The 71,694-nt window shown below is 46.1% G+C and overlaps 1 protein-coding gene across 3 annotated transcripts; it reads right to left on the bottom strand.

Annotated features, from left to right (window-relative positions):
- Positions 1-18,058: 18,058 nt before the first annotated feature.
- MYL1 (myosin light chain 1) lies at positions 18,059-57,863 on the bottom strand. 3 transcript variants are annotated; one of them, XM_048485182.1, is made up of 7 exons: positions 57,620-57,857; positions 35,142-35,169; positions 29,842-29,985; positions 27,876-28,049; positions 25,857-25,934; positions 19,690-19,746; positions 18,059-18,436 (listed from the first exon to the last, which is right to left on the bottom strand). In XM_048485182.1, the coding sequence occupies exons 1-6, from the start codon at positions 57,737-57,739 to the stop codon at positions 19,718-19,720; spliced, it is 573 nt and encodes a 190-aa protein (XP_048341139.1). In that variant the 5' UTR covers positions 57,740-57,857; the 3' UTR covers positions 18,059-18,436; positions 19,690-19,717. The 3 variants fall into 3 exon arrangements, with proteins under 3 accessions (XP_048341139.1, XP_048341140.1, XP_048341138.1); XM_048485183.1 differs by lacking the exons at positions 35,142-35,169; positions 57,620-57,857 and adding exons at positions 35,409-35,433; positions 36,300-36,427; XM_048485181.1 differs by lacking the exons at positions 18,059-18,436; positions 19,690-19,746 and having other exon boundaries at positions 25,780-25,934; positions 57,620-57,863.
- Positions 57,864-71,694: the final 13,831 nt, after the last annotated feature.

Genomic DNA, 71,694 nt, shown 5'->3' with positions numbered 1-71,694 from the left:
GCAGCACATTCCTGGGGGCTCATCCCGCCACTTCAGAGCACGACACCAAGCACAGGGTGATTGAAGGCCGAGATCAATAACCTTGTCTCCACAGTAATCAATCTGATGTTCATATTCAAAACCCAACAAATGTTTCTTAGTCCAAGGTGATAATGTGGTTTGTAATCTGTTTTGATTGTATTTAGCTGTAGCAGTCTGGTTAACGTGAGGGTTGGTCGAGGAATACTTTTTCACAGCCTGTCTGTTAACTTCGGGGTGACATTCAGCATACTTCCTCACAGCCTGTCTGAATTTCGGGGTGACAGTCCGCATACTTCATCACAGCCTCTCTATGAAATTTGGGGTGACAGTCAGCATACTTCTTTACAGCCTGTTTGTGAACTTTGGGGTGACATGCAGCATATTTCCTCACAGCCTGTCTGTGGACTGGGGGGTTGGTTTTCGCATATTTTGCAGCAGCTTCCTGTTGTTGTCTTTTTCTAATGCAATGTGTAAATCGCTTTCTGCGTTTAATTCCTCTTCTCCCTTTAGCGGTTTCAGCAGAAGGAACAGGTTCGTGTGCGCTGAGGAGGGCAGTGTTAGACTGCAGTTGGCGCACAATTGGATCTATCATGCTTGTTGTTTGGTGAGCATTAGCAGAACTTGTCAATGCGACAAATGGAGTTAGAGCTTCAAAGTGCCCATTAAAAAGTCCTGTGAAACGAAGCTATATATATAAACGCGAAATACAACTCACTGACTGACTGACTCATCAAAAGAACTCAAAAACCATCGGAAATACCATGTTGAAGGACATGAAACTTGTGGTGTTTAACTGTCACCCTTAGAATGTTCATGCAGATGGCCAGAGTTGAACAGTAAATATCTAATAAGTTGAATGGAAGTGAATATTTTGGAAAATCCTTTCTTAGTGAGCACCTGAAGCACATAACAAACCGGTGTGCCAAATTTTAACTTCGTAGTTTCAGTGGTTTTTTAGTTCTTTTGATCAGTCAGTCAGTGGTATTTCGCATTTATATATAGATGTTTCATAAGCACATACAGCTCCATGAAAACATCAGTCTGAGCAAGACTTGAGCACACGCCTCACTGGGGTTCTCCGTGTCTGGTGCTCCCCCCCCCCAATGCGTAAGATGTAGCCCAGAGTAGCGTGCAGCCCGCTTAGAGTGGCTTGCAGTAATGGAGAATGTTCTTTCACGTGAAAGAGTAAGAGGGATTCATTTGTTCAGGGGTTTAAAAATCTTTTTGCCCATCCTTTCTGGGTTGTTATATCTTTTCCTGTCCCCCAAAAGAAAGTCTGTTATATCCTTTTAGACACACAGGCTTTTTTGCTTGGGTGTGACTCTACCGTACAGGGAATCTTAGTTGACTTTGTTTTCTCTCCTGGCTATATATCTGTGGGGCTGGATGGCCATGTCCTTGGGAGGCAACTCATCCACACTTGTCAGCTTGCAAAACGGCTTTGATTCCCCACTTCTCCACCTGAGTGGCGGAGGCTTCACCAGATGTGTTTCCACACTCCTACATTCCTGCTGGGTGACCTTGGACTAGTCACAGTTCTCTCAGGACTCTCTCAACCCAACCTGCCTCATAAGGGGTCTGTTGTGGGGAGAGGAAGGGGAAAAAGCTTGTAGGCCACCTTGAGTCTCCTTCTTCTTCCTGTAACCTCAGAGCCTACAGACACAATGCCTGTGGTGTAAGGCATTTCACCACACTTGCCATTTGTCATCATACTCAGTATCTTCACACTGGCAGCCATGATTGTTTCCCCAGAGAAAACACACCTGTAAAGGTATGGAATGTGATCTTCCATGGCTGGAGATGCGTTGGTCTCGTGACACCATCGGATCACCCTGAAATGACAGCAAAATTAAACAGAACAAGGTGCCAGAAATCACATGACAGCAGAGCCTCCCTTTTGCTTTCAGTGCATCCACTTCCATTTTATTTGGAAGAGGTAACAGCACACGAAATAATTCCCCTAGAGGTGGTAACAGTGTGATCTGGAGAAAGCCATCCTCCCCGCATCGTTCCTGTGACGGCACAGGCATGTTTCTCACACTTGTGTTGAATGCTAATGGGGCCAAACCATTGTGAACTTTTAGGATCAGAGTAAAATGTAACTGATCCATCCTTCAAGTGAACCACTTCAGTCATTTTCCATTTAGTTGGTTTCAAAGCAATTGGTTAGCTTCAATGCTCGCAATCCTTCACGACTGTTTACATACATAGGCAATGACTTCAGGCCTGGTTCTTAGGAGGAGCTGTGTGAGCAGAGTGAAGGAGGGTGTGGCCACTGTCCATGCCACCATCTCAACATGACCACTGGGTGCAGTGACGATGTTTTCATTTGCCATTCAGAAGTCCAGAATGGTAAGGTGGAGCTCAGGATTGAGAGCCTGGTGTGTAGTCCCATGTACAGTGACTCCAATCCAGGTTTGGACAGCAAGAACGCTGCGTGGGACTGCTTTGTACATGTCCTTGGTAGAAATCTAGACCCTTGCAAAAAAGCAGAGGAGGAGGCTGAACGGCATCACTTCAGATTTCAAGTGAGAGTTGCAAGAATGAATGGTCCTCCACACACAGCATTTCCTGCAAATTTCCTTGTGAATGTCTGGGGGAAGGCTAGTTGTGGATGGAGGGAAGCTTTTGTGAAAATACTAATATTCTGGAAACGGAGGGAAAGGCCCAAAATGTGCAGATTTCTCCACGGTGCATTTCCCCCTGCCCTGCACATTCCAACAGCCCCAAATGTTTCTTGTTGCTTTTTCTGTTTTGTTTTATTTATGATTTAAAGTATTACATGCATTAGGAATAAATTTCAGTTTTTCAGTTGATGAACTGCCCACATGCCCATTATGCAGACCTGTAGATCCATCACAATCAATATTGTTTCATCCAACCGGCAGTGCCTGTCCAGAGTCTCGGGGAGAGCTCTTTCACATCTCTGATCATTTTAACTGGAAATGCCAGGGATTTCAACCGGGGACCTTCTGTGAGCACTCACCCTCCCCCCAACCGTATCCTCCCCCCTCCTTCAGGGTGGGTGGGCCATAACCAGATGGCGGCTGCCTTCTCACAGAATGGGTGGGTGGGCCATGACCAGAGGCCAGGCCCCCACCCCCCGGGAGCCCACCAGTCGTGGCCCCTCCCCTGATTTCCCCCACCCCCAAGTCACAAAGAAAGTGGAAGGAAAGCAAGATAAGGGAAGAGAGATGGGCCACAACGGAAAGGATGCTTCTGTCTGTCTTGAAGCCAGAGGGTGGCTGTGTTTTTCTGCAGCAGAACAGCTAGATTTGAGTCTAGCTGCTCCTTAGAGACCAACAAGATTTTCGAGTTTTGATTTTATACTCCAAATTTTTTAAAACATAGTCGGTGATCATGGTGTTTTCCCTGGCAGGTTGTGTTAAGTAAAACTGAGATTTGTCCATTCTGGTGCCTGGTTGTCTGTTGTTGAGGCCCTGAAGGCTGGAGAGAGGGGAGGAGGGGCGGCCGCCCTGCTCACTTTCCTTCTCCGCCTCCCCAGCGGCTGTGCTGGAGCTGCCTTCCTTCGTGGCTTCTGCTCTGGTGGGCAGAGAACTGCTCTTCTCCACACCTTCGCTGCACTTTGCAGCACCCCCACGTGGCCCCCTGACAGCGACGGCAACGCAACCTGCAGAGCAAGTGAATACAGGGAAAGCACACAGTGAGGATGGGAGTGGACACGTGTCACTGTAGCGGGACCCGTGACATGTCCTCTAATCAGCTGCAGCTGCTCTGTCCTGCTTCCTGGCCAACCGCTGAGCAGTGTGCAGGGAGCTTCTTAGAAGGCTCTGAGCTCTGCTGGATCAGGCCACACGGTCTCAGTGCAGTCGGAAGACAGGCTCATGATGCCCGGTGAGGCGCAGGGCCCAGCAGCCAGGGAGTGCCCCCAGGGAGGTTTTGGGGTGCAGCTGTGGCTGGGTGGCAGAGCATCTGCTTGGGACACAAAAGGTCCCAGAATCAATCAATGCCCTCTCCAGTTGAGGGATTGGGGAGCAGGCGATGTGAAAGACCCTGGAGAGCTGCTGCCAGTCAGAGTTGGGCAACGATCCGGAGTTATGCTTCAGTATCAGGTAGATCCAAGGGTTCAACCCATAATGAAATCTTAATCAAAGATCCATCTCAGTGGGCTTAAAAGTGTAGGCTGGCCTGGATGTGGCAAAGACTGGAATCTGACAGCAGCGTGGAACTCCTACACTCTTCTCCCTCCCTCTAAGATAGCCTGCATTTGCTCCCCACTTCTTGCATCTATACAGAAAAGAGCCAGGTGACCATTCCTACACACTAAGTTCCTATTTAATGTGCACATAGAAACCAATGGTATTGCCCCTCACGCCCAGCCAGCTGGCAACCCTATTTCCACCCAATAACGATGAGCTTAGTCACTTCCAACAACTCTGGTTTCCAGTTGCATCATGACTTCCTAGTGTGCAGCTGCCATGTGAGGGTTTTCTACCCAGACAGGTAAGTATAACCCTGGTAGCCCTGCAAGAGCTGGGTCTGTGGCCATGGAATTGTGGATGCCCCATTCAAAATCTGAAGAGCACAGCTCTGCTGGAAAATTGGGAAACAACAGATTCCCAACAAAGCAGTCGGAAACAAAATGATATCGAGCCGTCCCAAACTCAGGCTGACAAGAGGAGGAAATCTCTGCAGTCGTGGAGCCCTGGCTCACAAGTCACAAACAGGCTGCCTCACACAGGTGAGTGAAGCCTCCCTTCCTCCCAGCCAGTGCAGAAGAAGGCCCTCAATTAATCAAAGTGGAACGCAGTGGCGTACCTAGGCAAACTGGAGCCCTGGGCAGAACCTGAGTTTGATGGCCCCCATGGGCAGCCACCCTCCCCCACTGTGACCAAACAATGATTTTTTCCACCAGGTCGTTTCAAAGTCACCATCACATTATAGAACATGCCCCAACTCAAATATCTGGACACAGCAATGGGCCATGCCACACAGTAGAAATATGTAAATATGTAAAAAAAACAATTTCAAAATTATTATTATTATTATTATAGGCCGCCTCACTCCCAAAGGGAGGCGGCTCACAGTACAACTGTTTCCAATAACAGCACATAAAATGCATAACTAAAACTAACCACATTAAAACAAATTTCCACAGCAGCAATACCTTAAAATTTAAATAACAAAGTTAAGAGCAAGCAAAATTAAAGACAGGCGCCTGATCAAAAAGGCCGGGAGGGGAGAGGCAGGGCCCAAGATGGAATCAAGGCCCTGCCAAGATGGAAAACTGGCAGCCTCAGTGAGGGGCAGTAGATCCGCGGCCGGCCCTGCCAAAGGCCCGGTGGAACAGCTCCGTCTTACAGGCCCTGCGGAACTCACCAAGGTCCCGCAGGGCCTGGACAGCTGGAGGGAGAGCATTCCACCAGGCAGGGGCCAGAGCCGTAAAGGCCCTGGCCCGGGTCGAGGCCAGCCACATCGTCGCAGAGCCAGGGGTTTCCAGCAGTTTCGCCACTGCCGAACGCAGTGGTCTATGTGGGACATAAGGGGTGATGCGGTCCCGCAGGTATGAGGGCCCCATCCCGCATAAGGCCTTAAAGGTCAATACCAGCATCTTGAAAACTATCCGGAACTCCACTGGAAGCCAGTGCAGGCGGCACAGCATGGGGATGGCATGATCTAAATAACCACCACCCGTCAAAAGCCGATTCGCCGCATTCTGTACCAGCTTCAATTTCCGGATCAGCCGCAAGGGAAGGCCCGCATAGAGCGAGTTACAGTAATCCAGCCTCGAGGTGACTGTCGCATGGATCACAGTGGCCAGGTCGGACTGGGAGAGATAGGGAGCCAGCCGCCAGGCCTGTCAAAGATGAAAAAACGCAACCTGGGTAACATGGGCCACCTGGCCCTCCATCGATAGTGAAGAGTCCAGGCAGACCTCCAGGCTGCGAGCCAGGGACGTCAGGGCCAATGTGACCCCTTCCAAAACAGGCGGCTGAAAATCCCTCGGTCTCTCCCCCCGGCCCAGCCAAAGGACCTCCGTCTTCGTTGGATTAAGCTTTAACCTGGTCTGCCTCAACCAACCAGCAACCGACTCCAGACAATGCTGCAGAGCTGCAGGGGCAGAGGCCGCCCCCCCCTCCATCAACAGAATGAGCTGGGTGTCATCCGCATATTGCTGACAAACCAGCCCAAAACTCCGCACCAGCTGAGCAAGGGGTCGCATGTAGATGTTAAATAAGAGCGAGGAAAGCAAGGCCCCCCGCACCAAACCTGCTGACCCCAACCCTGGAGAAACGAGGCAATCCACTGAAGGACAATGCCCCGCACCCCAGAGGTGGCCAGGTCGATCAAAAGGTCATGATCGACCATATCAAACGCTGTTGTGAGATCGAGTAACACTAGCAGCGCCGATCCGCCTCGGTCTAGCTGCATGCGGAGTATATCTTTCATTTTCATTTTAACCTTTAATGGCATACAAATTATTTCCATTTAAAAGAGAAAAGAGAAAACTTTTAAAACATTTAAAGGAGAAAACTTTTAAAACATTTAAATATGGGTATTTAAAATGCTTTCCAAGAATTTAGCCACTGCCAAAAGGTGATCGATGGATTACAGTCACTTAGCAGAAAGCGAGTGGCCTGGAACTTGGAGTGCTCAAGTCTTGGAAGCAGCAGAGGGTGAATTAAAATCATGCGCAGGTTACTGTGAAGACAGCATTCCAGAAGAATATGGGTTATGGTTTCTCTAGATCCACATCCACTTAGCGGCATAGTCTCTGATGTTTAGGGAGATCTGGAGGTATCTCGCTGAGAGTTACGCTGATGGGAAAATATTGAGGCGTGCTGGCATGAATGCACGACGGTGGTTAATGGATAACATAGATGAGAGATATTTATCTCTTGCTCTGTAACTTGGTTGTGTTCCAAGGGAGCGGGGAGAGCATACAGCCGCCTTTGTTGGATAGAAGTAGTGATGTTCCAGATCCCTCAGTCTTTCATGGGATCTGATTGAAAATATGCAGTTCACTATCAGTCCCGACATTGTCCAAATCAAATCCTATGGTTCTGATTTTGTTCTCAATGACTTTGAACCAATAGAATTGAAAATTGTCTTTAAAAAGGTTTGAGTTTATATCACCTGCAAGTGATCTAAAATGTATTTTGAGCCAATACTTTATGGTGGCAATCCAAGCTTCTGTTTCCACATATGAGAGGCCAACTTCGAGACATAAAGTTGGATAGGTGACACTATTCGGGACACGGAGTATATCTGTGATGGCGACGAGGATGGTCTCCGTCCCATGCGCAGCACGGAACCCGGACTGGAAGGGGTCGAGTACCGATGCATCCTCCCCCACCCTGAAACAGCATCACTTTCAATGTTTAAACTGGGGACCTCAGATTCTCCCTTTAAATCCATGCCGAAGGGGATGGATTTAATAATAGTAATAGTAATAGTAGTAATCGGCACGCTGGGCGCCATCCCAAAAACAGCACTTGAAACATCTTAGAATTGACAAAATTAACATCTGTCAAATTCAGAAGGCAGCCCTGCTGGAATCCGCACGAATACTACGCTGATACATTACAACTTCCTAGGTCTCTGGGTGAGGCTCGAATTGTAATGAAGGCCAACAACCAGCTAAAGATCTGGCAGCTGTGAAATCAACAAAAACAACAACAACAACAACAACAACAACAACAACCTTTATTAGGCATTGAGAGAATAAAAGCAAGCAAGCAAGCAAGCATTGGCAGGAAGGGGGTGGATTTAAAAGGAGAATCTGGGGAAATTTAGGGGGTGCCTGCTGTCAGGGGTGCAATTATTAAGAAAGCAGCACCAAAATTTCAGAATATCTTTGTGAGCCCCTATTGATGATACCACCCAGGTTTGGTGAAGTTTGGTTCAGGGGGTCCAAAGTTATGGACCCTCAAAGATGTAGCACCCATCTCCTATTAGCTCCCATTGGAAACAATGGGGGATGGGGCACTCCCTTTGGGAGTCCATAACTTTGGACTTCCGAAACCAAACCTCACCAAACCTGGGTGATATTATCAGGAGAGTCTCCTGAAAAATCCCTGAAATTGTGGTGCTGCTAGCCTAAAAAGTGCACCTCCTGCTGGCCAAAAACAGAAAAAAAACATTGAAAACACAAAAAATCCCACAAACGAACCTGCATTTTTGGCACCCATCACAAGGGGGCACCCTGGGCAACTGCCCACCTTGCTCAATGGGAGGAATGCCTCTGGTGGAACACCCAATGCCAGAAGGTGGTTCTTAAACAGAATTGCTCAAATGCTGGTTCGGGCTGAAGACACAAGGCAGCCAGAAGGGTGGCCACGGGCCACTGGCTCTCAGTTGGGCAATTCCTGGAGATTTGGGGAGGTGGAGTCTGGAAAGGTGTCATGCCTAAAGTCTTCCTCAACAAGGCAGACTCGACGGTTAACGGCATCTGATGACACTGAGAGCTTTCAATGGAACACAACTGGCTGTTGTTAGAGCTAATAGTCAAGTTAGCACAGCAGTCCATAGAAGGCTAAGCTCGAGGCCACCCCCTCTTTTTCTCCTCCAGCCAAATGTCAGGACCACGCCTGTCGGTGCCTTCATGTCTTGCTGTGTGTGGTTTGCAATTGTTTCCCTGTTTCCCTCTTCCCTTCCAAGCAATCTCCTGGCACCAGCCCACCCTCAAAGAGGTGTGAAAGGTTCCCAGGTCCTTTGTAGCTTTGTAGTAGAAACTGTAATGGACAGCATTTGGGTGTGAGTGAAGAAGCGGAGGATTAAAAGATATAAGTCCTGGATCTGAGCTCTCTAGCTCAGATCCTGCTTTACATTGTTACCCTTCGCATCACCTGGAATAAACTGCTTTTGGACTTCCCTGCGGTCTCTGTTATCTCCACGTTCGAGAGTCTGACACCAAAAGCAGGGAAAACGGCAAGACCACAGGGCAGGCCTTGGCAGCAAGGTGGGGTTTGGGGAGGGACTTCAGTGGAGTATGATGCCACAGGGCCCACCCTCCAAAGCAGCCATTTTCTCTGGAGGAACTGATCTCCATAGTCTGGAGGTGGGTGGTCGTCCCTGCCTGTTTGCAACTCTGGTGCTTGCAGGTGTCCAGCATTGACCTGTCCTGGACAGTCTAGTACTTTCACTGACGGGGGCGGGGGGGACCTGAAAAAATAACAGATATTTAAATGTCTGCCTTTTTTGAGTAGTTAGTGAAAATATTGGACTGTCGGGATCAACTGGAAACCTTGCCAAGGCCAAACAGCCTGACGCCCGCTGCTGGGGCTTCCAGGCTCAAATGTGAAGAAGGCAGCAGACGCTGTGGCTCTATTTTTTTGTTTAAGTATCTGCCAGCCATAACTGCAATGCAGGGTTAACTCTCAGGCTTACAATGACCATGTGGGGCTACTGCTTGCCAGTTTGAAGATCATGCCCGCTGACTGGAGGGGACGTTCAGTAAATCCAAACCAGAAAAAAGTGCATATTTTTCAGGTTTAATTACCCAAAGATTTTCAGAACCTCCCTCCCCCAAAGCAATAAGGACAATAGTATTGGCTTTTGGGGGGGTCCGAGGGTCTTGGCGACTTGCTGGGTGGGGCCGCCCACTCTCCCCAACCTGCTGTTATTCATGAGTTCTCCCAAAGAAGAGCACGTGAAGCATTTTGATGTGAGGGATGCAGGGTAGGTCTGGTTAGAGGCGCTGGGCAATCTAAGATCTTTTCCAGATTTCTGGTTCTAAAACAGAATCACCCCACTGCTGCTCCAGGCCACCAGAACTGCCAAGTCCAGCTCAGGAAATTCCCATAAATCTTTGGGGTGTGGGAGGGAGAAGATGAAACTCACCAGGGGTCACACACAGCCCACTCTCCAGAACAGCTGTTTATTCTAGGGCAGGGGTCTGCAACCTGCAGCTCTCCAAGTGGCCATGCTGGCAGGGGCTGATGGGAATTGTAGTCCATGAACATCTGGAGAGCCGCAGGGGGCGGGGGGGGCCCTGATCTAGGAGACCTCATCTCTATAGTCTGGAGATTAGGTGTAGGAGAACTCCAGCCCCACCTACAGGCTGGCTTACCCCCCCACCCCCACCCCACCAGTGTTTTTAGTAGCTCTTCTTCTGTGCTTTCCCAAGAAGTCTGAGGCACAGATGTTTAGCAGCCAGGCTTTTCCTGAAAGGTTGCTAATCTCCAGGGGGCACCCGGAGATCTCCTGGAATTAGACCTGCTCTCCAGACAACAGAGGCCAGTTGCCCTGGAGAAAACGGCTGCTTTGTAGGGGGAGCTCGGTGTGGCATCACATCAGGCGGAAGGGCCTCCCCTCATCCAACCCCACCCGCCCTAGGCTCCACCCCCAGACCGCCAGGAATGTTCTAACCTGGAATTGGCAACACTGATTTCTTGGAGAAAAGATGAGGGAGGGGGGTGGGGGGGGGCACTCTGTGAAATTTCCGTGGGATGGATTGCTGTCAAAAGAACATACTTTTTTGGAGTTTTTTTAAACGAGCAACCAATCTTTCCAGTATAATATCAGAATGTGACCCTTTCAGCACAAAATTGAAAATGGATTTCAAGATAAAGGACTTCTCTGCAGGAAGCTGAGGTTTGGGTGCCACCTAGTGGCAGAGAACGCTCATCTCCAGGCCCGCTGAATCCACACCAGGGGGCAAAGCTGAACCGGAAAAAAGCTTAGCGGTATTTCTCCTGGGAAAAAAAATTGGCAATTTAAAGGGAGCTGAAAAGCAGATCTTGAACCAAAGTTGAGCAGCATAAGGCATACGATGGCACCCCCGGGAGCAGAGCCTGATTCTGTGATGTGTTTCTGTAAGGGTCTGTTACTCCAGTCAATACCGGTAATTGAGACTAGAATAGGTTTCCCACTGGTTGCAAGCCATGGTGGGGAGTTCGCATTCACAGCCCCACTGCTGTGGGCCCACCGCCATCCAGGAATCTCGGGGCCCCAGGAACTGGGCCAACCGCTCCCAGCCATAGGCCCCAGTCGGGGTCCCCAGACCAGGTTCCACAGCGTCTAGGCTCTTGCGCCAGTGTGGCTGGTCGGGGCCCCCCGTCGTTAGTGTCTGACCCACTGTCAGAGGCAGAGTCCCCTTTGACCCAGCCAGACTGGAAGATTGGGGGTCCAGACACTCTGGCTTCATGTGAGGGTCTGTTACTCCAGGCAATGATTGAGACTCGGGAATATTTCAAGAGCTTTACTGAACCGTCTTCTGCCCCTGTATATATCTTGAGACATTTGCTCACCCCGGCCATCCCCCCTCCCTCAAACAACCCACATAAGAAAAGACCAGCGAGAAGAAGCATTGCTAGGGGTTTGTAGCCGCGACAGCCTCCCTCCCTATACCAGGAAACAGGAGACAAGGAGGGGTCCTGCCTGATTCACTAGTTACAAAGTGAAGCAATAAAAAAGCCACCCGGGCCCCCGGGCACTGACAACGATCCAGGGGCAACCTTGACTAGCCGCAGTCAGCAGCCAGGCTGGGCAGTTTCCTACTCTGCTGCTGCTGCTGCTGCTGAGGGAGTTGCCTGGTTCAACACTGTGTGGGAAATGTTGTGCAGTCACTGTGGACTTGGTTGGAGGCTGTGGTGTCTGAGCGGAACAGCGAAGTGCCCCTTCCCTCAATGGTTAAGAGCAGATGGACTCTAACATGGAGAACTGGGTTTGATTCCCCACTCCTCCTCCAAATGAAGCCAGTTGGTCTAGTCTCAGTTCTCTCACAACTCTCTCAACTCCACCGACCTCAGAAGGTGTCTGCTGTAGGGAGGGGAAGGGATTTGTAAGCTACTTTGAGACTCCTTATGGTAGAGAAAAGCAATGTATCAATCCAAACTCTTCTTCTTTCTAATTGCTTCTTCACTTTTGGAAGGATAATTTGGGGTGGGGATGCAGAAGTTTTTTCCTTCCCAAAGATTACAATGTACAGTGTAGAAAGTTCAAATTGGCAGAAACCTGGCCTGCTGCACGACCGCTGAGCAAACCACATCGCTTTTAGGCTGCGGACTTCTAATGTTGCCATCCTCTAGATGGGGCCTGGAGAAATCCTAGAATTCCAACTGACCCCCAGACTACAGAATTCAGTTCCCCTGGGAAAAATTGCAGCTTCAAAGGGTGGACTGTATGGCATTGTATCCCACCCTCCCCAGGCTTCACCCCAAAACCTCTGGGGATTTCATAACCCGGAGTTGATACCCTTACTTACTGCAGAGGTGAAGCGACCAGGGGACTGGGGTGCGCGCATTGCACCGGGCACCCCCTTCTGGGGGGCGCAAGAATTGCAGGTTCATTTGAGCTTTTTTGTATTTTTAGTGTTTTTTCAGTTTTTGGCCTGCAGGGGTGCAGTTTTTAGGCTAGCAGCTCCAAAAATTCAGAGATTTTTCAGGAGACTCTCCTGATGATACCACCCAAGTTAGGTGAGGTTTGGTTCATGGAGTCCAAAGTTATGGACTCCCAAAGGGGGTACCCCGTCCCCCATTGTTTCCAATGGGAGCTAATAGAAGATGTGGGCTACGCCTTTGAGGGTCCATAACTTCGATCACCTGAACCAAACTTCAACAAACCTGGGTGGTATCATCAGGAGAGTCTCCTAAAAATACCCTGAAATTTTGGTGCTGCTACCCTGTTTCCCCGAATATAAGACATCCCCTAAAAATAAGACGTAGTAGAGGTTTTGCTGAAGTGCGAAATATAAGGCATCCCCCAAAAGTAAGACATAGCCAAGTTTTTGTTTGGAAGCATGCCAGTCGAACAGAACACCAGAGCATGCAGCTGTGGAGCGGGAAAATAAGACATCCCCTGAAAAAAAGGCATAGCGCATCTTTAGGAGCAAAAATTAATATAAGACACTGTCTTATATTCGGGGAAACGCGGTAGCTTAACACTTCATGCCTGACAGCAGGCACCCTCCAAATTTCCCCAGATTCTCCTTTTAAATCCTTTGGCATCGACTTAAAGAGAGATTCTGAGGTCCCCAGTTTAAACATTGAAAGTGATACTGTTTTAGGGTGTGAGAGAATCCACCCCAAAACAGCATCACTTTCAATGTTGTTTTAACTGGGGACCCCAAATTCTCCCTTTAAGGTGGATTTAAAAGGAGAAGCTGGGCTCCCTAGTTTAAACACCATTGAAAGTGATGCTGTTTGGGATGGATTCCAGCATCACAGAGGCTGCCCATGGGAGGCCCCCTCAGATTTTGCACCGGGCTCCATTTCCCCTAGCTACGCTTCTGACCTACTGGACTAGATTCTCCCACCTTTCCCACTTGAACTCTTCTGATTTCCTTCCGTCTTGTAGCCACCATGTAGCCATGGGCCTTTTGTCCGCACAACTGCTGGCGTGGACTTCCCAGAGGTAAAATAGAGGGGCGACTTCTTTTACCGGTGTCGAAGCTGGTGGGTTCAACAGTGGCTCTTTCTTAACCTAACCTGCCTCACAAAGTCTCATGAAAATGTGAGGATAAATAATAGAGTATGATGCTCTAAACTGCTTTGCATCCTCATTCAGGAGAAAAACGGGTTATAGTTGTCTATATATAAAACAAGAACCCAATATAACTTAGCCTAACCCTCTTCAGTGAAGTAAAAATTGGGAAAGAAAATGCATTCCCTGTTGAGGAAGTGTAGAACACAAATCAAACTAAGTAATCATATGAAGATTTTTAATGTTGTCTCTGGTCGATTCCCCACTCACTATTAGAATGTAGATAGAACCAGGTTTGAAAAGAATCGGCACTTTTTCCTCCTGGTTTCCCCACTGCAGCTTCTGCCCCCCCCCCCCCCAAATGATCCTCAGGCAGCAGCAATGCAGGATTCCCCACTCTGAGGCTGTCGAACGCACGTTCAGCTCAGAGGCCATCCTGCTTGGCTGCTGCTGCTGGGTGAGAAATTTTTTTAAACTTTTTCCCTGTCGGATCCACGTCTGTGTGAGCATGCGCAGACCGTCACAATACAGAAACTAAGAGATGAAGAAACGGCTTATAAAAACAAACTGTCGCATCCATGTGGTTGCAACGTGTAGTGCTGCTTTGCATTGTGTGCCTCAAAAATCGGCCCCAGTTCCTTCATACATGAATTTTTTTAAAAAAAATTACTTGCCCCAGGGTGGGCTCGAACTGGCAACCTTTTACACAGCAGTGCAATGCTCAACCATTTGAGCCACAGCAACCCTACTGGCTGAAGGTTTAAGTGAATGCAAGGTTTACTGCTCCCTTATATTGATATGTAACCAGACCCACGTTGCTTCAGATCAACATGGATCTCGGCTCTGCAAAATTAAAAAAAGGGCTGCGCGCGCATCGTGCACAGCCCACTGCTTCCTGATCGGACAAAAGGCTCCACGTCACTACCAGCAGTGGGAAAAACGAAACCAGATTCACCCCCGCAATTCCCCACCGCTCCACATTCAGTGTGCGTTTTTTCAATAGGTCTACTTTCTTTCAGGTTCTGAAATAACGTGTGCTGAGGGGTGGGAGGAGTGGCAGAAACGGGGCGAATGTGCTTTTGGCACTGGTGTAGTGGGTAATGCTGCAGTAAACCTGGATATTTGGAGTGACGAGCACACATCTAATGGTGAGTGGGGAATCGACCTTGGTCTACTCTCTGTTTCCCATTTGGAATAAGTTGGTCTACTCTCTGTTTCCCATTTGGAATAAGTTGAATGGCAGGTGTCTTTTGCAGGGAGGAGAGATGTGGGGCTTGCTGTTTTATTTTTGTTTTGAGCTGGGGATGTTTTTAACATATTTTTGTAAGCTGCCTTGAACCATAAGGAAATGTGGGATATAAATGGTTCAATAAATAAATACACCCCACCAATAAGGAAATAATCTCCTCAAGCAATCATGACAGAACTTTCTACTTGCATATACATTTTCAGCTGCCTCTGCCTGTGAAGGCTCATGTGGAGATTAATTTGGACATTCATGCAGCAGCTTTAAATAGGAGCGTAGTTTCTTTGAGTGGGGGAAGACATGGAAACTGGGCCCCCGCCTTCTCTCCAGCTGGCCAGTGTTTGAGGATGACACTCGCTGCTCCAATCCTGCTTCACTTTTTGCAGCTGCTCGTGCTTCAGTTGGTGCCGCCAGAAATGAAGAAACTTAATAAGGTTAAGCCAGACAGTAATAGAACCAGCTGACACCAGGCAAGGGGGTTGAAGCAGCTCTATGATCCCCCAGTGGGTTGGGCATGGGGGGGAGGAGTGTTACACTTGAGACCAAAGGTATGCCAATAAAGATGCTCTTCACTTGTTGCTTAATTGCTTTGGGGTCAGACATCAAAAAGCAAGATTACAGCAGGAGCTTACAAGTACAATGAATCACATATTGTTGCCCCTAAGATGGAAACTGATAGTAACTTCTGATGTTTATTCTGGGCTGTCATAGTGGCCCATTCACCACAAGCATTCCAGGATTTCATAAATGACCTGGAAGTAGGGGTGGAGTAAGCGTGAGTATGTAGGATTTACCAGATGATACCAAATTATGTAGGGTGGTGAGAACCACAAAGGATTGCGAAGAGCTCCAAGCGGACCTTGATAAATTAGATGAGTGGGCTCAGAAATGGCAAATGCAGTTCAATGTAGCTAAATGTAAAGTGATGCACATAGGGGCAAAAAATCCAAACTTCACATACACGCTACAGGGGTCAGTGCTATCAGTCACAGACCAGGAAAGGGATTTGGGCGTCTTAGTTGATAGTTCCATGGGAATGTCAACTCAATGCATGGCAGCTGTGAAAAAGGCAAACTCTATGCTGGGATCATTAGAAAAGGAATTGATAATAAAACTGCAAAAGATGTGTCATGCCCTTATATAAAGCAGTGGAGTGCGACCGCATGCCAGAGTACTGTGTCCAGTTCTGGTTAGCGCCGCATCTCAAAAAAAGGATATTGAAGAGATATGAAAATGTGCAGAGAAGGAGACCTTGCGAGGACTGATTGAGGGACTGGAGCACCTTCCTATGAGGGAGAGGGCTGCAGCGTTTGGGACTCTTTTAGTTTGGAGAGGAGGCGGCTGAGGGGGGATATGATTGAAGTCTACAAAATTATGCATGAAATAGAAAATGTTGACAGAGGGAAATTTTTCTCTCTTTCTCACAATACTAGAACCAGGGGGCATACATTGAAAATGCTGGGGGGAAGAATTAGAACTAATAAAAGGAAACACTTCTTCACGCAACGTGTGATTGGTGTTTGGAATATGTTGCCACAGGAGGTGGTGATGGCCACTCACCTGGATAGCTTTAAAAGGGGCTTGGACAGATTTATGGAGGAGAAGTCGATTTATGGCTACCAATCTTGATCCTCCTTGATCTGAGATTGCAAATGCCTTAACAGACCAGGTGCTCAGGAGCAACAGCTGCAGAAGGCCATTGCATTCACATCCTACATGTGAGCTCCCAAAGGCACCTGGTGGGCCACTGCGAGTAGCAGAGAGCTGGACTAGATGGACTTTGGTCTGATCCAGCTGGCTTGTTCTTATGTTCTTATGCCCGCGGACAGCTGGGCCGCGCCGCAGGCTTCCCCTCTCGCCCGCCCCGTTGGGACAGGGCGGGCGCTTTCCCGGCGGACGGCGAGGCCGAGCCGCCGGCTTCATCCTTGCCCGCCCTGCAGGCAGCAGGGTGGGCGCATCCATGTGCTTCTCAGAATGAGTGGAGTAAAAGGTAAAAAACCCCAATATATACAGTGTTATCTTTATTTTAAATGTCAAATGTGTTTCCTTTTCCCGTGGAAAACGGGTCCAAACGGCTCTTTGAGTGTTAAAGGTTCCCTACCCCTGGACTAGATGGACTCTGGTCTGATCCAGCAGGCTCTTTCTTATGTTCTTATGTTCTTAAGCAGCGTCCAAAACAATGTTCACTCTCAATTTTCAAATTTGTAATAGTCTATTGAAAAACCCTTGGCTGGGCTTCAGCAAAATGCTAATCCGGGTGACAAATTTCCTGTGCCAGGTGATGGCACAAAATAGCTGGGGAGAACTTTAGCGTCTGCAGGTGCTGCTTATCTGTTTCTCTGGCCTTGGAGCTCTGAGCTGGGAAGAGGCTCCAGTCTGGACTGTTGTTACTGTACTGATTCACATATGGGGGTGTGGATTGCTACATTAACTGGTTTGGATTGCTACATCAACTGGTTTGGCGCCAATTCGCCAGAACTGTCTTCTGCTGTCTTTCTTTCATGCCTTCAATAAAATCCTTGATCCCATCAAGCGAGTTATTGTCTGAACAGAGAAACTGACATTGAGTCAGACTCAAACTCCAAAATGTGGAATTGAATTCTACTTTAGGTTAGTTGACTTGTTTGATAAATTCCCTTTAGCGTTTAAAATAATCTTTGAATGCATGACCCTATGTTCCTTTGCTTCTGCTTTTGCCATGTCTTTTGACGGGAAGAGACATTTTGTGGAGAGTCAGCCTCAGTTTGCTCTTCTCCCCTTCTTGTTGGTCATGAAAAACAGAATTTATTTACTTGTTCATTAACTGCGTACAACGAGGAATTTATAGCTAGAACAAAGTGATTCCTGGCTTCCTTCTCTGAAGACATTCAGTAAGAATTGGACATCTGCCATTGCAAAATTTGCAAATTTAAATCCCCACTCCAATTTGGATTTGTCAGGAGCTGAAGGTATAACAGCTGCATGGCAAAACCCTTGATTGCCTTAATGGACTGCTGAAGGACTAACTACAGTAACCTGTTAGCAGTCAGCCAAAGGGAATGACTAAGCATGATTGCATCAGCTATATATATGAGTCATGTGACCTTTGACTGTACTAGCCATAGGCTAATTAATGTATCATAGTGTATATAAGTAAGCTAATTCAGTTAAGCATGTTCCTTGCTGGGGACAGGACCTAAGCCGAAGGCTCTGTCCGTTTAAACTGTATATATTGTATCAATGCCAATACATCCTTTCTTTGAGTGAACTCCCTGGCTCCAGTGGTTATTGCCGCACTCTGTGTATGCTCAGTTGCGCCTACGCTGTCAACTCGTGTCAGGATTAAGCAAAACTGATCCCTAGAGGGCAGCCCCCTTTTTTTCACAAAACTTTATTTTATGGAATATAGTATACAAAGAAAATACATTCAGACTTCAATTATGGTTTAATTTGGATTTGATCAGGTTAGTGTACAACCTTTCACTGACCACAGAGATTTATTCTGTTATGCTCTTTCCCCCCACCTGGAACGTCACGTTGGTTTCATGGTGAACAAAACACAGAAGAAAGGCTATTGGGCTGGACAGCTGTGGCAAAGTAGTTTTTCCCACTTGGCTCAACAAGTGTTTTAGCTGTGAGGTGTAAAAATGTTGAGATTTGATAGATGTCTCGCATGGATGGCTTTAATGGGGGGCATGGTTTGGAGGCAGATAATACAGTCTCTTTTAGATTCCAGAATGATGGAAGTGGATTGAGTCGAAGAGTCATAGATCCAAGAATATCAAGTTATCTTCTCATCTTACTCTGTCAAAAGCAAAAATAAATCTTGTAATTTATGATGGCAGGGTTTTTTAAAAATTATTTTTACTGGCAAACTGATTCAACCGGTGTCCTCAGTCTCCATTTGCAAACCAGAGAAATATCATTCAAGTTAGGTTTCTGAGGTTAACAGGTAAAGCTTAGCTCAGATTTTGATTCACTGCATGAATGCAGGCCTCTAAACCACACACACTCCTGAATTTTATGCTGGATTATTGGCCATAAGAGTGAAATGATATTTTGTTTCTGGGTGTTTGAAGAAGCACCTGAGGAAAGGCAGCCTGACATATTCCATTCCTGTCTGATCTCTAAAGCTGAGAAAGCTTGGATGGGAGACCACCAAAGAATTCTCTGCAGAGGAAGCCAGTGGCAAACTACTATGGAACCCCCTTGCTGGGGCTGCCATAAGTCATTTACAACTGGGTGGCACTCCCCTATATAACAGCCACATAAATGGAATTATGAATCAGCGTTGATTCACTATTGCAGCCAAGGACACAATCCGTTATGTGCTTTAAAATGCCACTGAATTCAAAGTCAGAAAGCAAGCTGAGCGAAACTTTTAAAGGTTTTAGTTTTTTAATCCTTTTTATTTATTTTGTCAATATTGTAAGCAGCCTTCAGCTGCATGGAGATAAAGGTGGCTAAGAAATATTTTAAATCAGTCAATAAATAAGTGCTTTCTTTCCCCATTTGCTATCAGCAGTATCGATGAACTAGGCTTTACTTTTGCTGAATTGTGCCTCGTTTGTTGGCTTGCATGTGGAAAGTGTCATCAAGTTACAACCAGCTTATAGCAACCCCAGCAAGGGGTTGGCGGCAATATTAAACAACTGGAACTAATACAGTCAAAGTTTCTCCGTAGTCTGTTGGGAATCCCAAATTGTGTGAACTACTCGGCCTTGTGCCTGGAAACCGGTATGAATTACATGGAAACCAGAGTATTGCTAAAAACAATTAAGTATTGGATACATTTCAAGGCACAGCCCGGCAATCTCACCTGGGACCTGCTCTCTGATTTTCAACAGTCAAAATGGAATAAATTAATTAAGTCTGAGCTTGTCTGCAATTAAACTGCTGTCCTAAAGGAGACATACTCTTATTGTGGGGCAGAGCACAAAGGGGTAATTGGCCAAAGACAGATGGACACCACGATCACTCTATGCTGTTGAAAGGTCAGCAGGCTGATAAAAGTTGTTAATTTGAAGAGCCAAAGAAATGCCTCTCAAAGAACTTACCGAACTGTGTGTATCATAAGAAGTCCATTTAGACAGACATGATGTGCCTCACAAATGCTGTGGAATAACACATGGTTGATATAGTGTTAAAGTGGATTTAAAAAGTTCTCAGATATATCACAATGATTCTTTACTCCCTATTGCAGTAAAATTTGCTTCATTGATTGATTGATTGATTGATTGATTCATTCATTCATTCATTCATTCATTCGATTTAATATCCCACCCTCCCTGGGCGAGGCTGGCTCAGGGCACCTCGCACACAATTAAAAAGTCATAAAAATAATTTACATAATAAATAGTTACTTGAACCTAAAACAAATTTACAGATGATGACTAAAATCTCACAGGACTCTCAGTAGCCCCCAGTGGGAACATCCACCCCATCCTTCTCCCCAGTGGGGACCCAACGCCCTTCAGATAATTCTCCTCTCCTCTATTTTACCTTAGAGACAGAGAGAGCTGGTTGCAGAACCGTAGCATTCACCTTTCATTTTCGTCACACCCCATTGGATTGGTTTCAGAAGGCAGCCATGTTGGTCTGCCCAAGAACCGCTAGTTGTCTGTCCAGTAGCACCTTAGAGACCCACACGATTTTCAGTGTTTGAGAGTCAAAGCTCCTCAGTCAAAGACTGTTGGCTGCAAATCTGTGAAGGTGCTACTGGACTCAAATCTACCCACTTACTAAATAGTCTATACTAAGAATAAATCCACTGTCAAGACAAGATGGAGTAAGAAGATATGTAGTAGCACCTTAGAGACCCACAAGATTTTCTGTGTTTGAGAGTCAAAGCTCCTGAACAGCGGAGTAGCGCCAAGGGGCGTGGGGAGGGTGTCATGCAACGGGGGCGTGTCAGTGCAGGGATGTGGCTGGGGCGTGGCAGGGCACAGGGTGCATGCATGCCCCGGGCACAGTTTCCCCTCGCTACAGCTCGGCTCCTGAGTCAAAGAGTGGAAGCTGAAAATCTCTCAAGGAGCTCCTGCATTCAAATCTACCCACTGATTAAGTAGTTTATACCAGTGAGATAGTACTAAGAATAAATTGTCAAGTCAAGATGAAACGTGTAACATGAAGAATGGCACTTTCAATTTCTTTCTCTTATTTTGCTCCTCCTTCTATTTGATCTTGGACCCAGTTCTCAGAGGCTGAAAATGGGATGACTAACTGAGCTGAGTTCTAAGGTAAAAGGGGTCTGGGAAGAGCTTGGTAATTCCCCGGCTCTCCTTCCCTCATGCCATTGTTTTGCTTTCCTTCCATCTCAAAATCCCTTCACTCGGAGTTCTTTAGGGCAAATCCCATGCTCTTCCAGACCTGGTCTGTTTCCTTAGTATGCCTTCCCCTTCAATGGCCCTTTTGAGCCCCAGGCGACCTTTCTCCTGTGCAACTCACAGGAATCTCAGTTTGACGAGTGCTTGCTGCTTCTCAGCTGAAGGGTGGATTGCCATTAATGGGTTGGTACAACTAGCTGAAGCAGGGATCCCTAACGCCTGCCAGCACAGTTTCTGGTCCCCACCAGGTATTTTTAGAAAATGGGTGGTACCCGGTGGGGGTCCTCACCCAGTGGGGCTTTTGAGTGACCACTCGAGATCTGAAGGCAGGGCAGATTAAAATAACTGCGGTTTCAGCTGCAGCTGCCACCACAATGTAGGTTTTATTCTCTCTCTCTCTCTCTCTCTCTTCTTTCCCAGTTTTTTTTAGTTACCACGCTTCTCCCCAGCACTTTGTCTTTCTTCGTGTGTGTGGTTCCACCTCCTGTGGCAACAGTTTGGAGTTGGCTGTGCCTTCTATGGTAGCCATTTTAGGGTTGTGCCCATGTATGAAGAAATTGTCTTTACCTGTTGAACTGATTCTTGTGAACTGAAGGGTGGTAACTTAGTAAAGTTCTTATTTAAGTGAATGACAGCTGAGAGTGGTAACCAGCAGCTAGTTGGCTGAGCATTTGGGAAAAAAATGTCAGAACAGATGGGAGAGGCAAGGGAGGGTCCTTTCAACCGAGTCTGTTTTCCTCCCTTGCTTGATGTCTTGTTTAAGACATGGTTTGATTCTGTTATAATTGGCATGTTCCTTTTAATTGTTTTCATTGTTATCCTTTTGCTGGATGAAGAAGTTGATGTATCTCGTCGAATAAACTTTGGGCTACTTCAAGGACGTGGTGTTTGTATGTGCGACGTTCCAGAAAGTGGACCCAATAGGGAAGTGGGGAGCCATTCCCGCTCAACAAAGGGAACTGTCTTTCTCCCGAAGTCTGAGAGTGAGCAGGCAGAGCAGCAGCCGGGGGCAGCCAGTTCATACAGCCCTCCAACCTGTGCCCAAATTTCAAAGGTGCCCAGAGTCTCTAAAAGGTTGAGGCCCCCTGCCTTAATGCTCACAAACACCAGGTATTGATAGGAACCTCACCAGGCCTTTGTGGAAGACTATTACGCTGCTTCCAGAGGAAGGCACATCCGGGGTCTTTCCACTGTAGTCAGCATCTACATGGGGCTGAAGCGTGTCTCATATTTGTTTATTCACATGTTTACTCACTTTTGCTTCCATCAATGCACCACTCAGAGGATGCTCAGACTAATTCCATGGCCAGGAACCTGATTGGATTTGCTATTAAGCATAACAGGTTGTGGCTTAATGGTTTAAAATGCTATGATTCTTCCAATAATTTTACGTTTGTCAGTACAATGTTATAGACTATTGTTTAATGTCACCAAAACTAAGAATGTTAGTACAGTCCTTTAAGATAGGTGACTTTTTATTAGGGGATCATCTCTCACTTAATCTTGTTTTCCACCAGTAAGATGTGGTGGATGCTTCTGTAAATACGTCTAACGAGTATTTACCTGGGCTCTTTTGGACACCCCAATTGGCCTCCACTACCAATGAGCTAATCAATTCCTATAACTTAGGTAACCTCTCAAGTGCCGTTTTCAGTACCGATTCTTCTCTTGAGGCAATTGGCAATTTTGAACTACTAATTAAGTATATCACAGACTTTCTTTTGAGTTCTGTCAAACAGAAACCCTCCCACAGTAATAGGGGTGCCCCTTGGTTTGATAAAGAGTGTCTAGAATTGAACAAACAAATTTGTGTACTTTACCAACAATATAAGAGGTTTAGAAATCCTGTGTTACGTAACCAATTAGTTCAATACAAAGATACCCTTTATTCCTTAATGCAGGAGAAACAGGGCCAGTTTGCACAGTCCCAATGGGATCGCCTCTACCGAGCTGTAATTTCTAACAATTCCAGACAGATTTGGGCCATGACAAACAAACTAGACTGTACTAAACTAGGGGCGACCACTTCTATTCCACCTGAGGTTTGGACTGATTACTTTGCGAAGCTGTTTCAAAAGGATGAGGTCAGTAACACCTGTCAATTCTCTCCATCATTAGATATCTCTAAATGGCCTCCTGTCACAACTCAGGAAATCATGGACCTAATAACTGAATTGAAACCTCGTAAAGCCTCTGGTCTGGACATAATATCTCCAGAGTTACTGAGGTCGCATATAGAGTGGTGGGCACCTCTTTTGGCTAATATATTCACCCAAATCAATGACTCAGGTCATATTCCTAAATCTTGGTTATCTGCAGTCATTGTACCCATCTACAAAAAAGGTGACCCATTGGATCCTGCCAACTTTCGCCCAATTAGTTATTGGTAAAATATATGCAAAGACACTCTTACCTAAACTGCAGGCCTGGATAACTCAACAGAATGTTATTGGCCCTGAGCAAATAGGCTTTACGAGGGGGAAATCAACGTTAGACCAGGCTATGCTTCTCTTGCATCTTGCCAATAAATATTCCAGAAGCCCAAGAAGCAAACTTTATGCTGCCTTCATTGATCTGAAGGTAGCTTTTGACATAGTTTCTAGAGAGCATTTGTGGACCAAACTGGCTACACAAGGAATAGATAATAAACTCCTTTATTTAATAAGGCAAATCTAAAATGGTGCAAACTGTAGAGTAAAGTGTCTCATTCCAACTTACAAAAGGTCTCATTCCAACTTACAAAAGTGTGAGGCAAGGTTTTGTATTAGCACCAACCCTTTTCAATCTTTTTTTGAGCGATCTACCTTTAGCTTTAGTGGGAATTAACAGCCATGCCCCTAAATTAGGCACAAGGCACATCCCAATTATTTTATATGCTGATGACACTATTCTTTTATCTCATTCAAAAATTGGACTGAGGCGACTGCTGAACAAATGCAGGGAGTATTGTATAGATAATGGATTAGCTATTAACTATCAAAAGTCCAAGATTTTGGTCTTTGCTAAACATTATAAAAAACATAACTGGGCGATTAACAATGTGCCAGTGGAGCAGGTTAAACGATATAAATATCTTGGATTTTTTTTTCTTACAACCTTTCCTGGTTACCCCACAAAAAAACTGCTATTGCAGCTGCTACCAACAGTTACTCTGCTATTGCACGCTTTTTCTATGGAAAAGGCCACTCCCTTGTTCCAGCAGCATTAAAAAAATTTTAATGCAAAGACAGAAGCACAGCTATTATATGGAATTCCCATTTGGCTACATGCAGTTGACGACTCTCTGAATATGGTTTAATCCAAAATTTTCCGTAAAATTATGGGCCTACCGAACTGTGTACCCTATGCGGCCCTTTGCTTAGAACTGGGTCAAAATTCATTAGTTTATAGGGCCTGGTCGAGAGCTTTCAAATTCTGGCTTTGCCTACATTTTTCACACAATGAGCTGGTTCACCTACTCTTATCTGACACCCAGGCTAATCCATGGTTTTCTCTAGTAGAGAGAAAGATCGAATCACTTGGCATACCTCTCGACTCTCTTTCCCTTTTATCCAGTTTAGAATCCTATAATTTACTGAGACAAAAAATTTTGGAAAGAGAATGGATCAATTTAACCAGGGCTGCTAGGAAAACTTGTTCACCCCTACATCTCCCTACCTGTATCCCTACCTGTATCTTTTAACTAATCCTAATCAGAGAAGAGCCTTTACACTTGCTCGCTTTAATGTCTTTCCCTCTGCTTTATTGCGTGGTAGATTCAACAAATTAGAAATGAGCAAAAGGGCGTGCTCTTCTAACGAACAACAAATTGAAACATTGATACATCAATTGTTCTGCTGCCCTAAATCCGCAAATATTAGATTAAAATATTCTAATATGTTTTCTCTGATTCCTGATGAAATGGATGCTCCATGCAGAGCAGACTCCTTTTTTTACTGGATAATTCTGATCTCACAACTTATGAAATGGTAGCGAATTTTTAATTGGAAGTGATGTATAACCAGTAGCCTACACTTATGCCATATATTTTGTATTTGAAAACTGCTTTTATTATATCATATCATATTTTTGATATGATGTTATTTCGTTTGTTTTATGCCAAATGAAGGCTAAAGAAAGAAAAAGAATATGTGTTTGCATTCCGGAAACAGTTAGGACTGTCATTGTTTAGCCCACATTCAAGTCACACGCTTTGCAAGCTTGATATTTTTTTATGGCACAGACTGTGGCGCTCAGGATCTGAGCCTGCTGGGGCTTCTGCAGGGGCTGGTCTCATGACTCCTGGCTTCCCCATGGGGTGCCTGGCCACTCAGGTGCAACCGTTCGGGCCCTGCACTCCTGTTCCTGGGAGAGGGGGAGGGATGATATTTGTTCCTACTGAAGGCCCAAACTGAGACTTCTGACTCCAGGGGGTCGTTGGCTGAGTGGCAGAGCATCTGCTTGCCACGCAGAAGGTCCCAGGTTCAATCCTTGGCGTCTTCAGCTAAGAGGCTCAGGTGGCAGGTGATGCGGAAGGCCTCAGACTGTGGCCCTGGTGAGCGGCTGCCAGTCTGAGGAGCAGAAAAGGCTGGCATGGATGGACCAAGGGTCTCATTCACATCAGGCGGCTTCATGTGTTCAGCTTCACCCCCACCCCCCACCCACTGCTGATATTCTTGGAGAACCCACAGGGCCCATTTTCAGGAGCAGGGCAGAGGGGAGAAAGTTGCCATTTATGGAAGTCAGCTGTCCTTACACTGCAGAGGATCCAGGCCACGGACGGCATTTGGTCCCCAGATGTCATCTTTGTAATGCGAGATGCGCCACAGGGGGACAGGGAGCTTTGCCATGAAGAGATCACAGGACACCAGTGAGGCGTCTGAAGTGGAGCAGTTTTCTGCTTGGGCAGAGGCACTTACCCTCATAATTGATGCAGCCGTTGGAGTCTTCCTGCCCTTTCAACAGTTCTTCTACATCTTCTTCCCTCATCTTCTCACCTACATTGCAGAGAGACACGGGTTACCCTCCCCTCACAGGCTGCAGTAAAAGTGCATCTGTCTTGTCACTTTCACCCTGAAATGATTTCACAGATTTCTCCACTAATGTCCTGTAAACACCTTGGAGCAGTTGAGTTGCCTGCCTGGCACTGAAATAGGCCCAAAATAAAACATGGGTGACTCCAAGAGCCACTAATGTACTCTGTCTGGGAACACTTCACATTAATCCAAGAACCCCGAAGCTTTAATTAAGCCCGTAGTGGCAAACTGTTCTCTTGTTGTGGATATTCTGTTATATAATAGGCTAGCTGTGGTGGCAATGACACCCAGTCAATTGTCACGCACAGCTCACTTCCAGCCAATCGCCATGCACAAGCAGCTTGGGGGCGGGGCTTACACAAAAGGGGTACAAAACAACTAAAACAAAATAGTGCCATGTGGCAGCTACTCTCTCACACGCTCACTAGTAAGGACATAAAGAGCTTTGCTAGATTGGACCAGTGAGGGTCCCTTTAGTCCAGCATTCCGTCTCACCTTTGTTGGATAGAGACTGAGGCCCTGCTAAAAACATCAGAAAAGCCCTGCTGGATCAGACCAGTTGTTCATTCAGTCCAGCATTCAGTCTCACACAGTGACCAACCAGTTCCTCTGGATGTCCAATAGTAGGGCATAGAGTAGGATTGCCAGCAGTGGGTTGGGAAATACTTGCAGATTTTGGGGGATCTGATCTGAATAGTCTGGAGATCAATTGTGATACCTGGAGATCTCCAGGCCCCACCTGGAGATTGGTGTAACTTCAGCATACAGGCCAAGGTCTTGCTATGATAACCTAAATAACGGCCATGCTGGATCAGACCAGTGATCCATGTAATACAACATCTCATCTTACACAGTGGTCAACCAATTCCTGTGAAGATCCAACAGGGGTGTAACAAGGCAAACTGTAGCCCTGGGCAAAACCATAGTGGGATGCCCCCCCTCCCCCATGGGTGGCCACTCCACTACAACCAATTTTTTTTTTGCACCAGGACATTGGTGCCTGCAGGGGGTGCATTTTTAGACATATCAGCACCAAGATTTCAGGGGAGCTAATAGGAGATGGGGGGGGGGGGGGGGGGGGGGGGGGGAGCACATTTCTGAAGGCACAGTCTCAAAACATTCATGGTCTCATCGGGAGACTGCCCTAATGATACCTTCCAGGTTTGGTGCAGTTTGGTTCAGGGGGGCCAAAGTTATGGACCCTCAAAACTGTAGCCCCCATCTCCTATTAGCTCCCATTGGAAACAATGGGGGATGGCGGTACCCCCTTTGGGAGTCCATAACTTGGACTCCCTGAACCAAACCTCACCAAACTTGGGGGGTAGTATAAGGACAGTCTCCTGATGATACGCTGAAATTTTGGTGCCGCTAGCCTAAAACTGCGCCCCCTGCAGGCCAAAAATGGAAAACCACTAAAAATACCCCCAAACGAACCCTGCATTTTGATGCCCCCCTCAAGGTGGTGCCCTGGGCAGCTGCCCACCTTGCCCAATGGACATTATACCCCTGAGATCCAACAACAGGGCATAGAGGCTGAGGCCTTCCCCTGAGGCCTTCCCCCTCCTGGCACTAGTATTCAGAAGTTCTGCTTCTGAGTGGGGAGGTTCCATTTAATCACCAAGGCTAGCAGCCACTAATAGACCTCTCCCCCGTAAAACTATCCAATCTCCTTTTAAAACCATCCATGGCTGTGGCCATCACTTCATCCTCTGACTCTTATATATGGGCTGTTGTTGGTTTTTGTCGGTTTTAATTTTACTATGTTTGAGTGTGAGGAGATTGTGAAGGCCGATGGCCCAGACAATAAAATTATTACTACTACTAACAAGTAAACTCTTCTCTCTTTGTTATAAAACCAGTGTCTGAAATCTAGGTATTTCTTTAGATTCTCTGACATCTTACCCAGGGTGGCCAGTACGTGGCGGAGCTCAGCACCCATCACAGTCCCATTGCCCTCCTTGTCGAAGACACGCAGACCCTCAACGAAGTCTTCAAAGCCCCCCTGGTCCTTGTTGTTGGCAGCTGCCTGAAGCATCGGCAGGAACTCGTCGAAGCCAATTTTCTTAGCATTCATCTCTGTCACAGTGTAATAAAAATCTTTATTGTCCCACATTTACGCTGTTTTAAGGAATGCTTCTTTCAAAGTTCCATGCTGTAATTTTGACTAGACTCCTTATCACAACTGCGTTGCCTTCTTACTCTGAAACTGCCTGCTTGTGCAACACATTAGGATAAAAATATTATGGGAATAGAGACAGGAGAAAACCGAAATCGGACTAGCACTGTACAGAGATGATGCGGAGTTATTTTGGAAGATCTGGGTCAGACACTCCCTAAATGCATAGATCTCATTGCTTAATTTGGATACCTTTCCGGATATAAAAATTAACTGGTAGAAATCCACAGCAATGCCAATCAGAGATATTCCTGTAAGTCTGTGAGCATCACGCTGGCCCTTCAACGCAGAGATGCAAAGGATGTGGTTTCATTAAACGTTTGTGAAGAGCTGTTTTGTCATGGGGCTTTTAAGGCATGAGACGTTCAGAGGTGGCTGGCCATTGCCTGCCTCCACATAGCAATCCTGGACTTCCTTGAGGGCTTCCCATCCAAGGATTAACCAGGGCCAAGGCCCCCTGAAGGCATGGGCACGATGGGGCCCACAAGTATAGGGGCTCCCTGCGCTGTGTCTGTTGTGGCTTGCTGTCAAAGACTAAACTAAACTATAAGTATTTGTTATTGGACGATGCACATTTAGTATGTGTTTTACTGAAGATGACGAACAATATTAATCTTAATTTTTATAGCAAGTGGACATTAGCATTCACTTCTGATTTAGTATCACAGTCAGCTCTGCAACCACACGGGCATGCATGTGTATGTGTCTCATGAACTACACAATGCAAAAGTGTACATGTTAATGTCACTTCAACTCACTTGACAGTAAATAGCAAAGATATTTATTTGTCATTGGTCATTAGAAATTGAGAGCCGCATCCAAAGGGGGTGTGTGAAACCACCAGTGGAAGCAGTGTAGGCTTCTGCCAGCGAGAACACCCGGGGCACTTACGCCAGCAGGCAGCATGCGGGCACCATCGCCCTCCCCCAGGGCTGGAGTGTGGCTCTGGAAGTTGTGCCAGCATCACAGGGTCATTGCTGTGGAGTAGCGAGGGTGGGCTGGGGTGTGGCCAGGGGAGGAACCAACATTAGTTGGCTTCCTCCCAGACAGTTGATGGTAAGTCCCAACTTATAGTATCCCAGCCAGTGATATAAGGTGGGTGTGGAACAATGGGGTCTTCTAGGCAGCAGCACCAGCAGCAGCACCAAACGGCAGGGCAGGGCAGGGCAGGGCAGGGCAGGGCAGGGCAGGGCAGGGCAGGGCAGGGCAGGGCAGGGCAGGGCAGGGCAGGGCAGCCGTGGCGCTTGTGGATGGGGTTGTGCATCTGAGATGAATCTTGTACAATCCTTCTTGCTTCCTGATACAAACCCATAGAACTAAGCTGGGGGGGGGGGGGGGCAATTTCACAGACACCAAACAACATATACCCACAACAAAGTTAGTATTTGTGGATCTAAGGAAAATACAGGTACTAAAATTCTCTAATTTTGTACCGTATGATGTATTTCCCATCTTTTTTATACTCAATCGGAAGCACGTCCTACTTCCTTTCCTTCCTCCCAGGTAAGTGAGCCCGGGGTTCTCAGCAGCAGATCTGCAGATAATCTCAGACTTATTTATTATGTGGCTTTATCAAATGACAACTTCTTCAGTCAGCCCTGAAGACAAATCTTCACCAGACCCACACAAAGGCAATTTTGGAATAAACGACAGGAGGATGTCAGGGAGATAAGATTGCGGCAGCTGCCTCACCCTCGTTGCTGGGGTCCCCCAGGATTTTCTTGACTTCAGCGTTGGTGGGGTTCTGTCCCAGGGCACGGATGACATCTCCGACCTGGCTGAGAGTGATCTTGCTTTCACCGGTTCTATCGAAGAGGAGGAAGGCCTCCTTGAAGTCTGCAAGAAGGGAATGCCAGAGTTACCAAAGCCAAACAGCTTCCCCGTATTCATATTTGTTTTGGTGTGTCCAGACCCTTTGCAATCAAGATTTTGACCCATAGTTTCAAACAAACCTGTGTTAGACTCCTCTACCTTCTTCAACCCCAAAAAACCATCACCATCTCTTGGTGAAGGAAAGTGCCACCCAGTTGGAGCTGCCCTATGGTGACTCCAAAGGAATTTCTGAGGCAAGAGACGTTCCGAGGTGGTTTGCCATTACCTGCCTCCGTGTTGTGACTATGGACTTTCTTAGTTGTCTACCATCCAAGTTCTAACCAGGGCCAACCCTGCTTTGCTTCAAGGATTTGATGATATCAGACTCACCTGAGTGATCCAGGTCAGGACATCAACATTGTTTAGCTGAACCGTATTTAGGGAGGATCCAAAAGAATCCCCCCACCTTTTTTAAAAAAAATAAAGTAAATGTGATATGTAAGTGTTACAATTTCACATGTAAGACTTAAGCTATATTAGGGGTCGGTAACCTTTAACACCCATAGAGCCACTTGGACCCGTTTTCCATGGAAAAGAAAACACTTGGAGCCGCAAATACTTTTTGACATTTAAAATGAGCCTTGAGGCTCCATCCTCCCCCTGCCCCCGCAGTTAGGGGGGGCCCGTGGGCGGGCGGGCGACAGCCATGGAACAAAGGTAACGTAGCCCCGAGGAAGAGTTTCTCTACCTCTGTGGCCGGCGGGCTCCTCGGCAGAGGCCGGAGCTGTTTTGCAGGGGCGATGTGAGGGAGGCGGCAGTAGAAGTTTGTTGTTTTTCTCCTTGTTGAGGCTGCAGCGGGACACTCAGGTATCCCCCTCCCCTCCGGATCCGAAGCCTCCGGCTCTCCAGAGGGAGGGGAGGAGGAGGAGGAGGAGGAAAGGCGGGGATGAGGCCTGGAGCCACCTACGAGGGCCGAAGGGAAGGGAGGAAGGCTCCCCTCGTCGCACCCCGCCCCGATCCCTCACCTTTTCAGCCGCTAACCAGCCACGTGGAGCCGCAGTACAAGGACAAAAGAGCTGCATGCGGCTCTGGAGCTGCAGGTTGCAGACCTCTGAGCTACATGCTCAGTAGTTCAGTTATTCCTTTTTGTGATAAGAGACTTAACATTTTCTGTCCAGGGTATTCAGTCTGTGTGCAACAGTTCAGAAAACACCATTATATGTAGCTCCCATGTGGGGTCGTCTCCATCATATTAAAACTTCCCACCACGTAGGTGAAATGGCTCATAATTTAGTATTTGATGGGGCCTAGTCTGGACTAACTTCAACGGCTCCTACGCCATTCCCCCGCCCCCGAAGCCACATGGCAGTTCCTCAAACTATGAAGTTGTGCCATGTATGTAAAACTTTCCTATCTTAGGACAGACACGGGATTCTGTGATCCCAAATGTTCAGCCATGAGGCTGTGTTCCATTTTCCTTAGGAGAGCATGAAGCGGTGCTATTCTTGGCGTGCCCTGCAGCCTTCCTTATACTGCCTGCAGGAGCGTCTCTGCTCTCCTCAGAATTGCTGCGTTGGGCGTGTGGTTGCCAGAGTGGTAATTCAATCTGCCTATTAATCTCCTCACGATCTGAAACACTGAGGCCTGCAGCCCGCGAGAAATGTAGGCTGCGAGTCCTCTCCCCTTACAGCTCATAAAAACTGAGCCCGTCGAGTCAGCGATTTCCCCAGGGGCTGCAAACGCCCCCCCCCCCGGCTGTTGTGGGAGGCTTCCACGCCGGATTCAACTGGTTCTGGTGGGTTTTCCGGGCAGACCGGCTCATTCACACCCTGGAAAACCTTTCTCCCCCCTCCACTTTTTAAATTGGTCTTTGTTTCAAACTGGCTTCTCTCTGTAACCTCTTCACACACCTGCCCAGGGGACACACTCAGCCGGCTTGAAGGGAAACTTTGGGGCGCTTGATGGGGCGCACTCGGGCCAGTTTGAGCCGACAAAGGGCTACTGAGATTTTTTTTAAATTTTATTTTGCTGCTGTGGACTAACATTGCTACACCTCTGGAAATTAAAAAAAATCCTATTACAGCTATACTCTTTTTCACACAAAAAATGACAGTAATTATGTATATTAATCTACCATTTCCTGGATCTTCTTTGTAGAAGAGCACTCTATTTTACTGCAAAGAAGATCCAGAAAATGGCGGATTAATATACACATTTACTGTCACCTTTTTGTGGAAAAGAGTATAACCCATCGAATATCCACTGTCAGAGAAGCAAAGTTTTGAAATGCCCGTGTTTTAGCCTCTTATGGGAAGGGGATGTTAATGTGACTTCAATAAATAAATAAATGAACTGGAGGGAAATAGATTGCCACATGTTCCCAAGAAGAAGACCCCCCTTTTCTCAACCATAAGGCACCTCAAAGTGGCTGACAAACTCCTTCCCTTCCTCTCCCCACAACAGACACCTGGCGAGGGAGGTGGGGCTGAGAGAGTTCTGAGAGAACTTTGACTAGCCCAAGATCACCCAGCAGCTTTCGTGTGCATGATCAAGGAATCGAACCCGGTTCTCCAGATCAGAGTCTGCCGCTCTTAACTATTACACCATATGGCTCAACTGTCAGTTCTTGTATATATGTAACTGCTATTGCATGTCAATTATTCTTCAGCATTTTCTCCTGTCCCTCAGACTTCTTTTTGATCACTGTACCATTTATTCAGTCTCACAACAGGTGGATGTGGCTGAAATAGTTTCCCCCGAGGCCAGGAGCGAGGCTTCTCCGCTGCCCATGAAGCTGCTGCAACGGGTGCCGTTTTCCTTTGGGATTCCAATGCTAGTGCAGCTGCTTTTGCATTAGCTGGGGCTGGGGGCAGAGGGTTAAAAATTCTGCCACAAACGGCCTCCCCCAGGATACTCTAAGTCACAACTTCTCAAACTTTTTGAAGTGGGGCTATTTCTAAACTTCCCCTAACTTCCTAATACCGTTTACAAATACTCCCCCCACAAAAGCAAGAAGTCATGTAAGTTATTCACATTTCATCTCAGAACTTCCTCTCCCAGCTGACCCTGTTCACACCACTGACCCAGCTGAGAGAAAATCACAACCCACTCTGGGGGTCCTGAACTAGTGTGGAAACGACTGTTGTAAGCATTTGGGGGGGGGGGCTTTGGCAGGCTGATTCACCCCCCAACCAGCACCTGCTTTCCCCCTTTACTAACACTCAGTTGCTCACAACATCTTGCCTTCTTTCAGCCCTCACCACTCTGGTTTATTTTAGCATTTGTTTTCCAATTCTGGATTGATTTACAGGCATCTGTTGATTTGCGCAGCCCTGGGGAATGACCCAATTGTGTAGGAGCCCTGCCTTGTTATATGGGCTGCTAGTATCATTCCCCACAGGTGCCAGTCACAGCTTCACAACAGTGGTCCCTCCAGGGCTGAACTGGGGCATAAGGTTCTTATTTCACTATAGATACTGGTTTTCTGCATTTTCTACATCAGTCTGTGTCTCCTAGCTCTAATCAAGCTGATTACAATTTGCATTGTACCTCTGCATCCTGGGTCCTTTCTATGCAACATCCCTTCCAACTTCTTGGTGCTACTGGACTCAAAACGAGCTATTAGATACAGTCATTCCAAATTACTGTCCATGTACAGCCAAGACTGGAGTTCTCTTCTGATTTCCTGGGCAGAGTTACTGTTAGAGGGCAGTACTAACAAACAGCATCCAATTCTGAAATCAGACCAGCTGTCTCTTCCCCACCCCTCAAGTCTACTTTCTCCCCTTTTTTTGTTTCTCTATATAAGAAATGAACTATTTACAGCCACAGGATATTTTTCTATTAAAGAATTTCCATACAGTTCGTACAGCTTCGCCTATCATGTTTGGTGTTACTGGCAGATTCTTTACCAGAAAGTCAGTTTCAAATGGCTCCTTCAAAGAAATGACCGTGATTTCAAATCTAACTTCAGTTTCTTTTGCCCATGACGATGGGACTTTTAGGAAACAGGTCAATGTAGATTGTCCATTCAGTAACAGATTCAGGTAATGCACAAAGCCAGTATCTGCATTCACAAGATCCAGGTCTTATGGAATCAGGGAATCGTTCCAACACACTGACTATTCCTTGATTTTTCTTTGCGGCAGAGTAGAGAATGTTACTATTCAGCGGCTGTGAGCGCTGGCAGTCCCCATGTATCTAATGTGAAAAATATTCTCTCCCTTTTTAGACCTGCCCCACTGAATGCTGCTGGTCACATCTTGGTGACTGTCAGCATTCACTGAATCTACGATCTTTAGACATGTACATAATTTGCTTGGAGTGTTATCAACTGCCACATTTCAGCCATTCGGCATAGCATAACTGGCTCTGAATCATAAGTGATTTCTTTGCCAGAGAAGTGGCTCATCTATGACCTTGTAGGTAGATTGCAAACCTACCCACGGTTGGTTTTTGGCTTTTTGGTAACTTTATTTTGCATGTTCCCCCTTGAGTGGAGCACCCATTCTGTCCTGTGATGCCACTCCCAAAGCAGAGTTATACCTTCAGACCCCCATTGGCTTCAATAGACGAAGGCTATAACTCAAGATGACTCTATTAGAATCCTACTACTGATCAAGAATAGTTTTGTATTAACGTAACCAATTCAAATAAAATGTAATCACAATGACTTTTGTCTTTTAGAGCAACAGGGATGAGGAGGTTGTCTTTATTAGCAATTTTATTGGGGGGGGGTAGAATTACTACCTGAATTATATAAAAATAAATAAAAATAAATGAGTTAAAGCTTGATTTTCTCTGGGATGCTTCCTGACTGCAGTGGCATTTATGTACTCACTGGACAGTCCAAATCCTTCATCTACTTATAGGCATCTCTTAAACAAAATAAAAAATCTCTGCTTCCATCTTCAAGTTAACCCTCTGCTCACCACACCCCCTGCTTTCTGACACTGCCTGAAACAAGACAACACTCCGTGTGATCTTTGGTTTCCCGTGCTCAGTTTCACACTTGAACAGCCAAGGAAACGCCTTGGCACTCTGCTCTTTGGCTGGAACAAGCCTATCTAGCTCAGTTTGAGTAAATGAAATTTTACAGTTTACACCAGTGGGCATATTCCAAGGGTGTTGTGTATGAAAACACCTTTGGGTGTGCTTACTGGTTAATCCATAACACTCACCATCCTGTTGTTCCCTGGAGAACTCAATCTGCGAAAGAGAAATTAATCACAAAAAACCCCTTTTTAAAAAGAGACTTGTCTTTTAAGACTTCTGCCCAAAACACAAAATTGGATCAGCCAACCTCCTGTTTTCCTCAAGAGTTGTTAAGAGGCCATCAGACGCCAATTGGATGATTCCTACTCGAACTAATGAGCAGCTGCAATGGATAGACTTTGCAGTGAATAATACATTTAATGCACACAGAGTAGAATTTGTATTTCACTCACCAGCAATCTGATCAGCGCTGAAAGACTGCAGTGGGCAAAAGAGAGAAAGAAAGCAACTAGTATTGTTGACAGAAATGCATTGACAGAAACAAGTGGTCTGTACCATACAGCTGATGCCTGTCTACTGGAGTTATAAGGAACACAAATATACCCGTTAGTTCTTAGTATACTACTGACCATTAAATGTGGCACTTGTTAACAATTGACGTGTGCTATTAAATATTTTGAATGGTTATGGAAAGAAGTACAGTGAAAACTGCAATCTAATGGATCGAATACCTTTTTTTTGAAGACACTATATTTTGTCACAAATAGAATCTTAAGATTATTGGAAACATCACTGCATGCAATCAGCATATTTACAGGAATTAGTACATCCAGGAACAAGATTTGAGTCCAGTAGCAACTTAAAGGTACAAGCTTTCAAATGTTAAAACTGCCTTCATAGAATATATTTAAAGGGCTCCTGGTTTTCAAATCTTGCTCCTCTACTTGCTCCACGCTGACAGAGCTACCCACTTGAAACTACATTTAAGCACCAATTCTTTATTGCAAAAAGTGTTCTTTTTATTTCCAGTGTCTTGTGCATTAAATATATTTAAGTGCACAAATATTTTCGTAAATATAACCTACTACTAACTACTGGTCAATACACTATGGAAAATGTGCAAGCCACTCCCCACACTATTTTAGTCGGCTTCCCATTTACCCTTAAAGATCAGCCACCACAGACCCAGACGTCCACCCCTCCCTTGGTAGGACACGGCGCTGCACAGAGCACTGGTTTTCTGACCATCTTCACCAACACAAGGCAGCCAGGAGCCACCAGCGCCCCGTCCCCCTCCCACCACTGGCTGGCTCTGCAGCACTGGAATGGTCTTGTGAACCCACCATGATTCAGAGCGTTGGAAGGGAAGAGGAGCAGCAGCGAGGCGGGCGGGCGGAATTGGCCACGAGCTGTCAGAGTCCTCGAGCGTGGTCCTGACTTTCTGGCCTGCCGCCTTCTTATTTAAGCAGAGGCCGTGACGTTGGGTGGAGGATTAAGTGTCAGCCAGGTGGCCCCTCCCCCTTTGGAGAGTTTTTTAGCTTTCTTAGGGCAAAGGGGGAGAGGGATCCGTTTCGTGATGGACTGCTTTGAAGGGGCTATTTTTAGGAGGCCAAAGAGAGGCAGGGAATGGGCCGCTGCTTCCCTTCACTTGAATCCCGTCAGCACTTTTAGGCCTGCAGCATAAAGATGGAATATTCCTTATCTAGTTCTCCTGACTTCTGTTTTAAGGAGATGACTGTTCACGACTCTCCGGTCAGCTCTGCAGACAGTGCAGGGCCACAGGGTTCAGTGAAAATTTCACGTTGGCTTGACATTTCTGGCACTGAAAGAGAACGGCGCTTGCCAGCCAGCTGACTTTTCACATCCTTGCATTCGGCCAGATCAGTCTGTTCGCCCGTGAACTGGAGACAAAATTCCTTAATTTCATTATTTGGTCTCCAGCGTGTCAAATCTATTTTAAAAATACAATGGCTTGGCGAAACTGGTTTGGGGGCTGCAATCTTGCTCTTGGCCCTACACTGCAGTCCCACTGAAGACAAAGGATCTGAGCACATGCTGTTAGGGAGGACTGCCCACTCAGACTTGCAGCAGAATCCCTTTCCCTGTGCCCTCCTACTGTGCGTTTCCTCACAATGTGCAAAGGAAGCCTTTTTATGTGGATCAAAGGGGGTGCCAAGCTGAAGGGGGTGTCTGGTGATCTCACCAATCTTCAGGCTGCAGATATCGGCTCCTCTGGAGAAAATGGCTGCATTATTATTATTATTATTTATTTGATTTGATAGACCGCTCTATCCCTGAAGGGTCTATGCCGTTATCACTCACCTCTGCAAGCCCATCCTCCCCAGAAGTCACACTCGAATCTGCAGAATCTCCCAACCCAGGGTTGGCAGCCCGAGCGATCCGGGGGCAGGGGGTGACTTTAACTCTGTTCACACATTACACTGAACAGCCTGCTTGGGAACAGTCTACTGAAGCCAGTTGGGGCTCACTGATGAGCTCAGGCTACACCACGCAGCCTTCCCTCCTGACAGATACATGACTGGATCACAATAGTTCTTTACAATGTTTATAAGGTCCCGCCACAGACATCTTTAGCTGTCCTGAGGCTAAAAATTGCCACCCTTTTGTTTATTTATTTATTTACTAACTTACTTACTTACTTAGAGAAGAAGAAGAAGAAGAAGAAGAAGAAGAAGAAGAAGAAGGAGAGGAGGAGGAGGAGGAGGAGCAGTTTGGATCTACATCCCCACCTTTCCACCTTTCTCTCCTGTAGGAGGGGCTTACAATCTCCTTGTCTGTGCTCACTCACAACAAACACTCTGTGAGGTGGGTGGAGCTGAGAGAGCTCCGAGAAGCTGTGACTAGCCCAAGGTCACCCAGCTGGCATGTGCTGGAGTGCACAAGCTAATCTGGTTCACCAGATAAGCCTCCACAGCTTAAGCGGCAGAGCAGGGAATCAAACCTGGTTCCTCCAGATTAGAATGCACCTGCTCTTAACCACTACGGCATTGCTGCTACTTACTTACTTACTTACTTACTTACTTACTTACTTACTTACTTACTTTATTTACAGCCCACCTTTCCCAGTGAGATTTAGAATGGATTACAACAATATCAAACCCCTGTATTGATTGGGTGGTTGGGAATCTATTTGGCAGGAAAAAATGAAGATCAGGGAACATATTACACTTAGTGGAAGGATTGGGAAGCCCCTCCCCCCTGCATTTTGATCATTTTGAGGGTCCGTATAACAGAATTATTCAAGAGGGTTTTCTTATAAAGTGTAATGTAATAAAGTGTAATATAAACCTTCTGTTCAGAATAAATTTTTCCTACAACGATTGATTGCTGCCTGAGATGACAATTCTTCGGTTCCCAGTCCCCTGCGTTATTTTGTTTTGTTAAGGATCTTTGCTGTTAGATTGAATTGTTTTATATAAGGCATCACTGTTCCCTAGGGTGATTGTTTTGCTGCCTTAGATTGTTCTGCTGTTTTTGCTTGCGTGTTGTATTTCTATTTCCAGACCACTGCATTGTTTTGTTTTGTTAAGACTCTTCACTGTTAGGCTGACTTGCTGTATCACATTTTGTAATTTGCTTGCTAGTTGACTGAATTATTCTTCTCATATTTATAGTCCACCTTGAGTCACGATGAGAAATGCTATTAATGAAGCTGATAATAGCAACCCTCCCGGGCCGCTAGCAGAGTGCCTCTTAGTCACTGACTATGAGATAGCATTGCCAGCTCCAGGTTGGGAAATTCCGGGAGTGTTAGGGTTGGGGCCTGGGGCTCCAAAATCTCCAGGAGATCTGTGTTCTGTAGTCTGGAGATCTTCAGGCCCTACCTGGTGGTTGATAACCCTAGCTATGGGTGGGAGAAGCTGAGTCAGATCAGATCTGGATGGGACTTTTGAGAACCCTACGTATGCAATCTGGACTTCCATGATGTGTGTGTGTGCGCACGCATGTGCGTGTGATGTTAATGTTCTGCAAATACGGCTATTAAACAACACAAAAGGAGAAGTATTTGGGAATGGGAGGGGAGATTATACTTGTGGGTCCGAAAGCCAAACAAATCAGCTGTAAGACCTTTTGATTTTATTTTTATTTATTTTCTGCAGTGGAGGCCACGTGCATCATGGAGATGGCTCTGTTGTAAACAAAGCAGATGACAAAGAAGTCTGCCTTGCTAACATCAAAGCTTTCAAGATTGATTTTCAACCCTGGAGCGACCACCTGCCCCTCTCAATGTGCTTTGACAGGGGGAAGCCACGCTCAACTATGCGTTCTCCACCCTCTTTAGCCACTCCAAAAATTATGTGGAACGATCGGTCTAGAACCAAGGCAATTGCACTGTTTTCAGGGCCCACCTTACTTGAAACGAGATCAAAACTATTAGGAATGTCTCCATCTGAAGAATTCATCAGCAAATTTGAGATACTCTCTCAAGAGATTGTTGAGAACCTAGCTACCAGCCCCGAAGATCTTTCCTCTTTTAGAGTGAATAAGGCAGACAAGTGTTTTACAATAGACTGTAGACTTCTCAAAAGGCAAATGAGACAGATCTTCCCCAATTTCAGAAGCAGCAATCTCCCCTGCCTGCCCAAAAACTATTTTATTTTGAAACAAAACTTAATGCAAGCTCTCCAAGCAAATCAGAAAAAAGTCATCGAATCCAAATGGAAACCCTTGATGCGCTCTTACTATCTCGCACCAAGATTGGTCTATCTCACCTCTTACACAAATGCAGTGAATATTGTAATAACAACCTGCTGTTAATTAACCCTCTCAAATCTAAGATCATGGTCTTTTCAAGTACCTTCAAGATTTCTAAATGGCACTTAGATAATGACTCTATTGAACAGGTTAAGTTCTTCAAATGTTTGGGCATTAATTTCCATCACAAATCTAGTTGGGTCAAACATAGGGAAACGGCTGCCAAGAGCTGTCAAATCACCTCTGCTGCCATTGAAAGGCTTTTCTTTACTAAGGGTGGCAGATTTATTCCAGCCACTTTAAGGGTATTTAATGCCAAGGTGTCCCAACAACTTCTCTATGAGGTTTCCCTATGGATTGAAGCCTGGCATATATCCTTGGAGCGAATACAATCTAAATTTTTATATAAGCTTTTCAGGGTCCCCCATTGCGTACCCTACGCTGCCCTCTGCCTCAGGGCAGGACTAACCCTTTTGGAAACAAAAGCATGGTGGGCCACCTTTAAATTTTAGATTTGGTTATGTTTCTTTAATAAACCTAATAGTCTCACGAACTTCAATCTTCTACCTGGTGGGCCCATATCAAATCAAAGATTTCCTCCCTGGGTCTTTCTTGGGACCAGCTCCTTATGCTTTCTCCTAGCGAGATACGACATTGTATCAAGGTACGGCTATTCGATCAGGAACACCAACATCTAGTTAGTAAAGCAAGGAGCTTGTTCTCCCCCCTCCATTTTAGCATCATGCCCGGGAAATGCAGGACAGCCGCATACTTAAACATGTTGTCTGACCCTAAGCTGAGGTGGCTGTTTACCAGAGCGAGAACCAACAGGTTTCCACTAATCTCTTCCCCAGAGAGATTCACGGTACCTTCACAGCAAAAGCGTACCTGTGAATACTGTCAAACCTCTGAGGAGTCATTGGAGCATATTTTATTAATCTGTCAAAGATTTAACAATTTTAGACCAAACCTGTTCTTAGGGGATCCCCTCCTGGTCCACCCAAGCCTTTTTAATCTTAAACTGAACTATCTCCTGAATACAGAGAATCCTAAGCAACTGGACATAGTGGCCAAATTCTTGCTCACTATTACGAAATAATTGCCTGGGTTCCTCTTTCTCTCTGAAGTATGCACTTCAGAGTACCTGTTTTATCTTGTTAAGCTGTATTTGGATTACTTAGTTCTGCTACGTTTTAATGCCGAATAAAGGTCTTTGAACTTTGACTTTGACCAAGAAGTCCCTGTACTTCTGCACAACTCAACGGCTGCCCCCAGTTCAGCTGCGTGATGTTATATCCTCCCTGGTGTGGTGGTGTACTAACTGGTCTGAAAAAAAGTGTCTTGTCCTTTTAAGAGAGGCGTCGTGGGATGTCAGTTACTCAGTCATGTTACTTATCTCCCAGCTATGACAAGCTTCCTAAGGAGGAGCAGCAGTGGCCTAGTGGTTAGGAGCAGGAACTGGGTTTGATTCCCTGCTCTGCTGCCTGAGCCGTGGAGGCTTATCTGGGGAATTCAGATGAGCCTGTATATTTCAACACGCCAGCTGGGTGACCTTGGGCTAGTCACAGTTCTTCGGAGCTCTCTCAGCCCCACCTACCTCACAGGGTGCTTGTTGTGAGGGGGAGGGGAAAGGAGCTTGTAAGCCACCTTGAGTCTCCTTACAGGAGAGAAAGGGGGGAATATAAATCCAACTCTTCTTCTTCTTCTTCTCTCAATTTTTTCATATCAAGACTCAGCTAAAGCAGAGCTTGTTGGCAACCCTAAAGGACTTCAAGGCTGGAAATTGGAAGTCCCACTGAATGCAATGGGATTTACTTCTGAGTAAACCTGCATGACATTGTGCTGTGAGATTCACTTTTAAACTGAGCTTTACCGCCTTTGAAGCATGGAAAAAGAAGATGTGTGTATTGATACACACCTGTTCCTAGAAGGGGTGTGTGGCTCATATTAGCTCTGAACTGGATATCATTCTTGAACTCTGTGGAAAAACAGTACTGGATGAAAAGGAAGCTCTGGACTGGATGGCCGAGCCCGCTCCAGCTTGTTGGATGTTGGAAGCTAAGCAGGGTCAGTTCTGGTCAGTACTTGCATGGAAGACCACCAAGGAAGTCCAAGGTTGCTACGCAGAGGCAGGAAATGGCAAACCAACTGTGAACATCTCTTCGTTTGAAACCCCTCTGGGGTCACCATAAGTTGACTGTGATTTAGTGGCAATTGCCTTATTATGCCTTGAACCATAAGGGGGAAAGGAAGGCATCAATATTTAATGGAATAAATAACTGTTAAGGGTTTCTGCAACCTACCCAGGGAAAATGAGGCAAAACGCTAAACCTCTGTCCCTTATGCTGAGTATAGGATGTTGCCAAGACATTGACTGATGATTGATTAATTGGTTGGTTGGTTGGTTGGTTGGTTGGCTGGCTGGTTGGTTGGCTGGCTGGTTGGTTGGTTGGTTGGTTGGTTGGTTGGTTGCTCCTCAAGGCTGCCCTTCCCCAACAGAGCTCAGGGTGGCTTACAAGGAAGAATAATAACACTAGAAACAATTGACATTATAAAAGTTCATAAAATCTGGTAAAATCTCAAAACTTCCACAACATACTTGGCATCCTTAAATAAATGCATCCAGTTATCAACCCTGTATCAATGCAGCCATCATCCATCCTGCTGGGGGAGGGGAAAGGGAGGGGAAATAGTGACAGCTACTCCTCCTGCTAGATCAGGCAAAGCAGTCCTGTCCTTTTAGCCAGCTTATTTACTAGGTTAAATTCCTCTGAAAATGAGCAGAAGGGGCGTCCTGGGTCTTCAGCTGATAGTGATGCAGTAAAGGGACACCTGTTTCCTTTAAAGAAGATGACGCCCTTTAACAATAAAAGCAGAAACTTCAGAGGGGGATTGGCTATTATTAGGGTTGTCAGCTCTGGGTTAGGAAATACTGGGAGATTTTGGGGGCAGAGTCTAGAGAAGGCAGGGTTTGGGGAGGTGAGGGATCTCAATGGGGTACAATACCATAGGGGTCACCTTCCAAAGCAGGCATTTTCTCCAGGTGAAACTGATATTTTTAATGGGGAGATCTGGAAGATCTCCAGGTGCCATCTAGAGCTTAGCAACCCCAGGTGATATGGCCATCAGTGTTTTTCCTAGTGGACCAGTCACTTCCATCCCACTGGACTGGGCCAGCACAGGAGCAAGAAGGGCCTACAAGGAGGTCCTCAGGACTCAGTCCTGCTGAGGAGAGGCAGGAGTAGGCCTCTTAGCCCACACTTGGGAGGCCTCTAGTCCATCCAAGCCCTCTCTCCTTTGGCGGGCAGGGCCCTTTTCTAGGGCTGTTTTCCCATCCCAGTCTACTTCTGCTGACAGGTCAAAGGGGGTCTCTGGCAGAACTGGCAGGGGGAGGGAAACTTCTCTTGTGTTATGCTGGCAGGGAGAACAAGGATTCCCACTTTCCCAAGAGAGGTTCTTCTTTATCCAGAGGCTAAGCTGGATGTAACAGAGGATGTTAGCTAATACGGGGTGTGTGTGTGTGTGTGTCTGATCCCACTGAAGGGGAGTTGCGTGTTAGTGTTTGGGGGGACTGTGGGGGTCCCCTATTCTCCCCTTCCCAAGTTCTCCTGTTGAGCTCAGTACCAGTACTGGAGATCACCTGTAAAGAGAAACTATGGGAGAGATAGGGAGGCATCTCTTGCTTTAAAAATTAGACCAGGTCCACCCCCTTCATGCTGTGACATCTGCCTTGGTCCTCAGTCCTGACTGCAAGGATTCTGTTTCCCCGGCCAGCAGCTCTTCGATGCTCACCATTAGCACATGCATGTTGGAATCCTGACATTTCATGCAGGAGCCACTCAGGTGGCCTGGTTCACAAGCAAGGCTAGTGGCAGATGGTGGTGTTGCCAACCACTGCTGAAAGGATAGTTAAAAACTCTTGTTCATGGTCAGAAATGGGGAATCCTTTGTGCCCATTTATTTTCAACCTGGAGTTGGTAACCTTATCCGAGGAGAGACGTGTATTAAATCTAGGTTCGGGATTTGTACCCACACCTAAGTATGGCTCCTTTCAAACTAAGGTAGACATTTATAAACTCATCAGACAAATCAAACTAAGGGGGTTTTTTTTTGGTGAGGAGAACTCAGATTTAGACCTAAGTCAGTATTTACTCCTATAATAGACAATCACTCCATGTCCACCTTTGGGAAACTAGCTTTGAAAGACATTCAAAAGATGGAACAGAGAAGGGATTATGTCCACTATAACATCAGCCAGTCAAGACAAATTAATTTTGGGTAGTCTGGCCAAAAATGACTCAATCATTATCAATGGAGGCAGACAAAGGGGGAGCCATGGTTATCATGAATAAGGAGTACGACCAATATGAAGTCTACAGGCAACTAAATGACACCACCCGTTATAAAAAACTTGATAAAGATCCTACTCCACATATCATTGATTAAGATCATAGTACAGGAAGCCATTAATTTGGGTTTAATAAGAGATGAATTAGCCAGATTTCTTACAAATGAACATCCACGCATCCCTATATTTTATGTCCTACCAAAAATTCATAAAAACAATTTTCCGCCACCCGGTCGCCCCAGAGTATCTGGGCCAGCTTCAGTATTTGAACCTTTGGCGACGTCTGTGGACACTTTTTTACAACCAGCAGCATGCCAAACTTGCAGTTACATTAAGGACACGTCCGATCTAATCAATAAGATTGAAGGTATGGAATGTCCTCCCAATTCCGTACTGCTGACCTCAGATGTACAGCAATATCCCCCCTGACCTAGCAAGGGAGGTGGTTGTAGAAACGCTGGAAATGCATTTTGGTCGGAGCCAGAAAAACAACCTTGTGGCTGAAGCCCTGAAAACAACTTGATAACAGACTATTCATGACTCATGTAGTGAGCCAATTAAGTGCTACAACTTTTATGCAGACTAAAAGATGCTTTCCCAACATCAGATCCTCTGAAGATGCCAGCCACAGATGCAGGCGAAACGTCAGGAGAGAATGCTGCTAGAACACGGCCATACAGCCCGGAAACCACGCAGCACCCAACTAAAAGATGGTTGTTATCTGTACACTGCTTATACTTCTTTTTAGGAATTTGGGAGACGTTCCATTTGTTGACTAAATTATTTCTCTTTCTGATATAGGCCACCATGTTCTTGTAATGTTTGTGTAATGTTTTTGATATGTGATGCACGTTTATATTAGAGCCCCTGTCACCATTGGCATTGCACTGCCCTTTATCTCCTTTGTAATGCCATTGTTGCCAGTGGGCATAGTGCCTCTTTTTATATTCCTGGTATACACATTGCCCACATTGGTTGCATTTTGTAACCTCATCAAGTCCGCATGCGTTTATTCTGGACTGGTGCTGAGTTACATTAAAAGACCAATGTCCTGGTAAGCAACTTGGATGCATCTGCAATGAGAGGCCTCCTAAAACTGTCTAGAGATTCCCGTTCTTTTGCATCAGCAAGGGCTGGTTTTATATTTCATGTAATATTTAAGTGGGTGACTTTTTAGTAAATAGCTTGAAGGGAAACTCAAACATTTCTAATATCTACCTACATCTACAAGGAATAAAATGATGAAGAAACTTTTGAAATGTCTCCAAGCATCTGACTGTTCTGGTGTGCCTCCCAGTGGACAAGTCGCGGCATTAACTGAATTCAAACTCCTCCTAATAGGTCACTTAGATCAAAGCCAAGAAAAACCAAAGTCGATCTTGCTCCAGTCTGAGTTCAGAGTAAGAACCAAATATACTATCTTCAAGGAAGATGCTTGAAGTCTCCTCTCTCCTTACGTCTTACATACCTCCTTGGTGTGTTTCTAAAATATATTTATAGCTGTCCTGCTTCAAAATCTTGCTTCTTCTATTACCAGACCAGGCAGGTTGAACTTTCAGCCCTGGCTAGAACATGCAGCTCTTCTATCAAGGTCCTGTGCCCGACAAGACCCCTTCCTGGCCCCAGGGGGTGGCTAGCTTCCTGGTGGAGCCAGACCTGCCGGGATTACAATAGAGATCACTTCCCCTGGAGGAAATGGCTGCTTTGGAGGTGGACTCTGTGGCACGATGTACCAGTGAGGCCCCTCCCCAGGTGCCCTCCCCCAAATATCTGAGACTTTCCCAACCTGGAACTGCCTAATCTTCAACTATAGTTGCTGAGTCCCCAAAAGTATCTGTCACTGGCTCTAATCATGGGCCTCTAGTGGGTAGACATTGAACATTGTGTCTCCAGCCACAGATGCCTGATGGGAGCACCCTCAATGGTTCACACAACCACAAAAGGCTCGAATGCATGCATGGCAGGCCTAGGAAGGCCTAGTGGAGCCATAGAACAGGGGTGAAAAGCCTCCTGACCCCATTTCCATTGGTGGAAAGTAGGGCGAGAGGGAATCCAATAGTTCCATCTCACATGAGTGCTATTTAAGGTGAGTTTCCCCCCATGTATACCTGATTGCCAGTCTGGTCGTGCACCTGTGACCTCTTGTGCATGTCCTGTGTTTGGGCCCAAAGTGGTTGTGAAACAGACTCAAAGACCCCTTTCTCTCCCTGCGGCTATGGCTTCTCATTTAAGAAATCGGAATGTGGCTGCAGCTAGCCATTTCTTCTGTATAACTGGGACTCCCCCTGGTCCAAAGGGCCTCAAAGTACAACAGCCAGCCCCCCCCCTTCCTCCCTCCCCACACGCTGCACAAACATGAGCTGTATAATCTGGCCAGCCCATGTAGGAATTGATCCACATGTCATTGCAGATCTGGTCTGACTCTCAGTACATGGATATTTGAATAATTCCACAAACATATGGCTGCAGGGGCCGAACCAACATCTTCAGTAGCACCCTCAAGAGGAGCCCACTTTGCATGGTCTAGGAATTTCCCCAAAATTCTTTGTTAAACACCATAGAGATTGTGGGGTCAGTTGCAGTGGTCTACCAGGACCCGGTATGTCTCTGTAGCTTCCCTCTTTCTATGCTGAGACTAGCAACAACTCTGGGCAAAGATGGCTCCAAATCCATAAACCACTCAAACATCTTCAGGAGTAACAACATCTCTCATCATGCCCAAGGCAGAAAATGATCAAAAGAATCCAGTTTCTCTAAAAAAATACCTACAAAGGTGAAGAGCAAGTGTTACCCCTCAAAGAAATTAAGCTATCATATTTCAAGTATAGGCTTAGTACTGAATGCTAATTTTAAAAATATTCTGTTAGCATCTCCTCAGTTGTGCTGTCGCAGCTGTCTCTGCCCTGGAGAGATATTCTGTCAATGCATTTTCCCTGGTTTCCTTCTCTCCTTATACCCCTTCCACGGGCACTTCAGCGATGACCTGTCTGAGCAGTAATTTTAACTGTTGAAGAAAACATTCAAGCTTATACAAATATGCATTTGTGCAATGGCATGCAGAGATACTTTCATCACTCAGTTATAACATGATGCAGCGAACCTTATCGGGTGCCATGCGGTAGCTGCTATGCCATTTTTAAAAAATACAAAGTTGTGCGAATCATCCATAAACTGAGATCGAATGATTTACTAATATCACAATTGTGGGCACAGTTATCCACGTTCCCGAATGGGTTTTTGCAATTGATGGTTGCCGAGTGTCATAGAAGGAAACCCGGCACAACAGAGCATGCGACCATGCGAATCCATGCGCTTATGCTCCTCTTGATCAGTTCTCACTATTAACCTGAGAAGAATAGTAATAAAAATGGCCCTTCCCCCCACCCTCCAGGAGTCTGTTACCTCAGTGCTCCCTCACGCCAATTCTTCATGACCGCTGAGTGATCCATTTTCTAAGCCAGGGATCCTCAACGTGGTACCCATGAGCACCTTGGCCCCACTGGCATCTTTCTTGGCACCCACCAAGTGTTTTTTGAGGAAGTCAGAGAAGGCTTTTTCCTAGCAGGGCTTCTGATTGGCTCTGCAGATTTTTAAAAAATGTCACATTGGCAGCAGCCCCCAGTAAGGATCTTGACTGAACAACTGAAGAGTAGCTGTGTGTATGTAAACAAAAACCCACTCTGAAACCATATGTTCATTTAAAGAGGCAGCCTGAAATTGCCTCTTCTGCTTCTGCCTGAAACAGTAAAGAGTTCCAATCAGGATTATACATGTCCTGACTCCTTCACATTTTATGGTTGGCCACATTTTTTCCAGCAACCATTTTGCTGTTGGCTCCACCTCCATTTTGCCACCACCCTCCCTGTGTCAGAATTCCAAAAGTGCCTGCACGCAGCCTTGCAGGACTGGGGACCTCTTTTCTAAGTTATTTTGGGCTGTTTGGCCCAAAACTCACTGGATGAATTCTGCTCGACCCTACGTGATGGCAAAATGAAGAAGCAAGACCCTTGTCCACTGTCCAAGCTCCTTACAGGAAGGATGGTGTCGTAATTTTAGATGTGTCTAATAAATGAATTGGTATTTTGAGAGCAGAATTTTTATTGATTGATTATAGGCATAGAAAAGTGGTTGACTTGTATTGCCAGAACTGAATATATTAAAGTAGGTAAAGTATTCTATTTATTCTATTTCATTTTTATATCCCCCCTCCTACTGCACCTTTGGGTGGGAGGGTATTTTTATATATATTAATTAGATAGTGAGAATTTGGAAGAAATAGGTATTTAATTTTTTTCTCATTTTTAGTTGTAGAATTATTATAAAGCAAGATGAGAGATAGACTGGTAAGGTTGGATTAAACGTAAATAATTTTCAAGGCTGTTCTGTAGAACTGACCCCCAATGAAATATGGCAGGACCCTGACTAAAATATTAGACGGCCATAACAGATGGACAAAAATCTAGTAAAATATCACAAAATTGGGGGGGGGGAGTGTTGTATTGTTCTTTCCTTTTTTACTTTCCCACTTTGGCTTATGGGCCTTACTCTGAGGTAGGTGTGCCACCCATGCTGTGGGTTTAGGAGTGAGCAGGATTGAGATGCAGGGGGGGGGGGGGCTTGTCATATTGGTGCAGAAGTAAGGTTGCCAACTCCAGGAGAGTTGAGGGTGGAGCTTGATGAGGGTGGGGTTTGGGAGTGGAGAAGGCTTAGCAGGGATGGTATACAGAGACTCCACCCTCCAAAGCTGCCATTTTTCATAGGGGGGCTAATCTCTGCCCTCTGCTGTTGTAATTCCAGGAACTCCCTTGCCTCTCCCTGGAGACTGGCAACTCTACTGCTGACTGGATGAGAAATTTCCCAGAGCCCAGAAATGCCCCCCCAGCAGCTAAGCTGTGGTTCAGTTGTTAAGGGCTGGTGGGGGTGGGATGGGGGGAATACCAGAGCCAATGGCCACTGCACAGTAAAACTACGTCAGTCGACCCAATGCTTTTCAGCGGGCAACTGACCCATCTTCTGAGTGACTAAGATTCTCTTCTGCTTGTCTGCGTGTCAAAGATAGCTCCTTGAATTTTTTTTTTGGAGGAAAACTATATATTTCTGGAACTGGCAGGACCAGCTGAGTACAACGGAGCACTTTCTGGGCTGAAAAGATGCCCAGGATCGGAGCCTGCAGAGCAAATGTCCTGGGACGACCTTCAGCACATGGAGAATCCTTTCAGCTGAGCACAAAATGTTGAGTGCCAGCGGAGGATGAAACTGACCAGGGTGCAAAATGGTCAGACGGGAAACAGCCTCTTTCCCCATCTGACACCTTTGCTCTCTAGAAAGCACCCAGAAGCTGCCTGTTTTTAAATATCACCCCCTGGACGTCTTGTTTTGTGTGTGCAGTCGCCTCTTTTTAAGACATCCCACAGACTTTTTTTTTGTGCTGTGCGGAATGGACCAGTGTTGCAAGGAAGTCCAGCTGCGCTGTGTTCTGCTTGGGGAAACCTCCAAGGTGCGCTTCTGTGCGGCATGACACTCATTAGACTAACTCCATTCCTCTTTCAGCTGCCCACCATTTTGCTTTGGTGGTACGGTCTGATCTGCTGCCTTGTGACCAAGAGAAGTTGCTGAGCGGTACAGTTTAGCCCCAGGCAGAGATGGTGGCTGGCAGCCCTTTGACTTCCTTCTCTGGAGCCAGGGGCAAAATCTCAGTCTTTCTATGGATCCCCATTCACCAGGGGCACCAGGTCTCTTGCTAGAACAGGAAACCTCCCACTGGCAACCTCTCTGATTCCCAATGCTGCCAAGTAGGCTGGGGGCGGGGGGGGGGGGGGAATTGCTGTTGCATCAATGGCGTGACATCAGTTCCAGTGCAAACCCAGGAATGACATCTAACCCGCCTCTAAGCTTCTACAGAAACTGTAGCATTTCCACTGAATCTTAGGGCCGCATGCTGCCACTCCCAAGTTCCCCCTGGACATGATTCCCTCTGGTGGCCTGACAACGCCTCCCTCCGGTGTTCCCACTTCTCCAGTCTCCCACTGGATGCCAGCTGCTGGATGGCAGCCCTATCATTCAAATGTGTGTGCGTCAACCACATTTAAATATAGATGGATACTCCTGCCGGCCACTGACCACCGCACCATCTCCTTTCTATGTATTGGATGAAATGGAGCACTTGACTGCCTGGCTGAACTCCACTACAGTTTCTTTCTCCTGCCCCCACTTTTTTTTAATCAGCCCCCCAAGGATTGCTTAAGACGTGGGGCCAGATGAACATTCCAGCACTGGGGCTGCAGAGCTGAGAATCTGCCAGCTGCTGAGGTAATTAAAAGCCCACAGAGTAACGTTGACAGGAGGGCAGAGTTATCTTCGTCCTCTCTAACCATGTTGCAGATGATATCCGATCCGTGTGTGAAATGTGCATAGTCCACATTCCGCAAACCAGTCACATTAGCGATGGAGACTCCTCGTGTGGGGTGGGGAGGGGGTAGAATCGCATTTATTCACGCTCAGGGGAAGAGGAGGGCATCACCCAGTCTGGGCACCACGATGCTCACTGAACTCAAACTGATAAAGCAAACAAACATTTTGGGATGGGGGGCTCTTGACTCCAAAGTACTAACTTGCATAGGCTAGGCTAAAAAGTTTTTTTTTAAATTTGTATCCTGATTTCTTGTAAAACCAACCTGTGTGCACCAAGACACAACTGAACACACACACACACACACACACACACACACAAAGCCAACATTTATATTTTATATATAACACACACACATATATATATATATATATATATATATATATATATATATATATATATATATATATATATATATATATATATATATATATATATATATATATATATATATATAACATATAACATTTATATATATATATATATATATATAACATTTTATATATAACATATATATGTTATATATATAACATTTATATATATAATTTTAGAATGCTTTTTCGGGGGCTAACTGCTGGCTCTGTGGTCTCTAAACCACCTTCCAAACAGCCTGTTGTCAACATTTCCTTGCTTTTTTGCAGTTCCTGTCCTTCATCTGCACAATGACCTGGCAAAGTAGAATTTCTTCCACTTGATGGATGAAGGGAAACTCCGGCGCAGCCTGTGGCAACTGGCCTCAAGGCACTCAGAAAGAGTAACAACAACGGCTAGAAACGTGCAAGGTGACATCAGGAAGTTTTGCCCCAAGAGACATCTCTTGACACCTGGAATGTCTGTCCCCAGTGGAGATGCTCAGCTCACTAACAGCTTAGGACTGATCCACACAGGCATGTTTATCCTTTGGTATCTTTTGTTATTCAATGGCTTGGTGCCCAAAGTGTGAACCTACTTCTGGAGAAGTATATATGCATCTTCTCTGCAGAAAAAATAATTCTACTACCAGTATAATTAGACAGCAGTTGGGGGGGGGGGGGGGGGAGACACAGGGCACCACTAGGCGGTGGAAACCCGGAAGTGACATCATGCCTCTCTCAGAATTGCTGTTCCTTGGAAGCGATAGAATGTCATTGCACCTACAAGCTAATGTTTATTTTTCTCCCGCATCTGCTCAGAGGAACGTCAGAAAGAGCCAGCTGCTAGTGGTAACTTTCCAACCATAGTAGGAGACTTGGCAAACCTTTGGCCCACCCTGATGATTTTTAGAGGAGGGACAAGAGGTGGCTGGAATCAGACAAGCAGAGATGTCATAGTGGGCACTGCACGCACTTCGAAAATGGGCACTGCACGCAGGCCTGCACATGTGCAGAAAACTGGCATCCATGTACGTTTCCACTCCCAGATCCAGGACTTTGGGCTTTCATAGCATCTGATGTTTCAAAGACTGTCTCTGGTCATGGATCTACTGCGGCTTCTCCCGAGTGCAAGTTACTAAAGTCATATTTATATTTGAACACTCTGTCTACACTGAAGATCTGGTTCTTGCGCTCCAGGGATGTGAGTGAGCATTTAATCACTGCAGTTACTATAATATGTTGGGGTGTGTGTGTGTGTGTGTGCACCAGTCTTCAGATTGGCACCAGTCTTCTCATTCTGCCTAAACATCCATCCATACACATTTTCAAGTGTTTTTCTTCTCTGAAGAAAGGCATGTTCTTTTAAGTTATTATCCTTAGCATTCAGGTCTGAAGAAAACAGATCTTCCACAAAATGAAGATCAGATTACTGGGAGATGCATGGATGCAGAACGGAAGGGGGGGGGGTTCCTTCCTGCACTCACCCCCACCTGCAAAGCCATTGGAATGCACTTTGATAAATGGAAAAAATGCATTCTGATCACATGTTCAGTCTGATGGAGGTAGAGAATATTTGTGGCTGAGGCCTATTTGCATTAGAAAATGGGCACGTGACGCCACAAGGGCAGGCTACAAATATCGGATGATATCTCCTCAATAGGAATTGGATTGTTGGAAATGTAATAGGTTTTTAGTGGCCAGCAAAAGGGTTGGCACCATCTGACTACCATCATTCCTCCATATGTTTTACAGCTCTACTCCTCCTTTTGGCTGCTCCCACACCATTAGGGCATATCTCGGGAGACTTTGGGGGCAGTGCCTAGAGAAGCTGGGTATCACATTCAGAAGGGTATCACATTCTCCGTGGCACTCTAGGAATCAATCCAATCTCTATGATCTTTACCGTACAGATAGGGGAAATACTTAGAGTAGCAGAGAGGAAGTAACATTTCTCCTGGGTGGAGCGTTGCTGGCTGTGACAGCATTTCTGGGCATGCTCCAGGAATTTCCCCAATCTCTATTATCTTTACCAAGGAGGTTGGAAGAATTCCTAGAGTGGCACCATCAATGCTATCTCTCCTTCATTTTTTCTCCCACCACTAAATGTATCAAGAGTGATGGCCTGAAGGTGAGGGTGGGTGATTGGTTTCTGCCACTGAGCCAACCCAGACCACGTAGGGCTAGGGAAAAGGGAGAGAACCAAAGTACAGAATTGCAGATGTCATCATACAGAGAGCGGTAAGCGAAGCCTACCACTCCACTCTAAGGCACTTTTTTTCTGATGGAAGAGGACCAAAGAAGAAGAAGAAGAGTTTGGATTTATATCCCCCCTTTCTCTCCTGCAGGAGACTCAAAGGGGCTGACAATCTCCTTGCCCTTCCCCCCTCACAACAAACACCCTGTGAGGTAGGTGGGGCTGAGAGAGCTCCGAGAAGCTGTGACTAGCCCAAGGTCACCCAGCTGGCGTGTGTGGGAGTGCACAGGCTAATCTGAATTCCCCAGATAAGCCTCCACAGCTCAGGCAGCAGAGCTGGGAATCAAACCCGGTACCTCCAGATTAGATACACGAGCTCTTAACCTCCCACGCCACTGCTGCTCCTGGAAGACCAGCTTTGTCTAGATAGCTCTGTGGCAGTCCTGAATCCCTGGAAGCCCTCACTTGACTCCGTCTTTTCAGGAGGCTCTCTGGTTAACCTGCCCTAAGCTGTGAAGCAGAGGGCCAAGCTAGATGTTGTGGAATCTACAGGTCTGTCCTATGGATGCTGCTGTCATTTTAGAGGTAACTTCACCCATCTAAAAATGCTGTGAGACCCTGGCCAGATCTTCTGGTAAGATGGCACCAGGTGATCTCATACCCAGCACCCTCCCTGTGTTTTTTCAAGCAACAAAACAGTCAGGAGTGGGCCTATTTCAGCCCATGAAAAGGGACGCAGAGAGGAACAATAACGGCATCAGCATCTGCTGGTCAGACCCATGGGTGCCAAAATGTCTAGTCTGGCCCAGAGTTTACCTTTTTCTCTTGCACACCTCTGAACAAACCCTGAGTCAGCAGGGCAGAAAGGACGGTTATGGCTTCTCCCCAGTCAACATACTCAGCTGCAAGTAGATCAAAAGGGATGAATAGCCAAAGATCTGGGGTTGCAAAGGTGTCTGATATGTGGTTGTGTCATTAACAGAAGAAGGCAGGGTGTTTTAAAATAAAGGATGTCTGTTTTAGAGGGACAGCTGTTAATCTTGCTAATTAGCATCTCAGCCCTCTCATCTGTCTTTTCCAGCTGCTCAGATCCATTGCTTATTTCTTATCCAGCCTGTTTCCCTATAACTGTGCTTCCCAATCTGGGGCCTGTAGGTGTGATGGCACCTACCAACACCTGTCCTGCCCCCCCCCCCGCCAGTGTTTTTAGAAAGCTGGTGGGGCCAGGTGCCTAGCAGGGTACATAATGGGTCACTGGAGGTCTGATAATAATGTTTCTTCAGAAACGGATGCCATCACAGGTTGGTTTTATTCTCTCTCTGCTCTTTTCCAGTATATCTATATTTTAAAAATTACCCCTCCCATTCACACGTGCTTTCTATCTGCGAGTGGTACACCTCCTGAGGTAGCCATTTTGCGGTTGGTTCCACCTCCCCTAGCAACCATTTTGTGATTGGGCCCACCAATCTGGGTCAGAATTCCAAGGCTGCCACAGGCTGGAAAAGGTTAGGGACCCTGAGCCCCCTTTCCTTCATGCCCAGCATTTCATGAGCAGACATTACGTGGGCATGAAGGCAGGCTTAGGTTCATCTGATTTGCCTCTGTGCCAAGGGAATGACCAGGGTGCTTGGGAAGAGCAAGATAACGTCTCTTCCACAGATCCCGCAAGACAAGAGGGCTCTCTGGTGGAGGACTCCAGCAGGGAGGTCGTGGCAGTTCCCCATTGAGCCACCTGGCAGCTTGATGGACGAGGGGTCTCCCGGCTGTTTTTCCACGTTCTGCAATCCTAGCACCACCAAGGGTGAAGATGCCAGTTCTGAGGGGATGCAAGGGGGACAGAAGGGCCCTCCCTGCTCTTTTAGGGCAGCTGACTATGCCTAGCTCTCAGTTGGAGCCATTCCTCTCTCAGAAGCAGGCTGAGCTCTCTGTGACTACTAGCCCCAGCACAGAAAAATAATTTCCTGTGAGAAATTTTGGCACAGTTCAGGCTCACAAATGGTGGTTTCCAGCTTGAGATATTTGTTCTTCTGAACATGAGGTTGGAAAGCCCACCCAAAGCGAGCCATGGTTTTTACGTGGAAATCTTTACCACCTCTGTTCGTGTCCTGGGTTTTCAGGCAAAGGTCTTTCCCAGCCAGGATGAATGGAGATCCTACTGCTAAGCAATGAACAGTGAGAGAGAGAAACTTTCCTCAGTCACGGGGGAATATTTCAGGTACCCCTAAGCCAATGCCTTCTGGCACCAGTGGAACATTCCCTGTGACATATTTAGAGTCTGAGATGAGCATCTTACTTACAAAGGGGCTCTCAGACACACGGATGACTGTGGTGCTTGCCATTTCATTCATTGGGAGGGTTCTTCATTACACTTGAACACTCTATGCTGCTCTTTAATCCTCAGAACTGCAGCCATCCCTGTAGGTGACCTTGGCCAAATAGAGCCTCACTTATGAGGATAAGAATACCCATCTCCCTCACTGGGGTATTGTGAGGTAAAGGAGTCTTGGTTGCGAGAGAACAGGGCCATATAAGTAATGGCAGAGTGGGAAAAACCCAGGGGAGTGTTGCCCAGGGCGAGAAGGGAGGAGCTGGCAGTTGGAGTAGAATTGCCAAAAGTATTTCAGTGTAATTTCTTTAATCTTGCTTCATTGAAGAGCACTTGCACACATCCTGTGCATCGCAGTGCAGTCCTATGCACATTTAATCAAAGCTACGTACCACTGTATTCAATAAGTCCTAAGGAGTTAAGTATGTATAGGACTGCAGCCTTAAACCAGAGTGTGTTTACTTAAATAAAGCAAAAAATGTAGCAGCATCTTAAAAGAGTAACAACATGTATTTCACTGTGAGTTTTCACCCTCCCTGGTTGAAGAAGTCAGCTGTGACCAGTGGAACGAAACAAATATTGCTAGTCTTTAAGGTGCCAGTAGAAGATTTTGTTCTGTTTTTGTGAGAGAAAGCAAGTGAGGCACTTGGAAAAGTCCTAAACCACTGTATAAATGCAAAGTGTTGTTTGGCAAATCAACATATTACAATCATTCGTTTTAATAATTTGGTGAGTTCTTCCTTGCATGCCCCAGACAAATTGAAAAGAAAACTTTTTTTTTTCTGTGCAAGTTAGCTGGGGTCTGTCACAGCCAGCCTTTCTAAGCCCTTAGTAGGCCAGTCTAAGATACGAAAGTCGAAAGAGGGTCATGCAGGGTTGAAATCGCAGCATTACCTTTTCCCAGTGATATTTTTTCCCCACTTAGCTTATTTATGCAAAGATAAGTTAGCTTGGAGCACTAGACTTGAAAATTCTATTTTCTCCTAATGAATCAGATACATGCAGCTGTCCAATTAATGTAAATTACTTTAGCAGGAAATCCGTCTCATCTAATTACTTAACCATGTGATGCTACCAGACAAAACCTCCTTGGGGTGTAGTCTGATCTGGATTCAATTCTGAGCATTTTGCTTTTTTCTTTTGACCCTTCCTCTTTTCCTCCTCCCCCACCCCTGCTGCCATTGTTCAGGCTGGCCCAGATGGAGCCGCCAATCAGATTTCCCCCTGCCACCCGCCATGCCTTGTCTTACAAATAGAAATTTATCCCATAGACTGTTAGCAAAGATCAGCTTATGGCCGAGGGATGACACTGAACGGCACAGGCACCCAGTTAAACTGAAGAGAATTCGTTAGCCGGATTTTGGTGCAGCTGAGGAGAAATAGAAATTCTTGCCTCCCTTTCTGTATGCTCCACTGTTGGGTTCCCCATATTAGGTTGGATTTCTTAGGTAGAGTATCCTAAATTGGTATTCTGGTCCGTCAAACTGATAGGTAGGTGGAGAATGACACCCTAGCTCTTGGGGGATCTCTTTGGCTGGGTCCTTCCTTCCACCCTCCAACCACAGATAGATCCCTTCTTTGTAGACTGTTCTTAGGGCAAAATGCTCAACCATCCTGAACTCCATGCACGGCACACGTTACTTTTGGAAAGTCAAAAGGGAAAACACTCTAAAGTTCTTTCTTATTAGTCAGGAAACTTCACTTTTCAACAACTTGCAAGCCATGAGCCACCAAGATGAAAGATTGCAGTCACTGAAATACTTCTCTTTCTCTTTTAATACAGTAGTTATCCTCCAGTTTTAAATAAGGGGAGACTATAGAAAGTGTTGTTACTTTTCTCTGGTTTAGACAATAGGCAAAGCAAAGCATCAGTTCAGAGCGAAATTTGCAAAATGATCCTTACAGAATTGCACTTCAAAAAGAGAGCTGGGTTAATTCTTGTTGTTTTTTAAAATAAAGTATAGCTCTGGAAGATATTTGATTCATCCCGAATTCTGATCATACACAGATTTAATCGAGAGGACAATAATCCAGGCCAAAATAAAATAGGTTAGCAAGTGGATTTTTAAAAAAACATAGAAACTTTCTAAAGTGGTCAGGCACGGCTACCGTTTTTTTCAAACATTTGCTATGCCAGACAAAATTGGAAGTATTCAACATTTCCAAAGAATGTTCTCTCGCTCAGATTCAGGAATGTCCTCAAACCAGAAACAGGAGGGGCAGCTGAACAAAAATCCAGGCTTGAATTCTGAAGCTTTGCTGTGTTTTTCGGCTCAAGGGAGGGTTTTTCAGTGACTGCACAAGTTCATCTCTTTACCTTGATGCTGGAGAGGTCGATGGCTGGTTCTTTGGGTTTTGCTGGTTCTGGGGCGGGTTCTGGTGCCGGCGCTGGTGCGGCTGCGGGTGCAGCTTTCTTAGCATCCTTCTTTGGTGCCATGTTAAATATTAGAAGTTAAGAGGTCCCCCAAAAAACCCTTGACCAGAGATCCCGGATGAGGAGCAGAGTGCTCAGGAAGACCCGGTGTCTTGGAGGTGGACCTAGCGTCTTAAACACCATAAGGGCATATATATATATTTCACTTAGTGCCTAATACAATCTTGACACTTGCAGCTGGATTGGACAGTTTGCTGGCTGAGGGGGCTGTCATTCTAAGCCAGGCTATAAATGGAATATCAGGGGCCCGGAGTGTCGTCATTCAAGGGGACTGCAGTGCCTTTTTTAAAAAGCCTCCTGTGCATTTTTGTAATGGATAAGGAGGAGGGTGGACGATCACAAAGCCAGGAAGGTTTTCTGTGTCATTCAATGCAAAAATGACAGGGCCCTTTTTCTCCAGAGAAGTACAGTTCTGCTGAAGCCGTACATCTTTCCTCCCATGCCTGGGAGTCGTTAGGGAGCGGATTACATTTCCAGATGGAATTTCAACTTTCAGGGTTGGGAAATGATCACCCTGCCTCTCCCCCCCCTTTCCTCCACACCATGTCCCCTCCTCCCTCCTTTTCTCCTCCCCCACTTCCTTCCTTTGCAAAAAGAAAGTGTTGATCCAGCAAGGGTGTGTGTGTGTGTGTGTGTGTGTGTAGGGGGGGAGTTTAAAAATAAAAGCAGACGTATATGGATAAGCCCACCCTGCTGTGAAACCGCAAAAGCAACTTGCTCATTCCTCTTTGACATACAAAGAAGGAGACTCCACCACCCTGCAAGGCAGCGGATCCCACTGTTCAACAGTCCTCACGGTCAGGAAGGTCTTCCTAATGTTTAGGTGGAATCTCTTTTCCTGCACCTTGAACCCGTGACTCCTGGTCCTGGTTTCTGGAGCTGCAGAAAACAAGCTTGCTCCCTCACCAACATGACATCCCTTCAGATATCTAAACATGGCTATCATGTCACCCATGAGCCAGTGACATTATAAAAGATCTGTTAGGGCATTTTGTGTTCCCACAGTGCGGGAGAACACAAGCGTTGCCAGCCAAAATGGATCTTTTTTTCCCATGTGTTGCCCAGAGATCTTGCACCCATTTTCACAGTTGCACCCACCATTTTGTGCGCTGCAGCAGATTTTCTGTGGAGATTCCCCATGGAGGTTTCCTCTGCTTGCATCTCATCCGTTTGCTATTTTGCGATCAAAAATAGATGAATATAATTTGTTTTGCCTAGCACATGTGTTGTTTTTCTTTTTCTTTTTGTTTTGAGGGGGATGTCTGCGAAACTATGGTAACACAATTAGAGACTCTGCAGGATTGCTAGGTCAAACAAACTTTTTTCATCAACTTTTGACAGCGCAACCATGCGCAAATGAGCTGCAAGCAGAGGAAGCCTCTGTAGGGAATCTTCACAGAGAATCTACTGCAACAAACAAAATGGCAGGCATGAGCAGTGGAAACCAAAGAAAGGAGTTTGGGTGGGAGAAATAGTTTCCTGCCTGCATGTGTTTGCTCAGTAGGCAGGAATCATCTTCAACACAGGGGGGGGGGGGGGGGGGGGGGGGACTGCTATTTTAGCAATTTTTGAAAAACCCAGAAGAACATAATGGAACTGAACTAATCTCAGGGAAGAAAACTGTGCAAAGTTATTCCCCAAAATGATTTTTATAACACCCTAAAGACATTATATTGTGCTGTGCACAGTGGCATACCTAGGCAAACTGGAGCCCTGGGCAAAACCTGAGTTTGATGCCCCCCCATGAGTGGCCACCCTCCCCCACCGTGACCAAACAATGATTTTTTCCACCAGGTCGTTTCAAAGTCACCATCACATTATAGAACATGTGCAGAATCCGCCTTCTTGGAATCCGAGAAGACAAGACTCGCGGGTAAAGACAGTCATGCTAGGAAAAGTTGAAGGCGGCAGGAAAAGAGAAGGACCCGAGATGAGATGGATCAACTCAATCAAGGAAGCTGCAGCCCTCAGTTCGCAAGAACTGAGCAAAACTGTCCAGGGTAGGACTTTCTGAAGCTTATTGATTCACAGCACTTAACACACACACATTAGCAATCAAAGTAGTTAGATGGGCTTTGCCTCATCAGTTCAATATGTGCAGCGAAATGGTCATCCATATAATCTTAAGGTAATCTTAAAAGTTTATCCTGTTGTTGTGGTTTTGACAACACAACATATTTACACAACCCAATTGCAAAGCACATTTCATAGCTTTGAACTCTTTAATAGTACTGCAAACAATTTAAAAAGGTAGATTCCCTTTTAAAACTGCCTAACTCTGTGTGTTAAGCTATCACACACAGCAGAAAAGGGTCTGGGCCAACAGAAAAAACAAAGCTGAAGAAGGAATGTGTGTCTGTTCTCACGGGCCAAGCAAGCAATGAGAAAATGAGGAAGAGCCAACAGATAAATGGAAGAGAGACCATCAAATCTTAATCACTATTTCAATATTTTGCAGAGATTTAAAAAATGTTCATTTGAAAACATCTCTTTGTCTTAGTACTGCTGATACCTATGGTGGTACAAAGTGCTGTCAAGTTGCAACCTGCCATTGGATTTTTCAAGGCAAGAGAAGTCCAGAGATGGTTTGCCCAGCAATTTACCCACACCTTGTGGGAAAATGTAAAGTAAAAAAAAATATTTTATAAATTTTTATTTATGTCTATTTTACTATGCCAATAAAGGTTTCACTGATTGGCTTCCTGACTGCCTGAGATAGTTTGCCATCGCCTGCCCCTAGAACTTCCTGGCTGGTCTCCTATCCAAGTGTTGGATAAATTTAGTCCAAAATCAATAGTTGTCTTGATGAAGCAAAAGCTTTTTAATTGCAAATAAAAAGTATGGGAAACACACACAAGAAAACCATGTGCGTGCCCCCAGAAATAATACAAAGAAAATTACTTTATGGTATCCCTCTTCCGCCTTTTAACAGTTGCAGATTATGATTGGTAGTTCATAACTAGGCAGGTAATTGGCTAAAAAACTAGACATTTGATTGGACTATCTAAAACAAAGAAATCTTGGCAATCAAACCTGCTTTGGTTGTGAATAAACAAAGGACAACTGTACTGAACACGAAAATCCCTTATCTTGTCTGGTCTGGTAAACCAGACGTACTGAAATATTTGCTAGCAGTAACTTTTTCTATTAACCCTGACCTATGACCCTGCCTACTGACTTACAGTCTAAGACAGACCCCATTATGCATTGTTGTCTAAAATAGATATTGGCCCTTTCCGCACGGGCAGTTAATGGCGCCCTGGGGACGGTAAAAACGCCGTCCCCAGGGAGCCATTCGCACAGGGGGCGCAGCTGCTGTGCAGCCGCGCCGCCTGACCGACGCGAAGCCAGAGTTTCCCGACCTCGCTCGGCAAGCGAGGTTGTTGGGAAACGCCGGCTTGGAGCCGCTGCCGTGAGAACGGCAGCGGCTTCCAGGCGCCTTCCCTCCCCCCCGACCGGGCGACTCACCTGTCCTGCGGCCCTCCGGCGCGTCACTGAGGCCTGGAGTGGTCGCGCAGGGCTGGGGGGTGTGTCCCCTGGCCTCGGCAACGTGCCAGAGGACCGCAGGACAGGTGAATCGCTCTGACACCAGCGCAGCTCTGTGCCGTCGTCCCTGTCGATTCTGGGACCGTCCATGCGAATGGTCCCAGAGGGGTTGGGTTGGCGTGGATTGCGCCGACCCGACCCCTTCCGTCTCCATGCGGAAACAGCCATTGTTACTTGCCTTTTCAGCTTTCACAAGCTAAATCAAACAGATACTTAATTTGTCTCACAAATTAAAACATAACAAGTACTGACAAATAAATACTAACCTGGACTGACCCTGCTTGGCTTCCAAAATCTGATGTGATCGTGCTGGTGTACTGGAGTATAAGTACTAAAAATACTAAAGGCCACAATTGTTAAGCTGGATATAAAACTCAATGAAACAAGCACAAATCAGACAAATTAATGTATAATCACAACATCTTACTTGCTAAAACTTCCTACCACAGACCCACCAGAGAGCACAGATGATGCTTTTTACCATCACCATTTTTTAAAAAACAACCCTGCATGACTTAAAAGTTAAAAAGGGCCTTTGTGTTTGGAAAAAGCCATATGGTGTTGCATGTTGCCCACTAAACGGGGGGCCCTTAAATCCAAACTAGACGTGGTGACATCCTTGGGGTGCCACAGAATTCCACCACCATTTTAAAGTAATTTTAAAGCGCCACGAGGGCCAATCTGATGGGGCCCACAATGCAGTGAGCTGAGATGCCCTTGAGATGCCCCATGCTGTGGGCCTGTCAGGATTGGGCCTCCGTGGCATTTTTAAATGACTTTAAAATGGTGGCTGCATCCTTGTGGCAGGATGTCGTCCCATCTAGTTTGGTCTTCACTTAAATTCTTTGTGGGCTTGTGAAAACATCATGAGGGACAGAGCTAGCCCCACCACCACCCCATTGGGGTGCCAATCTGCTTCTGGGACCCTTTGTCAGGAGGCCTGTTATTATGGGGATTTTGACACCCTTGCAGCTGCCATTTTAAAAAGTAGCAGGATAGCCATCCCAAAATTTCCCGGGGGTCACAGCTAGTCTCACACCTTTCCTCAGTAACATCAGTTCTTAGTGGCTTCTTTCATAGCAGCCAGACCTGTGCTAATGCCCTGTGTCTTCAACTTTTGAGGAAACTTTTAGTTGTTATTTTCTCAGTCGCATTTCACTTTGTTCCTATAGTATCTGTCTCCTACCAAATCAACGAAGAAAGGTTGTGAGCTGCTGGCGCTGGCAGTAGGGTTGCCGCTCTGGGTTGGGAAAATCCTGGCGATTTGGGGGCAGAGCTTGGGACGGGGGGACGATGCCATTGGTGAACCAAGCTATGCAGTTGGGAGAGCCGTTGTAAGTCCTGGAGAAACTGGCAACCCTAGTTTGTAAGGAGCTGATGTCCTGAAGGTGCTTTGCTCTGAAGCATTGACTGCCTGTTTTGTTGCTCCGCCTGCTTTGATGCGATGTGAGTCCTCTTGCCTGGGCATAAGGAAACTTTTTCAGTTTGCCAAGAGTATCCTCAGCCACCAACTGAAGGTTGTAAATGGGGTTCTTTGTACACAGTGGTGGGATTCAGCCGGTTCGCACCACTTCGGCAGAACTGGTTGTTAAAATGGTGCTTGTAAACAACCAGTTAAATTACTTGAATCCCACCACCAGAACTGGTTGTTAAATTTTTTGAATCTCACCACTGCCTGAACATTTTCTTCCCCTTATTCTAGCCTGAGGGAGCCATCTGTGAAACTGCGAAGGCGACTCGCTCATTCCTCTGTGACCTTTAACTGATCCTAATTAATATTATGTTACTGCTGTTCTGATGGCAGCGGTGAAGTTTCTCTCCCTCGAGGTCATTGTGGTGATTAGCACTTGATAAGTTCAGTTTGTGAAATGGCTGTTCCTGATGGCCATTGTAGTTTGCAGCTTGAAGCAATTATGTGACAAGCTGAAAAGGGGGGATCATCTTCCATTGTTGCAGCAACTTCACGGTTCAAATCTGCCCTTCATAATTATGAAGAACATCAGTTTTAAAATGGCAGGTCTGTTAACTGCAGTCATGCAAAATATATAATCCGAATTAGACAAATAAAGCTAGGTCATCCAATAAATCAAATTCCCACTATCAAACATGGATGTGGGCTATGTTGAGCATCATCCGCAATGACGGCAGATTGTGCTGTTTATGCACAGGACCAACCCCATTCTGTGTGTTGTTTACAGCGCATGAAGTCATCTCGAACCGCAATCATGACTCGGCTTGCCATGTGCAATTCTCTGCCCTGCCTTCAGTCCCCCGCCCTCAATGTTTGAAGAGTGGGAGGAAAATGGGAGGAATTAGCATCAATGGTGACACGGTGGGCATTTCCCCAGTCTCTGTGAGGAAAGACCGTAGAGATTGGAGGAATGCCTAGAGTTTCACCTAGAAGTGACATCTCAGCCTTCAAACTTCCCCCTGAAGGTGACATCACATTCTCTGTGATGCTGTAGGAATGTCCCTGGTCTCTGCCATACAAATTGGTGATGTCCTCTGAAATTCCACATCCCCAGACACCAACTCCCAAATGTTCCAGTGTTTGCTAGCAGCCCTGCCCATCACCCACTAGCCAGTGTGGCCTGTGATTATGGCTCGCAGTAGTTTCTGCAAGCAATTCCAGGGGTTTCTGCATTTTCTCAACTCCTGACATTCTGGGACTTCTTGCCACTGTCTCTGTCCCAGTTCAGTCTCTACCGGTTTCCCAACTTGCCTGAACAGTGGGAAGTTCCAGGGGAAGAAATGTCAGGGTCATTTTTCTTTGGGCATGGCAAGCACTGGAGACCTGTGTTGTCTTTGGCCTATACCAAAAGCAGCCAGATGAGACTGCGTCAGATTCCCAGAGAGCCATCAGTGGAACTAGATGTCTCTTGCCTTAAAAATGCTTCAGGGGTTGCCATCATGAGTCAGCTGAAACTTGACAGAAGTTCCTACTGTCTTTTTGCCCTGACCTGAATGGCCCAGACGAGCCCCCTCTTTTCAGATTCCAGAAGTTCAGTAGGGTCATCCCTGGCTAGTAGTTGGATGAAACGCTCCAATGAAGTCCAGGATCCTTCCAGGACGTTCCTTCAAGCTGCCATCCAAAAACAATAGCCAATCATAACGTGGGACACTGGGGACCCCAAAGACCCACGTTCGTGCAAAAAGTCCTCCTGGTCATCACTTGATTCCTTCACAGAAATGGGCAGCCATGCAAAGGGAGAAACCAGGATAAAAAAGACCTGGATTGTAAGATACCGATTATAACCCAGTATAATTGTGCTGTGCGGAAACGGCCTTAAACCATTATATTTACAAGTGAAAGGGTTAACTTTTGCAGTTTAGGCAGGTCCTAGATCAACAGCTTTAATCACTACGCCACAGTTAGATCCTCCCTACATGAAGCAGTTCCAGCAGCTCGTGACGTGTGTTCATGGTGTCGCCCAAAAGAGAGGGTAAAGGAGCAGAGCTGGTTGCGCTGAATTCTGTGAAAGGGAGTCAGGCTGAATGGACAATCTGAGGAGGGAAGAATCAGGCTTGAAACAGGGGTGGAAGGAGAAAGAGATTCCTTCCTTGAAGTTTTGGGAGGAGTGGAAGAAAGAGAGCGGGAAGATGCAAGATGGCAGGCCACGAGCAAAAGGGAGAAGAAAGGGAGAGTGCATCGCTGGAAATTGTCTTTGGAGTGCAGTGGAGAAGCAAGCGAGAGAGCTGGGGGTGAGGATATGTGGGAATCAGATTGAGAGGGAGAATCAGGGGCAGTTCCTCCGCCTATCCTCTCTCTCTCACACACACACACACACACACACACACACACACACACACACACACACACACACCGCTTTCCTTTCCACCCATGCACTTGTGCGTTCCCCCACCTGACTGGGAATCCTTCCCCCTCTCAAAAGCCCTTCCACCTCCTGCAGTCAATGAGGCCAACAGAGCTGGCCAGTGGGCGCAACACGTAATGCTGCTGCTTGCCACCGCACATATGCAGCTCCCCCTTTAACACTGCAAAGCGGGGAACCTATCCTGGGCAAATAGATGGGTGGAGCGGAGGTGAGCACATGGGGTGAGGGCCAGCCACAGTGGGCCTTGTCAGGAGCCCTGGCCCTGGCAGCTGGCTCACCTGGAAACGTCCACAGGCACCGCAATGCTCACCAACATCTTCCTGGCGCCCACTAAAAGGAAGAGACCAGGGGCAGGTGGGACTTTTGTCCAGCAAAGCTTCTGATCGACAACTGGAGATTTAATTGGCTGTGTGACTTTTTTAATGTTTCTTTGGCAGCAGCACAAGGATTTTTACTGTGTGATAGAAGGTGCGCTGTGGCAGCCACTTTGTGGTGACCTTCAACTCCTGCATCAGCCATTTTGAGGCTGCCATTTTGTGGTTGCACCCATCTGTAAGGGTCTGTTACTCCAGTCAACAAACAAGACTCAGGAAAGATTCAAGAGCTTTGCTGGAACTGTGTCAGCCCGAAGTTCAGAAAGCTAAAGCTACCGCTTTGCTTCCTGAACCCGTTTATACCTGTAAGTTGCCACATTGCTCAACCCACAATTCCCCCCTCCCTCGCATTCCCAAAACAGTGCATATGAATAGATGGTGAGAACAGAGGTATTATTGTGAGATGGTCAATTCCCCCTACGGGAAGTTGCAGATAAGGGGAATGTTTAAGCACTATTCACTAGTTACATGCAGAAGAATGGAAACCTTCCCAGCCTCGGGCAAAGATAAGGGCCGGGCCAGCTGTGGCCTTGGAGTGGACATGCTAGATGCCAGGCCGAGTGTGGTGCAGCCCTGACACCATCATGCTGTGCCAGAATTCCAAAGGTGACCATCGGCTCAGAAAGGTTTGGGATTCCTGGTCTATTTGTACTGTCTCTAGCCCTTTTCATATGATGTTCCATTAAGGGTGTGCGTGCGTGCGTGCGTGTGTGTGAAGCACCATGCTTCTCCCCAATCTTCACGCATTAATTCAACAGTGGAGGACCACTCCACATGAATAAGTCAATTCAAATCAATGTGTGAAAGGGCTATGACCACAACAAAGATTATACTTTGTTATCACTGTTTAGTTTAGTCCCAGGATGTAGTTGGACATTTTCTGTAGGTAAGCAGGTCTTTGTTTGGCCCTTTTGGTGGAGAGAACCTACTGACTTGAACTCTATGGCAGAAGAAAAGTGGGATATAAATGTAGGAAAAATAAAATACTTCTAGGAGACTTGATGCAAAGGTGTTTTTAACTATCACATTCTTTTTTTATTCTGGCTTTCCTCCAAAGACCTCAGGGAAGAATACATCAAGGCACCCCCCCCCTTTGATCCTTGTGAGGTAGTTTATCCTGAGAAGAAAAAACTGGTCCAAGGTGAACTATATGGCTGAGTGGAGATTTGAACCCGCCCGACACACGAGCCACTATTTCTAATTCTTGAAAGAAACTTGACTCCATTGAGGATTTCACACTGACTAGTTCACTATGTCGAGCTAATAAGATGAACAGCTGCAAATTTAGATGCTGGCATGTCTGAGGGCCCAGAGAAGAAATCTTGATTGGTGCTGGGGGAATTGGCATCCGTGCCACTTTTGGCTGGGGAAGAAAGAGGGCCACTCTTCAGAGGGTTTTTTGAAAACAGTGACAGGTTCTTACTTGTGGGTGTAAAATATTTTAAATTGAACATTTTGTGGGCTTTACTGTCCTTAGAACATTTGATTGCAGTGGTTCAGTTTCATTTCATTTCTTTTTGAGCCTGCAAGCACTAGTGGAATTGACACAGCGTGGTGGGCGCTACCTCAAAATGGCTGCCCGAGGAGACGGATCCAAACAAAGAATGTTGGGGAGTTAAGTTATGCATAACTGTTCAGCCTTTCAGAAAGAAGCTCCGCACAACTGGATGCCTTTTAAAATTTAAATGTTGTTCAAAAATAAATTCCCCGGCATTCGTACTGTTTACCTTAAGTCATGCAATAAAAATCCTTGGACTGTAGTGGCAGCTGTTGCCAAAGTCATATTTTTAAAACTCTACACATCCAATTAGATCTTCAAAGGCCAGTCAAAAGACCCGAAGGGCAAAAGCCCCACCTAGCCCTGCCCTCTTTCCAAAACAATTGGTCAGTACCAGTGAAGATGTCAGGGGGCATCCCACAGGTATACCATATTGGGAGCCTCTATTTTGTGTTGCTCTGATTTCTACAAGACCTTGCAAGTAGAATCACTTCGCGACTACTATGGTGGAAATGAGCCATCCGATGAGCAGGCTCTCCACATTGTTGCTCCCTTTTGGCTCTGTGACTTTGATGGCTGGGAGAAATACTCGTCTCCATGTTGTAAAATCGTCACTTGTAAATTCCAGTTCTCCAAACAACTGAACAAAAGCACAGAGCTGAGGCTGAAGTTTGGGGTGAGCTGACAACCCAGCCGAGAAACCTCCATAGCAAATAGCATGCACTTCTGTTCTGCTGGCAAGGGATATTCCTAGCTATGTTCCCATCTGGCGTTGCATTTCACACCATTTACGTTCTTGATTTAAAAAAAAAGGTGTCCCCCATTCCACAGTTCAAGTTAGCTCACAGCTAATAATGAAAGACAAAAAGGCAACAATGAAATGAGTGCCCAGTAAAAACCAACAGTCCTGTTGTTGTCATTTCAATTGTTTAAAATCATATATTGGCTTTCCTATCACCCATGAAGTGTCTTATCTGAAGACAGGAGCATTGATTCTCAAAAGCTTATATGCCCAAAATCTTGCTGTTTCCTAAGGGGCTGCTGCTGTACTTGAACCCAGAAAGTGAACAGGGACAGGGTAGCAGTTATTTTTCTGTGTTATTCTTCTGAGTTGTGGGGTTTTGTGTGTCCGCTGCTTGAAAGGAAGGACGCCAACTGCTGTGCCGCTTATAGCGGAGGGCTGACTTTGCACTTGTGCCTTGTTGCCCTCTGCCTCAAGGTTTTCTAATTTGGTCTCAAAGCAATATTAGCATCTCCAGGCAATCAGGAATGTAAATTATTCCTTCTAGATCTCTCCAGCCCCGTAGCCCATCTTAAGAGGCCTTGCCGCCTTGCCAAAAGACAAATAACCTCCTACAGCTGCAGTTGTTGACTGGAACTCGGAGTACAATCAAGAAGTTCAAATTCAGCAACTCACAGCACTAAGACAACTCTTCTGGGAGGACACCCCACGAAGGAGGATTCTCAGGAGACTTTCTGAGGGTTGCTCTCAGCCAGATTTCATTTTCAGAAAGCAAGATCTGTCCTCTCAGAGAAAAAGTGCATGAGTCTGATGAGGCCCCTTCCACACATGCAGAATAATGCACTTTCAATCCACTCTCACAATTGTTTGAAAGTGGATTCTGCTATTCCGCACAGTAAAATCCAGCTTCAAAGTGCATTGAAAGTGGATTGAAAGTGCATTATTCTGCATGTGCGGGAGGGGCACTGAAAATAGATACACTTTACTATGTGTTCAGCATCAGTCACAAAGGTTTTTTTAAACTAAGATTTTCTCTTCATAAAGATGCTTACTTGCTCCCTGTCTTTAGAGGTGGAAACAAATGGCATTATTTTCTGTTTTTCAAAGAAAAATTGCAGCGTTAGGCATCCAAATGGACACCAGCTGCTATGCAGAACTGCAAAAGAAATGTAACCCAGCCTCTAAAACTTTCCCTCTGAAGAAGAGCAATAGTAATCTCATGCTTGTGAATTCCCAGGAGTATTTTGTGGCTTAGTTCAACAATCCTATTTTGCAAAAACTTCTGTCATTTCTGTTGGAAACTACCAGGTCGCCTCTAATCAACTCTAGTCAATTGTTTGTGTCTCCACCAGAGCTCGCAAGCTAACATGGAACGAAGAAATTAGTGACAGCCCCAGTGGTGGGATTCAGCAGGTTCGCACCACTTCGGCAGAACCGGTTGTTAAAATGGTGCTTGTAAACAACCAGTTGTTAAATTATTTGAATCCCACCCCCGGAACCGGTTGTTAAATTATTTGAATCCTACCACTGGACAGCCCCCACTTGTTCACTGTTTCTTTGGAGAGATCTGCAGTCAACACAAAATGCACATAAGATCTTCTTCACACACAACCCTCCCCAGGGAGAAGAGGCCCTGGGGCAAGCCCAGGGGGGAGGGGAGAGGGGTTCTCACTCAGCGCAAAATATGATGTTCAAGCACTGTGTAGGATGCTAATTCCAACACAGCGCCTGTCTATTGAAAAATAAAATCCTTTGGTAACTTTCAGCAATTAGAATTTTTGTAGCTTGCTTTCTTCCCCACAGATTGCTTTCCTGTCTCCTTTCTAGAATGTTTTAACAAACAATTACCCTGATATATTATTTAAATGAACAGTATTTCAGCATTTGTGTGTGAGTGGAAATGCCTTCTGAATTTGGCCCAGAACCCCAGACCTCAGCTAAATTAGTGGGCATGAACATGAACTGTTGTTGTATTTTTTTAAAAAAAAAACAGCTTAGATTGCTTGGGTGGTGTGGGAACCATAGAAGTCTTGCTATGTGATGTCATTCTGAATATGAATGCACATGCAGAAATTATATAATTCCAGGTACCTCAAGAATCCATTCATATTTTGGGTTTCTTTTCTATCTTTAAAAAAATCATTTCTAAGTTATCTAGAATGGTGGCTGTCCAACTTTGGTGAAAATGTGGCCCATATCTGGAATTGGAGATCTACTGCCGCTTAAAGCGTGCATAAGCTTTCCTTTACCTCGGGGGGCCCTCGCCTCTAGCCCTGCAGGGAAACCTTGTTGTTTAATAAGAAAATCTGTGATGGCTGACAAGCTTCCCTGAAGGATGGCTCAGCCTCTCTTCCTGAACTTCAACGAATGAAATGCCACACCCTGAACTGAAAGTACTCTGCTCTATAATATTGTCACAACTAATCTGAGTGGCAGTTGAAATATTTAGAAGTATCTGGACTTGGCTATTATGATGGCTTATTGCTGGTTGACACAAAGACAGGGAAAAGTTGAAGAGAGAGTCATTCAGGTATGTGCATGAAAGGGACATTTCCCAACCAATAATTGCAAACAGATCTTGCCACCAAAGACATCTGTCTTTATAAGGTTGCACCAGTTGCTTGTTTGGGAGGAGGGGTTCTCCAAAATTTAATATAAACCCAGTAGTCCTGTTTGCTGGCAGTTCTGTTCTCTTTGCCTGCCCCTGCTAGCCACAGGACATTTTGCTTGTACTTGCAGACAGGAAGAGATGGCAACCCCCCGCCCCTCAGTGGGAATAGGTAGTGTGAAAGGCTACAGGAAAACAAGGTTGATTTGAAGGTGCAGTTCTGACAGAACAAGAGCACAATGAGTTAAACAGAGCTCCCCCCCCCCCCATGATTGGCCGGCTGAGCTGCACTTAGCCAGAAGGGCCGGAGGGTGTGGGCATGGGTTGCGGCATTGAACTTCTCAGTAAGGCCGCTGATTTGAGGGTGGTGGGGAGTAGTGGTCTGATGTCTGATGCCACGTGCTCTGAACAGTTCTTGCATCAGCTGAGACATGAAAGCTGTCCCTAAGTCAGTAATGATTTCTTTGGGGAATCCCAGTCAAGCAGAGAGGGTAAGCAGAGCGTTGGCCACTGTCTTTGCTTCCGCATCCTTTGAAGGAACTGCCTCTTGATATCTCGTGGCGTAATCTACAGCAGTGAGAATGCAACGATGTCCACCCTGGATAATCTGTGAAATGGGGCCCACCATACCCACCCCAATCTTATCCAAAAGGTGTGGTGACAACAGGAATTGACTGGAGCAATCCCTTTGTCTTTGTCCTTAGCTTTTCCCGCTCGCTGGCAGACTTGGCAAGACTGGCAGCAAGTTTTTATATCTTTTCTCATATTTGGCCCGTAGAATCTAGACTATACGTGATCTCTGGTCTTGTTAATACCCAAATGTCCACTACAAGGAATATTATGTGCCAGTTTTAAGACAGTCATACGATGCTTTCGTGGGGCAACTGCCGGTACCTGGGTTCTTTGTTCCCACAAAGCAGAGTCCTTTTTCCTTCTGGCAACCCCATACCACTTACTGGCTCTAGCTTTGAAAATACATGGATTTTGAAGAGTAGCCTCAGAGTCAGCTGATCCATCTGTCTCCCAGAGTGCATGAAGGGATTCCTCCTCCCTTTGGTCCTCTTGAGACCACTCAGCATGAAAAGAGTCTTATTTGCATTGCGGAATCTGCTGCAGTTTCACCCTGGTTCTCTGAGTTGGCCTCTGAGGCATTTTCTGTGTCTACAGTACTTGGTGCTCTACTTCTAGTTTTGATATTAATGCTCTTCCAATGTTTGGCCAGATCATTGCCAATAAGAACAGGCACTTCTAAATCCTCTAAAACTCCTACATGCCACTTTCCAACATAATGTTTATAACCAGAACGTGGAATACATCACTTTGAACAACTAGTTCTGTACCTCTAGTAGGGGAA

Source organism: Sphaerodactylus townsendi, linkage group LG02, assembly GCF_021028975.2.
Source record: "Sphaerodactylus townsendi isolate TG3544 linkage group LG02, MPM_Stown_v2.3, whole genome shotgun sequence".
NCBI lineage: Eukaryota > Metazoa > Chordata > Lepidosauria > Squamata > Sphaerodactylidae > Sphaerodactylus > Sphaerodactylus townsendi.
The sequence above is the reverse complement of the archived record's forward strand: the minus strand, read 5'-3'. Positions and strand labels throughout refer to the sequence as shown.

Coding starts and splice junctions, on each gene's coding strand:
- MYL1 (XM_048485181.1), bottom strand. CDS start 57,739: ATGGCACCAAAGAAGGATGCTAAGAAAGCTGCACCCGCAGCCGCACCA. Junction 29,986..35,141: donor CTCCAGGGAACAACAGGATG/GTGAGTGTTATG, acceptor CCCTTCTTGCAG/ACTTCAAGGAGGCCTTCCTC. Junction 25,935..27,875: donor CCACGTACTGGCCACCCTGG/GTAAGATGTCAG, acceptor TCTGCAATGTAG/GTGAGAAGATGAGGGAAGAA.